The sequence below is a fragment of the Oncorhynchus tshawytscha genome, linkage group LG02 (genome assembly GCF_018296145.1).
Source record: "Oncorhynchus tshawytscha isolate Ot180627B linkage group LG02, Otsh_v2.0, whole genome shotgun sequence".
Classification (NCBI taxonomy): domain Eukaryota; kingdom Metazoa; phylum Chordata; class Actinopteri; order Salmoniformes; family Salmonidae; genus Oncorhynchus; species Oncorhynchus tshawytscha.
The window spans coordinates 28,689,821-28,761,909 of NC_056430.1; the positions used below are offsets into that span (position 1 = coordinate 28,689,821).

General features: G+C 41.5%; 2 protein-coding genes across 3 annotated transcripts; one reads left to right on the top strand and one right to left on the bottom strand.

Moving 5' to 3' along the window:
• The first annotated feature begins 21,737 nt into the window (after positions 1-21,737).
• On the top strand, positions 21,738-25,814 carry LOC112215155 (mucin-3B). The gene is made up of 7 exons (XM_024374102.1): positions 21,738-21,875; positions 22,111-22,175; positions 22,324-22,526; positions 22,691-22,859; positions 24,586-24,753; positions 24,888-24,958; positions 25,057-25,814. The coding sequence occupies exons 1-7, from the start codon at positions 21,738-21,740 to the stop codon at positions 25,164-25,166; spliced, it is 924 nt and encodes a 307-aa protein (XP_024229870.1). The 3' UTR covers positions 25,167-25,814.
• A 2,118-nt stretch (positions 25,815-27,932) lies between these two features.
• On the bottom strand, positions 27,933-37,911 carry LOC112215673 (ERBB receptor feedback inhibitor 1). Of its 2 annotated transcripts, XM_024374908.2 has the most exons (4): positions 37,395-37,911; positions 32,470-32,669; positions 31,755-31,837; positions 27,933-31,099 (listed from the first exon to the last, which is right to left on the bottom strand). In XM_024374908.2, the coding sequence occupies exons 2-4, from the start codon at positions 32,619-32,621 to the stop codon at positions 29,916-29,918; spliced, it is 1,419 nt and encodes a 472-aa protein (XP_024230676.1). In that variant the 5' UTR covers positions 32,622-32,669; positions 37,395-37,911; the 3' UTR covers positions 27,933-29,915. The 2 variants fall into 2 exon arrangements, with proteins under 2 accessions (XP_024230676.1, XP_024230678.1); XM_024374910.2 differs by lacking the exon at positions 37,395-37,911 and having other exon boundaries at positions 32,458-32,595.
• Between the last annotated feature and the right edge of the window lie 34,178 nt (positions 37,912-72,089).

Genomic DNA, 72,089 nt, shown 5'->3' on the forward strand with positions numbered 1-72,089 from the left:
CAATCGAGAATCTGTGGAAAGAACTGAAAACTGCTGTTCACAAATGCTCTCCATCCAACCTCACTGAGCTCGAGCTGTTTTGCAAGGAGGAATGGGAAAAATTTCAGTCTCTCGATATGCAAAACTGATAGAGACATACCCCAAGCGACTTACAGCTGTAATCGCAGCAAAAGGTGGCTACAAAGTATTAACTTAAGGGGGCTGAATAATTTTGCACGCCCAATTTTTCAGTTTTTGATTTGTTAAAGTTTGAAATATCCAATAAATGTCGTTCCACTTCATGATTGTGTCCCAATTGTTGTTGATTCTTCACAAAAAAATACAGTTTTATATCTTTATGTTTGAAGCCTGAAATGTGGCAAAAGGTCGCAAAGTTCAAGGGTGCCGAATACTTTCGCAAGGCACTGTAGGTGTGCCAAGCTTGTAGCGTCATACCCAAGAAGACTCGAGGCTGTAATTGATGCCAAAGGTGCTTCAACAAGGTACTGAGTAAAGGGTCTGAATACTTATGTAAATTAGCTATTTCAGTAAATAATGTCTAAACCTGTTTTGGCTTTGTCATTATGGGATATTGTGTGTAGATTGAGGGAAAAAACTATTTCATCCATTTTAGAATAAGGCTTTAACTTATCAAAATGTGTCAAATGTCAAGGGGTCTGAATACTTTCTGAGTGCACTGTATATGATGATTGCATATGAGAGTGTGTGTAGAGTCGGTATGCATGTGTGTGCGTGTTGTGTGTGTGTGTGAGAGCAAATGAAGTGTGTGTGTTGGAGTGTCAGTGTCCGTAAGTGTACATAGAGGGAGTGTGTATCGATATCACGTGATTGATATTGATCCATAGATATCTGGTGTGTTCATGGTGTACTAAACCGTATGTTGCAAATCTTAAGAACCCACCTGAACAATCACCTGACCATGAAAAGATGAAGTCATTCAGAATTTCAGCGTAACCAAATGTGTTTTTTATTTACTATGGCAAGTTCTAAGCCTCAATCAGATGTTTGGATATGTGACTGCTCTTGATCAAGAGTTGCTTGTTTAAACTGGATCAAATCAAAATGTATTTGTCACGTGTTGAATACTTACAAGCCCCTAACCAACAATGCAGTTGAAAAAATATGAATAAGAAATAAAAGGAACAAGTAATTAAAGAGCAGCAGTAAAATAACAATAGAGAGACTATATACAGGGGGTACCGGTACAGAGTCAATGTGCGGGTGCACCGGTTAGTCGAGGTAATATGTACATGTAGGTAGAGTTATTAAGGTGACTATGCATAGATAATAACAGAGAGTTGCAGCGGCGTATAGGGGGGTGGAGGGGCAATGCAAATAGTCTGGGTAGCCATTTGATTCGATGTTCAGGAGTCTTATGGCTTGGGGGTAGAAGCTGTTTAGAAGCCTCTTGGACCTAGACTTGGCGCTCCGGTACCGCTTGCCGTGCAGAGAGAACAGTCTATGACTAGGGTGGCTGTAGTCTTAGACAATTTTTAGCGCCTTCCTCTGATACCGCATGGTATAGAGGTCCTAGATGGCAGGAAGCTTTGCCCCAGTGATGTACTGGGCCGTACGCACTACCCTCTGTAGTGCCTTGCGGTCGGAGGCCGAGCAGTTGCTATACCAGGCAGTGATGCAACCAGTCAGGATGCTCTCGATGGTGCAGCTGTAGAACCTTTTGAGGATCTGAGGACCCATACCAAATCTTTTCAGTCTCCTGAGGGGGAATAGGTTTTGTTGTGCCCTCTTCACGACTGTCTTGATGTGCTTGGATAATGTTAGTTTGTTGATGATGTGGACACCAAGGAACTTGAAGCTCGCAACCTGCTCCACTACAGCCCCGTCGATGAGAATGGTGGCGTGCTCTGTCCTCCTTTTCCTTTAGTCCACAATCATCTCCATTGTCTTGATCACGTTGAGGGAGAGGTTGTTGTCCTGACACCACACGGCCAGGTCTCTGACCTCCTCCCTATAGGACCTCCTCCCTATAGGCTGTCTCGTTGTTGTCGGTGATCAGGCCTACAACTATTGTGTCATCGGCATACTTAATGATGGTGTTGTAATCAGTAACTAGATGTCCATCCAATTGGAGACAGATTTCCATGCAAATATAAAAAAATCAGCATAAAGAAAATGTGTACATTTTCCCACCATTGGTGTGTTTCCACCAAACTGACTTGTTGAGTGTGTAATGCCAGTGGCGACCCATCATTAGCAAATATTTCTGAAAACCTGTTTTTGCTTTGTCGTTATGGGGTGTTGTGTGTAGATTGATGACAATGTTTATTTATTTAATACATTTTAGAATAAGGCTGTAACATAACAAAATGTGGAAAAAGTCATGCACTGTATATCGTAGCTTTGATTGGACTGATGTGTCAACATCATACTTTCAAAATCTTAGCTAGCAAGTTAGACAAGCAGTCATCTTCATGAATCAAGTTGACAATCTACTGGCAAATCCTTGTCATATGATGATGTTTTATCTATAATTTCTATCGGTGCTCATTGGCCATTGGACATAAACATTACACAACAAGTTGGAAATCGCAAATTCAACAAAGAGTGGTTTGGAAGGAATTAGTGGCTAACTATAAGCTTTGCTAAGCAATCACCAGCCTGCTATTCAGTGGAGAGGGTATGATGTCCAAGTCTGGGTTTAAGGGTCTCTTTTCCAAGCTGAAAGGATAAACATTCACATGCCACACCAACATATCGGAATTGGTCGATATTAGCTAAAAATGCCAACATCGGTATCGGCCGATAACTAGTTTAACGCCCCGATGTGCAAAACCGATGTCAAAGCTGACGTGCACCTATATAACGTAATGACGCCACGTAAAATGTTGCGCTATACGTGCAACACAGCATTCCTAAACTAGCCCACAATGTCTGCTGTGTGGATCGAGCAGTCAAGCAGTCATTTGAAAGAGTAACAAAATGTAATTGACAACTCAAAGGTGAAATCCATTAAAGCCAAGATAATGGAATTCATTGCCCTTGACAATCAACTGTTCTCTGTCGTGGGTGATGTTTGCTTTCGCCGACTGGTCGAGCATCGGTACACACTACCAAGTGCCTATTTTTCAGATGTTGCTCTACCGGAGTTACACAGTAATAGCGTCACTGCTATTAGCTTCACAACATACATACTATAGAACACCGTTTGGGTCTTAGCTGTACAAAAAGTCTGCAAACACCGGCCACGAACGATGTGTTTACAATACCTCGTTGGTAATAAAGAATCAGTTGTTCGACCGCAACTTCTGGGGTAGCTAGCTTTAGCTTGGTACCTAGCTAGCACCAATACACCCAGCCTGAAAACAATGACCAGTAGAACCTGTAGTCATTTTCATTATTCTTAGCAATGATTTAGAAATTCTTGTGAGTAAGCATTAGCTAGGTTGCCACTTGTTGTTCGCCAATTGAAATTGAACTTCAGTTCATAAAAATAAATAGCTAGCCAGCTACATAACCCTGGTGCCCAAAGCTAACGTTATAAGCAGCCAGTTAGCTTCATCTGGCAAGTGAGGCTCGACCTCACCGGGTTATGTGTTGTGAAGCTAGCCACAATAAGGATTAGGCACAATAGTGGAATTTGCGGGTTGTCTTCAAAATAAAAGTATGTAATTGACAGTAATGCAAATGAATACAAATAGTAGAATTATGCCATACACTTATTTTGGAGGCTAACCTCAAAGTCCACTATTGTGCTTAATCCTTATTGTGGCTAGCTTCACATAGATAACGGTTTTATATACCTGTTTTATAAATTATTATATTATTATTGTCGTTTTGCTATGTTTTTGGGGAAGAACATTGTTTGCATCGATGAGCTAGCTAGCTTTTTTTTAAATGACCAGTACTGTAGGTGCGCAAGACAATTTTTACCAGCATCATAGCATATGTATCGATGAATCGTTGTGACATATGAAATACGAGTGATAGTGTAACCAATGTGTATTAACTACGTAAAAAATTTATGAACCCGTTAAATTATTATGTGACATGCAGTCATATTCAGGTCCTGATTGGTCAACCATAGTCAACAAGCTTATTTGACATGTCAAATAATGTTATTTGACACGTTAAGTTAAATAGTATATTTTTTGACACGCAAAGACCCAAACGGCGTTCCATAGCAAAGACCCAAATGGGTTCCATAGAATTCTGGTTGAGAATAAATTGACTGAACAAATTAACAACAAAACAGCACAGCAAGTAAATGAAAGAAATAGGTTTTGATGATGTTTTACTGGTAATGGGGACATACGTAAATTCCAACAAAATAACTTTTTGGTCAGTGTGGTGTGTGTATGTGTAATAGAGGTCAACCGATTAATTGGCATGGCCGATTTCAAGTTTTCATAACAATCGGTAATCTGCGTTTTTGGACGCCGATTATGACCGATTACATTGCAATCCATGAGGAGACTGTGTGGCAGGCTGACCACCTGTTACGCGAGTGCAGCAAGGAGCCAAGGTAAGTTGCTAGCTAGCATTAAACTTATCCTATAAAAATCAATCTTAACATAATCACTAGTTAACTACACATGGTTGATAATATTACTAGTTTAACTAGCTTGTCCTGCGTTGCATATTATAAATGTGGTGCCTGTTAATTTATCATCGAATCACAGCCTACTTTGCCAAACGGGTGATGATTTAACAAAAGCGCATTCATGTCAGGGTATATGCATCAGTTTGGGCCGCCTGGCTCATTGCAATATGGCTAAAAGAACATCCAATAGTCAAAGGTATACGAAATACAAATGGTATAGAGAGAAATAGTCCTATAATTCCTATAATAACTACAACCTAAAACTTCTTAACTGGGAATATTGAAGACTCATGTTAAAATGAAAGGGAACGTGTTTCATTATTTATTTGAGACTAAATTGATTTTAAGTCAGTTAAGTCAGTTAAGAACAAATTCTTATTTACAATGACGGCCTACCCAAAGCTAAACCCGGACGACGTTGTGTCGCTGTGCCAATTGTGCGCTGCCCTATGGGACTCCCAATCACAGCCGGATGTGATACAGCCTGGATTCGAACCAGGGACTGTAGTGACACCTCTTGCACTGAGATGCAATGCCTTAGACCGCTGCATCCGCGTGTGTGTGTGTGTTAACTATTTAACTCTACTAGAATGCTTAAAAGGCTGCAAAAATGTCAAGTATCAGTTATCGGTATCAGGTTTTTTGGGAAGGAAAATATTGGAATCGGACAAAAATGTCATATCGGTGCATCACTAGAAATTACGGATTGCCTCTTATCCACTCATCTTTCCCTTATGCCATAGTTTGTACAACTCAGTTGTTAGTAGAAACCTCATTTGTCTAAGTAAGGCAGCCATATCAGCTATGTTTTTTTTATAAGGCAGTGAATGAGACTGAATGAACTGCTTCGCTGTCAGACAAGGCTCCGCTGATAGCCAGAGTAGCGGTGGTAAGGATTCACTCCATGCTGCTGAAAAGAAAGCTCTGCTGTTAGGACAGCTTTATATAGGCCCTAAGTTTGTGGGCATCGTTTGTCACTGTTATAGTGCAATTTCTGTAGTGTGTCATGTGGCCCTCTTTGGGTATAGCGAGTACCCTCCCTCTCTCTCTTACCACCTCTCTCTCCCACTTACCAAGGCTCTGTTATCTCAGGTCGTAAATTCCATGAGGAGACTCTCTTCCCCCTCGGCCATGCGGTATAGAGAGAGGGTTCACAGTAGAACAAAGGAACTTCTTCTACCTCACAGAACTTGAGAACTGAACAATATCCATGTTTTGGAGAATGTGTAAACGGTCGGTGGAGAATTCAGCTACGACTGGTCCATTTTTGTTTTATGATTGTGACCTGAGGAAAGACAATACAACCACATTACCATACCTCTGTTTATACAGGAGCCTCCGTTCTGAGGCTTGCATCTAATTATTGTATAAAATGAATGAGTAAAGATGAAACTATTTGTGAAATTGTGTAATGTGATTTTAAACCGTTAATGTGAGAGAATTGTATTTCTGTTTAAAGTTTCACTAAGTCATTGGCCCGCCCCCATGAGCACAGACCTCAATCTGGCGTCATGGGACAGCTTTTCCACAGTTCCGAATAAAAATCCCACCTGGAGAAGCCCACTTAAGACCAAGCGTACCTCGATTACCGAGAGGGCTGAGGTTTGAATAGAGACCATGCCTACCTCGGTCAGCTGAGGGAGCTAAGGTTTGAGTAGAGACCAGAAAAACCTCAGGACACGCTAAGGTTGTAATGGTTGCTGAATTCTTAACCATACCACGTGATTAAACTCTGAGACTATCGATACCGACAGAATAAGAGCAAATCTTAGATACTAATTACTAGTCTGCAGCTAGGAATTATGTACCATTGAATGCGAAGACCGACAACCGCCGAAACATCTATTCTATAAGAACATTTCTGAATGGAACTCTGAAGTATCCAGGGGCGCAAAGAGAAGTTCAGATGAACATTCCAACAGAAAGACAGACGATTCCAACAGAGATCATGACGACACACTGAGTGTAAATGTATATATTGATAGCAATTATTCCCAAATGAGTGAGCGTTCATGTGCAAAGAATTAGCATTTCATATATTGTAATTATCAACCGTGTAGTGTCTTTTGTCTTTTGCGCCCTTCTCAGTCCCTTTGTCTACCAAACCGTCATATCGGTTTAGACCACTAGGGCACATCCCCTATCATTTCCTTGTAACCATATCTACTTTGTTTGTTTGTTATGCATTTCTGTGATTGTTTAGTTAGTTAGTAAAATAAATGATTAAGACAATTGATGTATGGATGATTTATAGTAAAGACTGGTTTCGTGCAGATAACTAACGATTTACAACGTTCTGTTACGACTTCCGCCGAAGTCGGCCCTTCTTGTTCGGGTGGTGTTCGGCGGTCGACGTTACCGGCTTTCTAGTCACTACCGATCCATTTTTTTGTTTTGTCTGATTACATACACACCTGTTTTACATTCCCTATTTAACCATCTGACATACATTTCTGTTCTGTCGTGATTGTTTACGTCGTTAGTGGTTGTGTTTGTGTTAGAGTTTTGCTGTATGTTCCATTTTGCAATTTTGCTTTATTCTTTGAGTAAACTCAGTTGGATTACTCCATACCTGTGTCCTGCGCCTGACTCCGCTTTCACTCTGCACCGTTCGGAATGAGACTAACATGAGGTAAAGAATGATTCATTAATTAGAAGACTAATTGATCAGATATTAAAATATCTGAAAAGTTGTATTAGGAAAATTATAACTTTGTAATCTGAAGATTATCCTTGGTGCCCCGACATCCTAGTTAATTGCATTTACATGATTAGTTTAATCACGTAATAATAATTACAGAGAATAGATTTGATGAAATAAGTCTTCACTTTAATGATGGCAAAGACACAACAATTGTTTAGTGTTGTGTTATGCATGCCAGTAAAGCCACTACACAAAAAAAATGGAGTTTGCCCCACCAAGATATACATGCTGAAATCGCCACTGCGTAGTGCACACATGTGTTTTTTCAATGAAGTTTTCCTGTACTGAGTAAAAATCAAGTTCAATGTGTTTCCATCACACTTTCAACTCTACCGATAGTTTTGTCACAAAAACTGTTGCGTTAAATAGCAAATGTGCCTCTTCTGGTCTTGGCATGTGTGCTAGCTAACCAACAACTTGCAGATACAGTACGGGAAGGCTGGGGTTAGGTTACTACTACATGATTAGATTATCATGGATAAGAGAATATTTTTATTTGTCAAACGGCAGTCAGGCATCGGTCATCATGTCACCAGTATAAAACCCTCAATATTCATTAGAAAGGAGTATCAAGATCACCTTGCACTTCCACCACTTTATTTTATCTGTAGCCAATAAACTGCATGTTTTCTCTGAGTCATAGTGGGAGGACCCCACACCATATCATCTTGACTCATAGTTGACTTTTATATGATGCTTATTATAGCAATATTTGCACATAAAGGTGTTTCCACTGCCATTTCTCACATCATTCATTTTACTGACAAACCCACTGGGTACAGATGTCAATTCAACATCTATTCCACATTGGTTCAACATCATTTAAATTGAAATGGCTTGGAAACAACGTTGATTCAACCAGTGTGCCCAGTGTGAGCCCACCAGGTTGAACAAACAATTTGTCTGCATTTATAAAATTGTCACAGCTGTCGTTTTATACGGTATGACTTTACCCACATACAAACTGTGGATGGAAACATGGTTTGTGATGTCAAACCGGTGTGGAAACCGGCACTGCCGGTTTATTCTGTGGTAAATATTCTATAATATATGTGGTATATATTGCCCAAGTGTCACGATCTGACCTTAGTTCCTTTTTTATGTCTTTGTGTTAGGTTGGTCAGGGTGTGAGTTGGGGTAGGTAGTCTATGTTCTTTTTTCTATGTTATATTTCTACGTGTATGGCCTAGTATGGTTCTCAATCAGAGGCAGCTGTCGTTCGTTGTCTCTGATTGAGAATCATACTTAGGTAGCCTATTTTCCCCATTTTGGTTGTGGGTGTTTAATTTCTGTTTAGTGTCTGTTCACCTGGCAAAACTGTTTCGTTTTCACTTCGTTGTTATTTTGTGTAGTGTTCAGTTATTCAATTAAATTATGACGAACACTTACCACGCTGCATATTGGTCCGATCCTTCTTACTCTTCCTCAGATGACGAGGGATATCGTTACACCAAGTGACTGACTCACTGTTCTCCTTCATCTCTGATTGATGAATGGCCTGTAAATTTTACATGAACAACATTTGAACTGCAGTCTACTTGACCTTTGTGTAAATGCATTGATGCAACTGATAAGCAGGAGGACCATAAGCAGGAAGACATTTTAACATGTGGAGAGGTTATACATTTGAAAAATAATTTAACCACAAGTAGTTTCAGAATATAATAATTAATGATGGTTATAAGTGCATATAGTAATAGTATACCCTCATGCTATATTACATTCAAGGGAATTAAAAAGTCCCAATAACTTCCGGAACCTTGATACACATTTTGTGTTTACATAGTCATTGCCCTTGTCAATTCAAAGATTATATTTATTTTGATCGAACAGTTTACAAACATTTAAATACTGATAAGTGACAATATCCTTCCATAGCCACCTAACAATGGTAAGTAATACAGGTAATATTGACTTTAGATGGCTTGAAAACTTTCAAGAGGTTTCAGGTGGAACAAGGCAAATAAATTCAGATATCCCATCCACATTATCACACAACTATCAGAGTGATTGTTTTGTGTAGAACTACTGTCAATAAGGCTTTATCAATTCCTTAACATTGGAGCTTGCTCAAAAGGCACACTCTTGGCACTTTTGTTGGTAATTTATAATCCAGCAGGTGTGATAATTTGGTGGATATTTTGTATTCAAAGATTGTGCTTTTGGTATACATGATTGAAGATTTCTACATTGATCTGGATTTGTGGACTAAGATTTTCAACTTGATTGTTGTCTACACATTAACTGATTTTAGCAACAGCCTGAGGAATTTCTCAAAGCGTACACTTCTGTATAAAAATAAGTGCAAGGAAACCGGGACAATATCCCAAAGAAAAATCTTTGTCACGATTTAGCCCGAAGTCGATGCCTCTCCCTGTTCGGGCAATGCCCGGCGGTCAACGTCACCTGTCTTCTAGCCATCATTGATCCATGTTTCATTTTCCATTGGTTTTGTCTTGTCTTCCTATACACCTGGTTCCAATCCCATTCATTATTATGTCACTTTGTATTTAACCCTCTGTTTCCTCTCATGTCCTTGTCAGAGATTGTTAATTGGGTACGGGTTCTTGTACCCACATTTTATTTTATTATATACTTTGGTTTTGGAGTTTTTTTTTCACGTTATTAAACTACTCCATTATACCAAGTTTGATTCTCCTGCGCCTGACTTACCTGCCACCTATACACACGACATGACAATCTTATTTTGGAAATGGTGTTTGAATGGTCTTTTTGAAGAGACCTTTTGAATCTTTAATGAACCCTCTTCTCCTCTTTCAAACTATCTAACCCACTGGGCACACACTGGTGGAATCAAAGTTGTTCCACGTCGTTTAATAGACTTTGAATTGACTTCGGTGCCCAGTGGCATTATTCTTAAGTCTCATACTCTCTTTATTGACAAATCTGAATCTGGCCCCCACTCTTTGTACTACCTATACTGACCTTTCTTACGGAAATAGATGTAGAGGGTGTGACTAAATGGCAAGGAGCTCCAAGATGAGGAAGTCCAAGTCTAAACCATTTAAATTTGCCTAGGGTGTGCACTGAATTAATACCTAACTCAGCCAACTACTTGGTAGCCTATTGCTTATGACACTTACAATAGACCTCTAACTGATTTATAAATCAGTGTCAAAACACAACTGCAATACAATTGCAGTGGATAAAACATTACTGCCTGTGTTCAGAGTATTACTGCGGCATTGAGATTGAAGTGTTTGGGAAACCCTGTGGGAAATATTTCAAAGGCGCACTTCAAAACTACTCAGGCTTGAAACAATTAACGGGATTTTGGCTGACCTTTTTGTAAATATCTCTTGACTGAGAGACTATTACAAGACCGAAAATATGTGGGGCATCCTGAGACACATAGTAGGGAGAAGGCTTTTATCATACTCTATAATCCTTACCATCATAGTGATAAGTATATTTGTCACAATAGGTAAGTTCATGCATTTCGCACATGAAAAAAATCACTGCTTTACCTTATGAAACAAAATATTAACATTGACAATACTAATGTGGAGATAAAAAAATAGAGTAATGTAAATATTGAAAACATAAGAAATATTATACATATTGAAAATGTGGAATAATGTATCTGAGCCATTCATGCGTATTTTCTATGGCTTCTGCCAGTAACTGACGGAGGTGAAATGTTTATCCTTCGTCAGATTGCAGCCTGTTTTATTTGATGATTTTTACATTAAGCATTAATTTAATAGTTATGTTATTACTTAATGTCTCATCAATTTGACACAGATCGTTAATATGATGCTTACTGAGTAGTGAACACTACACATACAATTATTTATCACCTGTATGCTGAAAATAGACAAATATGCAAAAAAATATCAAGAGCTCATTATTTAATTAAGAAATGAATTTTCATTAAAGTTACTTTCTCCTAAATACACCGCTCAGCTGAGAATTGAGTTATATTGGTAGATACAGAGTAAATGCAGTGTTAGTATACATTGCAACAAAATATTAGCTGTTTTTGTCTTTACATATTCATATATATTTGCCAGCAGCATACCACTGCTGTCTTGCTTCTGAAGCTAAGCAAGGTTGGTCCTGGTCCGTCCCTGGATGGGAGACCAGATGCTGCTGGAAGTGGTGTTGTTGGCACTCTTTCCTCTGGTCTAAAAATATTCCAATGCCCCAGGGCAGTGATTGGGGACACTGTAGGGTGCCATCTTTCAGATGGTATGTTAAAATGGGTGTCCTGACTCTCTGAGGTCATTAAAGATCCCATGCCACTTATAGTAAGATTAGGGGTGTTAACCATCATGGTCACCTAATAGTCTCCAGTTTACAATTGGCTCATTCATCTCCGCTGTAAGTATTCCCCAGGACGTTACTGTAAATGAGAACGTGTTCTCAGTCAACTTACCTGGTAAAATAACAGATAAATAAAGAAAATATGTATTAGATTTGTATTTTTTAAGACATTTTGAATTCATAAAGTTTAAATGTTCACTTGGAATATTTAGGAATGTTCAAATAAGCCAAAGAGGCAATTGTGAAATGTAACAAATATAAAAATTCTACAGAGAAATTATGAAAACATGTTTTCTTTACATTTTTTTTACCAGATCAATATTCAAAAAGACAAGCCCACTCAGATTCCACAGGGAAGAATCTTGGGACATTTGGGAAAAAAATTGGAATGAAACAGTCTAGAAATTATTTTACAATCATTGGGAATGAATTATCTCGCTCTATAAACCTTTTAAAAAATACACAACAAGATGTAACTCCAACACAAAGCACACCAATTCCTACCTCAATTGAGTCTGGACAATCCACGGTGGACAATTCTTCAAAGAACACAACTACTAAACATGGTTCCACAAGATCAAGCCAATCTTTAGAGGAAAGTACAACTGCGTCCCTAGCAACATCATTCACAGCTACAAAATCTACAAAGACAACTGAATCAGTGAAACCCCCCTCCCCTATAGACATAACATCACCACCTGAAGTTACAAATAAAAAGATGAGTTCCACAGAAACAAATCCACAAACCACAACTGGACAGACAAAGAACACTGAGTTTTCCACAACAGAGGAGCGGCCACCAAAAACATTTACAATTTCAACCTCCACAACAAACCTTATCACCTCCACATTAACCAATGAATCAAACATGTCTAGAATGACCACGAGTCTTCAACACACTTCAAAAGATCTAAGTGGAGAAATGACAGAAAGGAGAGTCCAAGTCACACACTCCACACCTACTGGAGACCTCTTGTCAACAACAATGCCAACTACAAGCGACGTGACACAATCAAAGGTTTCATTGAACAGCCAAGAAACATTTTTAACATCAAAAAACATTGAATTTGGTCAGGATATCATAACTTCAAAATCAACACAAAGCACTTCAGTCCCTGACTCGATGGAGTTTCAAACAACTAAACACATGAGTTCAACCAACAACATATTGTCAACATCAGTTAAGTCACAATCCACTTTGAAAATATATTCAATTAAGAGGACTGCAAAAGAATATGGTTCCACAAGCCATCCTTCAAAAGAAAGAACAACTGTGGTCTCACCGACATCATTCACAACTACAAATTCTACAAAGACAATGGAATCAGTGACGTCCTCCTCCACTACACATATAACATCCTACCCTGTTATTACAGGACAAGACGTAACTGTAAATCAAACCCAAAGCACAACCATCACAACCCCAATGGAGTCGCAAACAACTGAGGACAACAGTCCAACCACCAACAACTTGTCAACATCGGGTATGTCACAATCCACTTTGGAAATGTCTTCAGCTGAAATGGCTACTGGAGAACACAGGTCAACAAGAACAAGCCAATCGTCAATGGAAAGTACAGCTGTGGTCTCAACTGCAGAAGAAAATCTTTCCACACCATTCACAACTACAAACTCCACAAAGACAATGGAATCAGTGACGTCCTCCTCCACAACAGACATAACCTTCCAACCTCTTATTACAACAGAAAACAGAACTGCAACGCAAACCCAAAGAACATCAATCCCCACCTCAATGGAGTCTCAAAGGACTCAACATACGAGTCCAACCAACAATAGATTGTCAACATCAAGTATGTCACAATCAACTTTGGAAATATCTTCAACAGAGATGACAAGTGAAAACAATGGGTCCACAAGTACAAGGCAAACTTCAATGGAAATTACAGATATGGTCTCAACCCCAGAAAGTAGTGTGTCGACACCATTCACAACTACAAACTCTCCGACAACAACTGAATCATTGCCGACCCCCTCCACTAAACATATAACGTCCTACCCTGTTATTACAGGACAAGACATTACTGTAAATCAAACCCAAAGCACATCAATCCCTACCTCAATGGAGTCTCAAACAACTGAAGACACCAGTCCAACCACCAACAAATTGTCATCTTCAGGAATGTCACAATCCACTTCGGAGATGTCTTCAATTGAGATGTCTACTAAAGAACATGGTTCCACAAGCCATCCTTCAATGGATGGTACAGCTGTGGTCTCAACTGCAGAAGATCATATTTCTACACCATTCACAACTACAAACTCCCCCAAGACAACTGAATCATTGAAGTCACCCTCCACTACACATATAACATCCTACCCTGTTATTACAGGACAAGACGTAACTGTAAATCAAACCCAAAGCACAACCATCACAACCCCAATGGAGTCGCAAACAACTGAGTACAGCAGTCCAACCACCAACAACTTGTCAACATCGGGTATGTCACAATCCACTTTGGAAATGTCTTCAGCTGAAATGGCTACTGGAGAACACAGGTCAACAAGAACAAGCCAATCGTCAATGGAAAGTACAGCTGTGGTCTCAACTGCAGAAGAAAATCTTTCCACACCATTCACAACTACAAACTCCACAAAGACAATGGAATCAGTGACATCCTCCTCCACTACAGACATAACATTCCAACCTCTTATTACAACAGAAAACAGAACTACAACGCAAACCCAAAGCACATCAATCCCCACCTCAATGGAGTCTCAAAGGACTCAACATACGAGTCCAACCAACAATAGATTGTCAACATCAAGTATGTCACAATCAACTTTGGAAATATCTTCAACAGAGATGACAAGTGAAAACATTGGGTCCACAAGTACAAGGCAAACTTCAATGGAAATTACAGATATGGTCTCAACCCCAGAAAGTAGTGTGTCGACACCATTCACAACTACAAACTCTCCGACAACAACTGAATCATTGCCGACCCCCTCCACTAAACATATAATGTCCTACCCTGTTATTACAGGACAAGACATTACTGTAAATCAAACCCAAAGCACATCAATCCCTACCTCAATGGAGTCTCAAACAACTGAAGACACCAGTCCAACCACCAACAAATTGTCATCTTCAGGAATGTCACAATCCACTTTGGAGATGTCTTCAATTGAGATGTCTACTAAAGAACATGGTTCCACAAGCCATCCTTCAATGGATGGTACAGCTGTGGTCTCAACTGCAGAAGATCATATTTCTACACCATTCACAACTACAAACTCCCCAAGACAACTGAATCATTGAAGTCACCCTCCACTACACATATAACATCCTACCCTGTTATTACAGGACAAGACGTAACTGTAAATCAAACCCAAAGCACAACCATCACAACCCCAATGGAGTCGCAAACAACTGAGTACAACAGTCCAACCACCAACAACTTGTCAACATCGGGTATGTCACAATCCACTTTGGAAATGTCTTCAGCTGAAATGGCTACTGGAGAACACAGGTCAACAAGAACAAGCCAATCGTCAATGGAAAGTACAGCTGTGGTCTCAACTGCAGAAGAAAATCTTTCCACACCATTCACAACTACAAACTCCACAAAGACAATGGAATCAGTGACGTCCTCCTCCACAACAGACATAACCTTCCAACCTCTTATTACAACAGAAAACAGAACTGCAACGCAAACCCAAAGAACATCAATCCCCACCTCAATGGAGTCTCAAAGGACTCAACATACGAGTCCAACCAACAATAGATTGTCAACATCAAGTATGTCACAATCAACTTTGGAAATATCTTCAACAGAGATGACAAGTGAAAACATTGGGTCCACAAGTACAAGGCAAACTTCAATGGAAATTACAGATATGGTCTCAACCCCAGAAAGTAGTGTGTCGACACCATTCACAACTACAAACTCTCCGACAACAACTGAATCATTGCCGACCCCCTCCACTACACATATAACATCCTACCCTGTTATTACAGGACAAGACATAACTGTAAATCAAACCCAAAGCACATCAATCCCTACCTCAATGGAGTCTCAAACAACTGAAGACACCAGTCCAACCACCAACAAATTGTCAACTTCAGGAATGTCACAATCCACTTCGGAGATGTCTTCAATTGAGATGTCTACTAAAGAACATGGTTCCACAAGCCATCCTTCAATGGATGGTACAGCTGTGGTCTCAACTGCAGAATATCATATTTCTACACCATTCACAACTACAAACTCCCCCAAGACAACTGAATCATTGAAGTCACCCTCCACTACACATATAACATCCTACCCTGTTATTACAGGACAAGACATAACTGTAAATCAAACCCAAAGCACATCAATCCCTACCTCAATGGAGTCTCAAACAACTGAAGACACCAGTCCAACCACCAACAAATTGTCATCTTCAGGAATGTCACAATCCACTTCGGAGATGTCTTCAATTGAGATGTCTACTAAAGAACATGGTTCCACAAGCCATCCTTCAATGGATGGTACAGCTGTGGTCTCAACTGCAGAAGATCATATTTCTACACCATTCACAACTACAAACTCCCCCAAGACAACTGAATCATTGAAGTCACCCTCCACTACACATATAACATCCTACCCTGTTATTACAGGACAAGACGTAACTGTAAATCAAACCCAAAGCACAACCATCACAACCCCAATGGAGTCGCAAACAACTGAGTACAACAGTCCAACCACCAACAACTTGTCAACATCGGGTATGTCACAATCCACTTTGGAAATGTCTTCAGCTGAAATGGCTACTGGAGAACACAGGTCAACAAGAACAAGCCAATCGTCAATGGAAAGTACAGCTGTGGTCTCAACTGCAGAAGAAAATCTTTCCACACCATTCACAACTACAAACTCCACAAAGACAATGGAATCAGTGACGTCCTCCTCCACAACAGACATAACCTTCCAACCTCTTATTACAACAGAAAACAGAACTGCAACGCAAACCCAAAGAACATCAATCCCCACCTCAATGGAGTCTCAAAGGACTCAACATACGAGTCCAACCAACAATAGATTGTCAACATCAAGTATGTCACAATCAACTTTGGAAATATCTTCAACAGAGATGACAAGTGAAAACATTGGGTCCACAAGTACAAGGCAAACTTTAATGGAAATTACAGATATGGTCTCAACCCCAGAAAGTAGTGTGTCGACACCATTCACAACTACAAACTCTCCGACAACAACTGAATCATTGCCGACCCCCTCCACTACACATATAACATCCTACCCTGTTATTACAGGACAAGACATAACTGTAAATCAAACCCAAAGCACATCAATCCCTACCTCAATGGAGTCTCAAACAACTGAAGACACCAGTCCAACCACCAACAAATTGTCAACTTCAGGAATGTCACAATCCACTTCGGAGATGTCTTCAATTGAGATGTCTACTAAAGAACATGGTTCCACAAGCCATCCTTCAATGGATGGTACAGCTGTGGTCTCAACTGCAGAAGATCATATTTCTACACCATTCACAACTACAAACTCCCCAAGACAACTGAATCATTGAAGTCACACTCCACTACACATATAACATCCTACCCTGTTATTACAGGACAAGACGTAACTGTAAATCAAACCCAAAGCACAACCATCACAACCCCAGTGGCGTCGCAAACAACTGAGTACAACAGTCCAACCACCAACAACTTGTCAACATCGGGTATGTCACAATCCACTTTGGAAATGTCTTCAGCTGAAATGGCTACTGGAGAACACAGGTCAACAAGAACAAGCCAATCGTCAATGGAAAGTACAGCTGTGGTCTCAACTGCAGAAGAAAATCTTTCCACACCATTCACAACTACAAACTCCACAAAGACAATGGAATCAGTGACGTCCTCCTCCACAACAGACATAACCTTCCAACCTCTTATTACAACAGAAAACAGAACTGCAACCCAAACCCAAAGAACATCAATCCCCACCTCAATGGAGTCTCAAAGGACTCAACATACGAGTCCAACCAACAATAGATTGTCAACATCAAGTATGTCACAATCAACTTTGGAAATATCTTCAACAGAGATGACAAGTGAAAACATTGGGTCCACAAGTACAAGGCAAACTTCAATGGAAATTACAGATATGGTCTCAACCCCAGAAAGTAGTGTGTCGACACCATTCACAACTACAAACTCTCCGACAACAACTGAATCATTGCCGACCCCCTCCACTACACATATAACATCCTACCCTGTTATTACAGGACAAGACATAACTGTAAATCAAACCCAAAGCACATCAATCCCTACCTCAATGGAGTCTCAAACAACTGAAGACACCAGTCCAACCACCAACAAATTGTCAACTTCAGGAATGTCACAATCCACTTCGGAGATGTCTTCAATTGAGATGTCTACTAAAGAACATGGTTCCACAAGCCATCCTTCAATGGATGGTACAGCTGTGGTCTCAACTGCAGAATATCATATTTCTACACCATTCACAACTACAAACTCCCCCAAGACAACTGAATCATTGAAGTCACCCTCCACTACACATATAACATCCTACCCTGTTATTACAGGACAAGACATAACTGTAAATCAAACCCAAAGCACATCAATCCCTACTTCAATGGAGTCTCAAACAACTGAAGACACCAGTCCAACCACCAACAAATTGTCATCTTCAGGAATGTCACAATCCACTTCGGAGATGTCTTCAATTGAGATGTCTACTAAAGAACATGGTTCCACAAGCCATCCTTCAATGGATGGTACAGCTGTGGTCTCAACTGCAGAAGATCATATTTCTACACCATTCACAACTACAAACTCCCCCAAGACAACTGAATCATTGAAGTCACCCTCCACTACACATACAACATCCTACCCTGTTATTACAGGACAAGACGTAACTGTAAATCAAACCCAAAGCACAACCATCACAACCCCAATGGAGTCGCAAACAACTGAGTACAACAGTCCAACCACCAACAACTTGTCAACATCGGGTATGTCACAATCCACTTTGGAAATGTCTTCAGCTGAAATGGCTACTGGAGAACACAGGTCAACAAGAACAAGCCAATCGTCAATGGAAAGTACAGCTGTGGTCTCAACTGCAGAAGAAAATCTTTCCACACCATTCACAACTACAAACTCCACAAAGACAATGGAATCAGTGACGTCCTCCTCCACAACAGACATAACCTTCCAACCTCTTATTACAACAGAAAACAGAACTGCAACCCAAACCCAAAGAACATCAATCCCCACCTCAATGGAGTCTCAAAGGACTCAACATACGAGTCCAACCAACAATAGATTGTCAACATCAAGTATGTCACAATCAACTTTGGAAATATCTTCAACAGAGATGACAAGTGAAAACATTGGGTCCACAAGTACAAGGCAAACTTCAATGGAAATTACAGATATGGTCTCAACCCCAGAAAGTAGTGTGTCGACACCATTCACAACTACAAACTCTCCGACAACAACTGAATCATTGCCGACCCCCTCCACTACACATATAACATCCTACCCTGTTATTACAGGACAAGACATAACTGTAAATCAAACCCAAAGCACATCAATCCCTACCTCAATGGAGTCTCAAACAACTGAAGACACCAGTCCAACCACCAACAAATTGTCATCTTCAGGAATGTCACAATCCACTTCGGAGATGTCTTCAATTGAGATGTCTACTAAAGAACATGGTTCCACAAGCCATCCTTCAATGGATGGTACAGCTGTGGTCTCAACTGCAGAAGATCATATTTCTACACCATTCACAACTACAAACTCCCCCAAGACAACTGAATCATTGAAGTCACCCTCCACTACACATACAACATCCTACCCTGTTATTACAGGACAAGACGTAACTGTAAATCAAACCCAAAGCACAACCATCACAACCCCAATGGAGTCGCAAACAACTGAGTACAACAGTCCAACCACCAACAACTTGTCAACATCGGGTATGTCACAATCCACTTTGGAAATGTCTTCAGCTGAAATGGCTACTGGAGAACACAGGTCAACAAGAACAAGCCAATCGTCAATGGAAAGTACAGCTGTGGTCTCAACTGCAGAAGAAAATCTTTCCACACCATTCACAACTACAAACTCCACAAAGACAATGGAATCAGTGACGTCCTCCTCCACAACAGACATAACCTTCCAACCTCTTATTACAACAGAAAACAGAACTGCAACGCAAACCCAAAGAACATCAATCCCCACCTCAATGGAGTCTCAAAGGACTCAACATACGAGTCCAACCAACAATAGATTGTCAACATCAAGTATGTCACAATCAACTTTGGAAATATCTTCAACAGAGATGACAAGTGAAAACATTGGGTCCACAAGTACAAGGCAAACTTCAATGGAAATTACAGATATGGTCTCAACCCCAGAAAGTAGTGTGTCGACACCATTCACAACTACAAACTCTCCGACAACAACTGAATCATTGCCGACCCCCTCCACTACACATATAACATCCTACCCTGTTATTACAGGACAAGACATAACTGTAAATCAAACCCAAAGCACATCAATCCCTACCTCAATGGAGTCTCAAACCACTGAATCATTGCCGACCCCCTCCACTAAACATATAACATCCTACCCTGTTATTACAGGACAAGACATTACTGTAAATCAAACCCAAAGCACATCAATCCCTACCTCAATGGAGTCTCAAACAACTGAAGACACCAGTCCAACCACCAACAAATTGTCATCTTCAGGAATGTCACAATCCACTTCGGAGATGTCTTCAATTGAGATGTCTACTAAAGAACATGGTTCCACAAGCCATCCTTCAATGTATAGTACAGCTGTGGTCTCAACTGCAGAATATCATATTTCTACACCATTCACAACTACAAACTCCCCCAAGACAACTGAATCATTGAAGTCACCCTCCACTACACATATAACATCCTACCCTGTTATTACAGGACAAGACGTAACTGTAAATCACACCCAAAGCACATCAATCCCTACCTCAATGGAGTCTCAAACCACTGAAGACACCAGTCCAACCACCAACAAATTGTCAACTTCAGGTATGTCACAAACCACTGTTGACATTTCTTCCACTGTGTCAACCACTGGATATGGTCTTTCCACATCATTCACAACTAGACACTTGAAAAAGACAAGTGAATCAGCATTTTCCACCTCCACTTTAGATACCACTTCCTCATCTGGATTTACCACACCTATGACAATGATTCCAGGTTCGACCACAGAAAGGAGACCGTCAACGCAAAGCAAGACAGTGACCACAATTGTGCATACACAGGCAGACAGTCAGTCAACACCAGCCCACAGTTCAACCTCAAATGTTACCCTTATGACATTCACAACAATATCTACAACTCATCAGTGTAATGAAGAGGACTGTCACTGTCATGGTGCTCCTTGTTCTTTCAATTACACTCTTGGCTTATGTCAGTGCCATTGCTCTGACTCCACCTTTGGAGATTTGTGTATTTATGGAAGTAATGTCATCACAGTTTCCTTTGGTGAGTTTTCCTTTTCATTATAATTCCTTAGCCTCTACATGACTAGTAAAAAATGTATTGGTCAATGTTGTTTAACAAGTAAAGCTGAATGTCACCTCTGCATGAACTAATTAACTAATGTTTCATCGTGAATGATTGATGCTATCATGAACCCATACATGTGTGGTTTTAACTTGACATAGAAGGACGAGACCTTTTGCACCAATGGTAGACCCATTAAACTTAGGGCTCGATTCAATCCGTGTCGAAATGTAAAGGTCATTTCTGATTGACATTTACTTTGCCTTGCTACCCATCCACATCACTCCAGCCAACTGAAGTTTCTTATCCACAATGACATTTAAAAACTTTCCACGATGACGTTATCAACTTTGATACTCTGACTAGTTAGATTTGTTAGAGACAATCCAACGATTTCTAGTATGTCAGTTTCAGATTGAATATGTGTAGCGATCGATAGAGCAGCAGAATTAAATTCAGGATGAGTTGTCAGGCAAGCATTTACCATGAAAAAAAGCGGATAGGAACATGGTCTTTCATCCTCCTATAGCGCTGAACTTTGGCGATACGGATTGAATCAAGCCCTTCTTCACTGCCCTCAATTTACTAATAACAAAACGGGATTCTCTGTATGTTTGTACTTACGTAGGCATGCGTTTCTTTGCAGATAAGGCAGTACCAACCAGAAAGGCATATGTCTCTTTGAGGATTATCAGGGAATTTGAGACTGAGTATGAAAATATGAACTCCAGCAAGTCCCAAATATTAATCAAAACTTTGATTAAGGAGGTATGCAATATGTTTTTCAATGTTGTGTGATTTTGTAAAAGCATTATTCATAAATGTGTAATGGTACAGTAATATATGTGAACAACTGAATACTAATGCAATAAGGTATCATTTGTTACTGAATAAAGAAGTAGTTACAATAACACATAGGCCTAAAATGGCTACTTGATACACCATTTTTTACAGGATCAAAGTGAAATATATCAAATGTATATTTTTTCTTTCTGTTTTTCAGCTTAGTGCTCTCTGCAGGAGAGCAGATCCACACAATTTTAAAGATGTAAAAGTCATTAATCTAAAGTAGGTTATTATATTTTCAAAACTCAAAGATCTAAGAAGTTTCATTAAACAAACACGAATAAAATACACTTAAATACTGCAAATCAAATTCCTATTATATTAATCAACTGTTGAACTCTTGAAATGTGATTTATGTCTATTCTTCTAGACCTGGAAGTATTGTTGCAGAGAGCATAGCGGAATACACCTATCCCAACAATGCATCTCAAATTGATTTCCTCAACAATGAACTGGAACCCATACTTAGGAATATCTTGAACAACACAGATAACCTAATGATCATCAGTCAAGCATTTGAAAATGTGCGAATCCAGGTTACCAATATTACCTTCCAACCAATGGAAATAAGGAGTAAGTAATGTGTGGCAATTAAAAACATGTATCAGGCATAATGTTTTTTTGTATTTGTAAATTGTAAATAGTTTCATTTTGTTTGAAAAAGTTGTCAAATCAAACTTTATTGAATTTAGTAGAGATATGAGAGTAATTTTGATGGGGAATTGTTTTCTAATCAGATATTGCAGATTTGAGGTCATTTGTGGCCTGTCGTCTGGGTTTTGCCAACTACACAGAAGAGCTCTCTGATGGCAGCTGGAAGTGTGTGGGGCCTTGTAAACAGTATCCAGACTACTGTCATAGACACGGAGAATGCTTTAATAATGTTCAAAGTGGACCTATTTGTCTGTAAGACTCTATTTGTTTTCAGAATTTATTCAATCTGATAAAGTGCATTCAGAAAGTATTGAGACCCTCAGAAAGTATTTTTTTCCCTCATCAAACTACACACAATACCTCATGACAAAGCAAAAACTCTGGTTTTTAAAAATGTTTGCAAAAGCGGAAATACAACATTTACATAAGTATTCAGACCCTTTACTCAGTACTTTATTGAAGCATCTTTGGCAGCGATTAGAGCCTTGAGTCTTCTTGGGTCTTTTTTTATTTCTTTATTAAGTCATTTAAGAACAAATTCTTATTTACAACGACAGCCTGACGCCACAAGCTTGGCACACCAGCATTCCTCTCTGCAGATCTTCTCAAGCTCTGTCAGGTTGGATGGCAGAGCTAGACAGCTAATTTCAGGTCTCTCCAGAAATGTTTGATCGGTTTCAAGTCCAGGCTCTGGCTGGGCCACTAAAGGACATTCAGAGACTTTTCCCGAAGCCACTCCTGCGTTGTCTTAGCTGTGTGCTTAGGGTCATTGTCCTGTTGGAAGGTGAAAGTTCGTCCCAGTCTGAGGTCCTAGGCACTCTGGAGTAGGTTTTTTATCAAGGATCTCTCTGTACTTTGATCTGTTCATCTTTCCCTCGATCCTGACTAGTCTCCCAGTCCCTTCCGCTGAAAAACATCCCCACAGCATGATGCTGCCACCACCATACTTCACCGTAGGGATGGTGACAGGTTTCCTTCAGACGTGACGTTTGGCATTCAGGCCAGGAGTTCAATCTTGGTTTCATCAGACCAGAGAATCTTGAATCTCATGGTCAGAGTCTTTAGGTGACTTTTGGCAAACTCCAAGTGGGCTGTCATGTGCCTTTTACTGAGGAGTGGCTTCTGTCTGGCCACTCTACCATGAAGGCCTGATTGGTGGAGTGCTGCAGAGATGGTTGTCCTTCTAGAAGGTTCTCCCATCTCCGCAGAGTAACTCTAGAGCTCTGTCAGAGTGACCATCGGGTTCTTGGTCAAGGCCTTCTCCACTGATTGATCTAGGAAGAGTCTTGGTGGTTCTAAACTTCTTACATTTAAGAATGATGGAGGCCACTGTGTTCTTGGGGACCTTCAATGCTGCAGAAATGTTTTGGTACCCTTCCCCAGATCTGTGCCTCGACACAATCCTATCTCGGAGTTCTATGGACAATTGCTTCGACCTCATGGCTTGGTTTTGGCTCTGACGTGCACTGTCAACTGTGGGACCTTATATAGACAGGTGTGTGCCTTTCCAAATTATGTCCAATCAATTGAATTTACCACAGGTGGACTCCAATCATGTTGTAGAAACGTCTCAAGGATGATCAATGGAAACAGGATGCACCTAAGCTCAATTTCGAGACTCATAGCAAAGGTTCTGAAAATGTATGTAAATAAGGTATTTCTGTTTTTTTTTGTGTTTTTTTCTCGAAAAACCTGTTTTCGCTTTGTCATTACTGGGTATTGTATGTAGATTGCTGAGGACTTTTTGTTTGTATCCATTTTAGAATAAGGCTGTAACATACAATTGGAAAAAGTCAAGGGGTCTAAATACTTTCCCAAGGCACTTTATGTACCGTATGTAGTGCTGGGATTTTGGTACATGTTAAGTTGTGTTACACAATGTTACAAAGTAATTTCAGTTAATTAAATGTAACCAAATTAAATGTTGAAACAAATGCTGAAGCAGTATGCATCATAACCCCCTCACTGTTGGACAAAGGTGCTATGAGTCTTCCCTGGAGCAGTATGATGGACCCCAGTGTGAGCGCTTCCGCAGGGGAAGAGGTTTCTATGCTGCACTCTTTGGTGCGCTGGGGGCAGGCATCCTCCTCATACTTGTTCTCATCGTGGTTATCGTGGTCCTGCGAAGGAACCGTGGGGGACGATGGTGGGTATCATAACATAATACAGGCATATTCTTGTATGCCATGCAAATGATTGCTTGATTTGAAGTAAATTAGATGCAATCTGTGTAAGGAATATCATTTTATGGTTTAAAAAAATGTTGTTTTTATAACTCAGGAACATTGACAAGCCACCTGCCAGAAGACTGATGTCTCTCAAAGAGGACTTTTTTGACTTCACACAAAGAGGTATGCTCATCTCTGCACAGTCCCAATGACTGACAACCAGAATATTATACTTTCTATAATATATTCCCAACACTCATTTGTTTTCATTTTGATTTTAGACCTCGGTCCATACCATGGCAGTTCACCAGTCTACACAAATACTGATTTAGTTCACGAAGGCTGCCCAGGAGTATTCTGCCTGCATCTTGACAATGTTGACACAACATAAAATGTACATTTACAGGCATTATACTGTAATTTCTGTTGTTTCATGTCTTTCATATTTGTCATATCTTACAATCTTTGCTATGAATGAAAAATTACATCCAGTAATGAGTGGCAGTAAATATAAAATATAGTATCTACACTAAAACATCACACCTTTCTATATACTATAATAACAAGTATTTACATGTAATTACTTACACAGTCTAGAGCACCAGCTGTTTATGATTCTCTATTTTAATGAATACTAATGTTGACATTTTAAGTGATATGATTATCCAAAATGTTTTCTCAGGTGAAGACCCAATGGCCAACAATAATAGATTTTCTTCAAAATAACACAGAATAAAATATTCAAGCTGCCTAAAACGTTTAACCACAAATAATTATTCTTTATAACATGCATAATCATTGTGAATCAAATTCATTTTGTACTGCAGCTGTTTTACTGGAATTCAGAAGCATAAGGCTACACACTACTGTCCTTTGAGGACTTGATAAATAGAATGAGATCTAGATGAACAATTTCCTGACATTGAAGATGACCCTGTATGAGTATTAGATGTGTACGTTACATCTGTTGACTAAGTGTAATATGTCACTTCTGGGCTTTGGGTTCACATATATATTTTTAATTTGACAAATATTTAAATAAACGGTGAGACGAATCATCTGCGTCCTTTTCTTCCATTCTTCACATCTTTAAATGGAATGTAATATTTATATATTTATCTAATATCATGTGGCAATTACAACCTATGTGCGCTAGGGGGAGCACACATCCTTTTTTCCAAGGACAACTGCATGTGCTTTCAGAAAGGGAAGAGCATCAATAATAAAATAACAGTATAACAAAGAAAACAAATAAAAACTGTTTTCTCTTTGAATGTGTTGGCAATAATGTCATGCAATAGGTTCAGTTCACATCATGCAATGTTCAGTTGCATGACATTTAGCGTTATTGCCAATGTTTGAAGAGCTGTTGCTTGTAGCCTGTTGGTTAGAGCGTTGGGCCAGTAACTGAAAGGTTGCTGGATTGAATCCCTGAGCTGACAAGGTAAAAATATGTTGTTCTGGGCAAGGCAGTTAACCCACTGTTCCCTGGGTGCTGTTGAAGTGGATGTTAATTATAGCAGCCACCCGCACCTCTCTAATTCAGAGATGCATTCAGTTGTACAACTGACAGGTATTCCCCTTTCTCTTTAATTCACTCTGGGCATTACTGCTGATAGCCTACAGAGTATTGGAAGTAGAGGGACAGGTAGCATTTTGTGCCAGTACTGCCAATGTGATATATTCTCTGGGCTCTTATACTGTATCCATTATTCAAGCTGGTATTTCACTCTGCATTTTTATCTTTAGAATCCGGTTTATTCATTTGATCATGTTGTTTCTGTTTTGTATAGACATAGAGGAAAGTCTGATTCAAACATGACAGTTTTGTATAGACATAGAGGAAAGTCTGATTCAAACATGACAGTTTTGTATAGACATAGAGGAAAGTCTGATTCAAACATGACAGTTTTGTATAGACATAGAGGAAAGTCTGATTCATGACAGTTTTTGTATCTAAAACACTACAACACTCGATGACCCCTTTTTAAATCAATTCTGTTTTATTTGACCCCTCCCTCTCCCCCACATCGATAGAAAACAGCCATAATGTTGTCTCTACCACAGACTATAACCAGACATTTATAATCTTGCTGCAGAATTATTAGAGGACATTCAGACATCGCAACCACACTGCAATATTTGTCACAGACATCTGCAGGCGAAAGCACAAAGGTTATATATATTTATGTATTTATTATTTTAATAAGAGCAGCCATAAAAAGTGGGAGATTGTTCCATTGGGTAAATCTCACACTTTGTCAGCCTTGAGGTAGAACATGGTTAAGACAATGAACACTGAAATGTGCATCCCCTGTGTGCATGTTCCTGTCGTGTTTCTGTTTGGGATGTTTCTTGTGGTTAATGTAAGTTTTTCTTGCATGAATTCACAAATGCGTCGCACAGACCAGATTCATTATTGCTCTTTGTTTCGTCTTGATTTTGTGTACTTGCGCTTTACTGTCCCCATTTGGGACCACCATTTAAATAGATAGCCCTTGTCATCATCTGTTGCCATGGCCACCGTCCATGCTGTTGCCTAGCAGCTCACCTGAGCGAGAGCCAGGTGAAAGAGCTGGCAGGTGGCCTAGATCACACTGCTGCCTTTTGTTCCTCTCAGAGGACACAGCACCAACACCGTCAATAGACCATCATACTATATGCTTACAGCAAAAAAGGAATGGTAAGTTATGAGCTACCCTTTCCAGAGACAATAACCAATGTACTGTATAAGAATAATGTTGAGCAGGTGACCGCACCCTAGACTGGATTTGGCTAATGATTTCAGTCCTGCTCTGTGTGCATAGCTGTCCTGTGCTATAAAAATGAGTAACTGCACTGACAAATCTTTTCAAATAAGAAGATAACTTTTCCAATCATCATTCAAGCTATGAACTTGAAGACCTGAGGAACCAGGTTACCTGGCCTCTGAGTTGCTCAACAGGTAGCCGGGGGGAGAGTCATACTTACAACCAGGAAGGGGAAGGTAATGTATACCTGTCTGTCTGAATAAGTCGCTCTGCTGTGTGTTTGGACTGCAGCCAGCTGTAATGAGGCACTGCATGAGGGTGTGGGTGGGGGTGATAAAACAGGCCAAACAGCTGAATCAGAGTTCATCTCACACCATTCAACAAACAGAGTACAGAACAAAGGCCGATTCATAAATAAGTCATTTTATTTTTCCCTTTAAAAGACTGATACATTGAGATCAAATATTCATAATGACTAGTGTATTTATGTTAAATAAACACAGCATCATGTTCTTTACTCCCAGTGCATTTGTTTCACCACAGCAGATAATGTCAATTATTCTTGATGAACTAGTCTTCATTGGATTTCATTGTTTCCGATAAGACATGGGAATAGGTTAAGATTAAATAACCTATCAGTGTACAATGTAAACAATGTATTATACATGAAATATAAAACGACACGGCCTCCACTAGGTTTGTTTTCCCTTTGAGGGAAAATGTACTTAAGTGACCATTTGACTGTAGAGCTAATCTGATATCCAATTCGACCACCATGATTTATATCCAGGGTTACTTCGACACACTTGCTAAATTCACTATGTCATCATTATGATTCTTGAATAATCTATTACAATAAAATCCATATCATTTCCTGGCCGCCAGCAGCCAAAGTCTCTGGACCACACCCACTGCAATCATGTCAGGCAGGAATGCATTAGCAGAACAGGAAAGTCCGTTTCATGTAGGTAAGCCCCACACAGTCAAGCATAATATGTCTTATGTGTTATCAGGTGAGCCCAACGTCTCTGGGATCCACGATCACTTGGTGTAGTGGAAATAATGTCAAATGAAAGGTCCGGGTCATTGGTTTATAATTCTGAAATATGGTAAATGGACTATGGTAAGTGAAGTAGTGGTTTATATTTGAATCATATTTCATATTTTCACTGAGGGCGTTTGAGAAATATTTGGCACTGTTTCAGTTTTAATTTAGAGGTTTCAATTCAAATTATTTTAGGATTACGTTCCACAAGGTTTTTGGGTATATATTGATTTGTATTGTCATTGGGAGGTAGTATTGAAGACAATTAGTGACAGACAATGACTCCCAGCTTGACCAGCTACTGAGCTGCCCAAACTGTAAGAAAATCATACATTCACATATGTTCAACAGGCACATTTTTGTGCAACACAAAATGACCTGGACACTGAAAGTAGCATAAGGGTTAGGGAGGATGCTCTTTACGACCGTGTATTTGGCAGCAGTGTTGAAAACAGGAAGAGAACAGTAACAAATATTGTTAACCTAGTTTTCTACGATATGGTAGAAAAGTCACAAAATCAGCAGGGAAAACACGAACACAGTTGCACCACGCACACACACGCCTAACACAAAGTACAAACTGCACTAGACATTCCACTGGAGACAGGCATACCATTATTCCACTCTCCCACGGGTACAGAGTGTACATCCAGTGAGGGAAACACAGAAATACACTTCCATTCATAAACATAGTGGCCTGAGTAAGACTGAAATATCAACAAGGCAGGAAACATATGTGCATTCCTATATTCATGCTTATACATAATAGGAGTTAGAACGGGGATGTGGGTGGAGAATCCTTCATAAAAGTGTTTCAATACATTGGCCTCTTCTTTAGACTTCATATATGCAATAGGAGATTGATGATTGCTTTACTGACCCTTTGTCCCCAAGTTCTGAGACACAAAAGCAATATCAAAAACACAACATACAACTCACAAAACATCCTATACATGTGACACACACACCACTGAGAACTTGAGGCAGCTTATACGCTAACTGCACCACTATCAGAAAAACATTTACATATACTCAATGTACTAAAATATTAAATCATATAAAAAAAAGAGAACTAAAAATTGTTACATATTACCCACACACTCAATAGTTAGAGAACACATTTAGACCATGCATCTTTGTTGTAGTTGCAGTTCCTAAAGTCCCAGTAACTGTAAATGGTACGTCAAATACCCATGTTTTTAGAATAGCAAGGTAAAAACTACCGAAGTCGTCAGTGTTAAAGCAGCAGTAAGTGTTTGAAGGCCTCAGCGTCCTGAGGCTCTGTGTCCCCAGTGGTTGATTGCGCGAGTCCACTGGAGTCCTTCCCTAATTTGTCTCCTCCGGGTCAAACTATATCCACCTGTACTTTCCTCTTGGTCTGACAATCCCATTCTGGGTCTGAAGCCCCCCTACTGCGACCTGCCGGGCAGTCCACATCCTGGAGTATCTTCTCCGGGTAAGGTTTGTCCAGGTTGGCCGGCCTCTGTGGGAGCAGGAAGTAGTGTGTGGTGCTGGCCTTCCTGCCGTTCTCCATGACAGGCAGGATGCATGGAGACCCCTCACTGTTCTGCCTCTGTAAACCCCAGCTCACGTACTTAGGGTCTGGGGCAAAGCTCTGTGTGGGGGGCATAACACCGTTAAGGTACGAGGGGAGGCTCTTGGGGCTGGGGGTACGGGAGCTGCCTTGAGACAACAAAGGGTCCCTGGGGGGCACCTTGGGGGGCTTGTCCTCGTCACTATATGCCCCAGAGGACACCTCGGCTGACCAGCGGCGGTAGTCTGCAGTCTTGATGGGCCGTGGGGGGATGGGCACGCGGGGGGGAACCATTGGTTTGTCCATGCCCTGAGTGTGGCGGTGGTGACAGGGTAGGCGCAGCGACGTGGGCTTGTTGAAGGAGCCAGCAGGGCCAGAGTGAGAGCGCCGCAGCTTCCTCTGGGCTCGGTCCTGCTGTCTGGGACACACTGGCTGCTGCTCTGCTTGCTCCCGCACCTCCTGCTCCAACCTCTGTTGCTGTTCCTGCTGCTCGTGCTGTTGCCGCTGTTGTTCCTGTACCCGCTGTTGTTCCTGTACCCGCTGTTGTTCCTGTACCCGCTGCTGCTCCTTCTGTTCCTGTTGTCTTTGCTGCCCCGCAGGTCCCTCAAAGTAGGCATAGTTAATCTGCCCACAGCCCCTGAAGCTCCTGCGGCTGGGGGCTCCGTAGCGAAAGGCAGAGGGTTTGGGGTGACACTGCTCAGGCACCAAGCAGCGTCGGTCATCTGAACTGGTGAAGAACTCCACCTCATTGTCCATGGCCTGGTCAGGGGAAAGGTCTGCCCGCCCAGGGAGAGGAGGCAGGGGTTTGGCCCCCCGGCTAGGTGTGTGGGGGGGACTGCAGTGTTCGTACACAGACAACCTCTGGAAGGAAGGGACCACCTGGTCATCCTCAGCAGGGCTAGGGGTGGAGGGCTCAGTGCTAGATGACAGGGACAGATGAGTGGGACGGGATTTCTTTGGGGGTAACCACTGTGCACCAGGGCTATGTTTCTGTCCTGCAGGGAGAAGGTGGTTAGAAAAGCAATTCAATCAAAATATTGGCATTTTGTAACTACCAGAGAAAGTTACAACCATAGTGCACCACTAATTCACTTTAGCCAGGCTCCTAGCAGGGTCCCTAGGTTAAAAGGTTCCTGGAAGTGTGGAGGTCAGAGAGACACACACCTTAATTACTTGAACGCACCTCTCCTCTCACCATTTTTTTCAAATCAAAGTTTATTGGTCACATGCACACGGTACAGTGAAATACTTACTTGCTAACGCTCCTCAACAATGCAGTACAATAACATCAGTCAAGAATCAAATGCCAAATACAAAAGTAATAAAAGAACAAGTAGTAATAAAAAGTAGAAGAAAAGAGTAATAACAACTAGCATAAGTAGTATGTAAATAATATACAGTATGATTGATTGGTTAAACATTCCCCAGGATATACTTCAAGCAGATCCTGGGAAGCCAGCATTCTGACTCTCTATTCTTATAGAAACAAGAACCTCCCAGTAAACATCAACCAGTTGGCTCAGAGACATGGTATTAAATCCTTCCTTGTAAGGCTGTGTATAAGGCAGAGGGCAAAAGGAAGGATTGTGGGTGTAAGTGGTGGTTGGTAACATAGAAATAGAATCTACAGTGGCTGGGTCCAGTACTTACTCTCAGAATTGAGCGATGGTGGCACCTGCTGCTGAAATCGAAAGTTGTATTCTGTTGGTGCTGGATCCATACTGAAGTACAAGCTGTAAAAAGGTATGATGCACATAGTTGAGTAATTGCCCCAGATACTGTACATGTAGTTATAGCAATTCCAACCATCCCTGCAGGAATACACTTAGTAAAATATAGATGCGGTTAAGGGAACACAGACTGCTATGTTGACCAGATTGGCGCACATTTGACAAATCTGACCTAACAAAGTGGATTCGTATTGTAATAGGCCCACAATGTTACTTAAGTCCAATTTTGATATATTTGCCTGTTTCGCTGCATAACATTTCGAAGTTGTCCCTTTTCAGGTTTAGAAGAAGTGACTGCTAAATGTTAACTCCCGTATGTAAAGCTGATTAGCATACAGAAATCGGTGGTGGTAGTCAAAATCGTTTCTAAGGGTAATGCAGTTGATTGGTGAAGATGACATGAACATGTGTTGGGGTTAACATTCAAACAAGTATTATACTCGGATGTTTACTTCAACATAGTGTGAAATACTACGTTACAAACAATAGCCTAAATGTAGATTTGGGATCTTTCCCAACAGCCCTTTTCCATGGCAATTCCAATGTTTTGGTTGAGTCCTATTGACTTCTTTAAGGCATCTATGAACTAATAAAACATGTTCTTCTTGTAACCGAGGACTCACATGGGGACTTACTTGTCCAGCTCATGGCGGTGGCTCCATGAGGGCTTGGCTTCAGCCATGCTGAGACAGTGACTGGTCCGCAGGAAGGGGCTGTCTGCAGGTAAACAGATCTCCTGGGCAGTCAGGCCCGCTGTGCACATGCTCCAGGCACAATCGGGTCGCATCAAAGCCAGGAAACACTCGGACTGCCCAGCTGGCTGCTACTGCTGGACCTGTAACACAGACAAGAGGCAGGAACATGAGTGAAAGTGAAGGGGGCCCAAGGCAGGAGCTGGTAATAAAAGCACAATTAGATATCCTCTTTATTATGTTCATTGACACATTTCTACCAACATGAGACACAATCCTCGGTTGTATTTACAGTCAATATCACAACATCTCTAGTTAAAAGCTCTCTCCAAGTATCAGAAAAAAGGAAATCCAGTTTAAAAGCAAAACGTGCTGTTTTATATCATCTCATGTTATTGTTCACACTATTCCATGAGGCTGACATTTACATTTACATTTTAAAGCAAATGTTCTGCTATTGTACACATTTTGCCATAATATGCTATCTGGGGCCCCCCAACATCATGGCTGATTTTTTTAACCAAACCAATGACAGTGTCTTTTTACAACAGCAGAGTGTTAATTGAGTCCCAGCAGACAGGTAGCTCTGACTGCAAGAGATCTCTTTTAAATTAGACTGTTCCTGTAACCAGAGATATGCCTGATGTTGCAAGCACTCCCCATGTCAGATGACCTGGATGTTCGAGTCATGTCAAATGTGTGTCAGGGCTGACTAAACAATGCAAGCAAGGTTCAGAGGGAGGAAATCAAGTCATATATGCAGAACAAAGTGTAAACAAATAACACCAGCACATTATTAGCTAAATGTTCCAATGTATTCAGTCTTCAGGAGAACATTCATCCCAGGTCAGACGAGAAATGGCCAGTAACTGTCATTCCTTCACGACACATTGATGTTTTAGGTCTGTGTAGTGGGCAGTAATATCTGATAAGTATGATATTATACATTGTATATACCTCACATGTGATTTTAATAAGATTAAGCAATTCGCCTATTAAAATGTTTATCTGACTCCATTAAGATAATTAGCAATATGCAAGAGTTACAGTAATAGGCAATGAAGAAATGTCTGAGAATGAAATTCTAAATACAAGTTATTTATTTAGTAAAATGAATTTATTCACATAAAAGCCATAAAGCTTAAGTTATAAAGCACTAACAAGCGTTACAACGCATTATACCACAGCATTGTTGAATACTCGTTTCTGATTGTTAGAAGGGCATTCTAGAATGGACATTAAAACCAGTTAACGGCACAGTTGGAAAAAATGTCGTGACACCTTGCAATCATGACGCAATAAACACCTACACATGCAGACTATGCTTGCTACAAAGTTACAGAAAGCTAAACGAACAACCACACAAACTGAAATTGGATACATTTGAAACGCAGGTCTAACGAGGAAAGAAATGCAGCTAGCTAGCATTTATTAGTGCAGAGACATTTTGAGCATCTGATGACCTAACTTGGTGAACATGAATTTCTCTGGTCCCTACTTTTGCAGTCATGACACAAGTGGCACTATGCTGTAAAATACTCCCACGTTCCTAGTTTGACCAGCTGTTTTCAGCAATTTAGATTTTTTCGTTTGCTTATTATATTGGTAGGTTTGCTAGCAACAAACTATTTAGCTAGCTTCTGGCTGCAGAGTTCATGACTGTGTTAGCCGCTAGCTGGCTAGTTTGGCAACGACTGGCAACCAAAAGATGATAAAGAATGAATTTGCTTATATAAATTCAAATATGTTTTATTTCTACCGGTAAATGTGATTATAGTATTGTTTTCTTTGGCAACTGTGGGATAAACGGGCTGAACAGCTTAAACAAACGCAACGGAATAAACTGTGCAGTTATTCTGGCTGCTGAGGTTGTGACTGTATAGCCGTAACTAGTTGGTTAGCTAACAGCAAGCAAGGAATAAGAACATTGCCATGTCAACAGAACAAAGAACTAGGTCGCATCCATCAATATCAAACTAGTCGAACCAACGACTGGGTTGCATCTCTAGCAACCAAAAGATGAGAAAGTATGAATTTGCCTATGAAAATATCAACGAAAAAGGTATTCCTACTGGTAAATGAGTGCTTTCTTTGGCAACTGTGGTATAAACACCACCGTTCTGTACATTGCCTTGGAAAAATGAACCCCGCTGCATTGTACATTATTTCCAAGGTAATGTACAGAACATTGGCATTTATCTCTTATTCTAAGCATGGTTAGAGAGAGAGAGACAAAGAAACCATGGCGTGTGCCATGGCCCATAGTTCATGAGAGGGAGAGATAAAGAGTGCAAGTATCTCACCACAGCAAGTCATGAACATAAGAGGAAGAACAATGAATCGAATACCCTTTTATAAGCATCTGAGTTGTTTGGATTCAAAATCTGAGCTGTTGACCAATAGTATTACTGTAAAGTTATCCTCCAATCAGATATCAGACCTACATGATGTAATCACAACAGAACCTCTGCTTCTCAGAGGTGTGACAATGGGGGTTGACAAGATCAACACAGAAAATGCTGAATTCCTGAGAAGACAATAAAACCTGCATAGAGTGTTGATAAAAGGAGTCACTTTGGGGGCTGGGCAGACCATAAACTTATTCTGGGGACATGACCTTTAATTAGGAACCTGCGACCAGAAAGAGAGGGGAATGAGTGCATCACACAACAGCCACTGACTTCCTTTGGGTAGAGTGGCTAGACCTAATCTGGGTGACTAAGGGACATCTCTGCTCAACTGATGGAGACCATAACTTCACAGAAGTCTATGCCATTTACAGCTGATCATATGGAGGAATAGTTCAGTCAATGCGTGTTGTGGTTTGCATGTACAATAAATTCATGGCCAGAACAATATCTATCTATCGTCAACCATCCATCATCAAGTAGTAAGAACACATCCATGATCGTTTAAGAACTCAGCAGTTCTAGAGAAAGGACAGATTGATGTGCTGCCCAGACAGCTGATCATTCGGAAACAAAGCTCTGGAACAGCCCAGGACATCAAGCTCAGGCCAAATTGCCCAACATGGCATCTCTCCCATCCCTTGCCCAGGATTCAGTTCGGAGGGGATAGTACGCAACTTGATCCTTGATAATGACCCCTGAGAGGCTCACACTTCCTCTGGCAACAGGTGCAAAAACAGTTCATCCTGGCACTGGTTAACCATTGTTTACATTTAGTTTATTTAGAGGCATAAAATAAATAGAGCCCACACATTCATGAGCTTCACCATGTACCTTTATTCACAAAAATAAAAAGTTTGGGTCCTGCAAGAACCTTCGTCAGATCACTTCAACGTCGTTTGTTTGTGAATAAAGGTACGTGGTGGAGCACAGTCGTCCATTTATTTTATACCAACCTTTTTCAGCCCTGCACTCCACTTAAGGATGTGCGTTTGATCACAGTTTACTAGTGTATTTAGAGGCAACACCAGGATTAAACAAATGTAGTAGTCATGGAGAAATAATGAATGGGAACATTGCAGGCAAATTATTTCAAAGAGCAGAGGATTTTTTGTTGTGGGAAGACAAGCGGTGTGGTAAACACACTTGTGATGATGACCATCTCTATTTGACATCCATAGCGTACTATCAAAAGAGTAACACACAGGCCTATTCGAGCACAGCAGAGTCACTCCAGGCCAAGAGGTATGGTTTTACACACCATGTATGCTACACACTAACATGAGAACTTTGTGCACGTCTGATAAATCACACATTTTCCCTACAGTGCACTACTTTCGGCCACAGCCCTATATGGTGACATAACCTTACTATACACAGCGACATTAGGCACAGAAAAACATAGAAAGAAGAGGTTCACACCTCACTTACGACACCCATGCAGCGGTTTCCCGAGCAACCATACCCGCTCTACCTGTGCTGCAGGCAAACAGTGCACACACCCCCTTGCTTTACAGGATTGATTGTTCGAGTTTACTAGTATGTGGCTCACGCCATAATATACGTTTTTCCCAATTTCAAGTAACTGATGAAATAAGGATCCATCACTTCTTGATTCTTGACATCGTCAGTAAGCCTGGGGATTGCCATGGACCTCACGATACAATATTATCGTGATACTTAGCTGCCGATATGATAGGTATAGTGATTCTATTGGTTTCGCGATTCTGTATGAATGCTATTCCATACTGTGATTTTATTGCGATTCGATGTTCCAAACATATTGCTCACTATATGTCTGCTGCACATGGACAAGAGAGCCATGAGAAAACGAGTTTTGATCCGTCACGGAAATAAAAGTACTGAAAACATATTGGCTCAAGATTTTAAAAGAAGGAAAGCAAGCGAAAGAAAAAAAAAATACTGCAGTTTTGGTACAGGTACAGCTGACTAGCGCAAAAATAACAGTAATATCGTTAAAAATAATATTGCGATATATATCGTCAAATAATATACCGATAATGCAACTATCAACTTTTCACCCCAAATCAATACAGTTTATATCGCTATTGTATTTACATGACATGGGTTCTATACTAGGTCTCTATAAAGAACCAAATCGCAGTCACATACTGGAATTAAAAGCGCAGACCTAATTTTAGCTGTACAGGGAGAACACGTTGTTCCAACCTTGAATAGATTAACATATTGTATAGTAGTGTATGGTTTAGTATGAAAAGGCATAGCAGTATAATAAAGATATTATAACGGAGGGATACAATGTATGATACAATGTATGTACCTGCTGAGATAAGAGATTGCATCAATCACTGCTGCCGTCATCAACACGTATACACACACACACACACACACACACACACACACACACACACACACACACACACACACAAATAAATAAATACACATGTCACTGCAAACCAAGATGTTTTTAGAGCTCACCTTACAAGTTTTCCTCAGCTGTTACGTAGAAACGTTAAGAATCCTCTTCTGGCGACAGTTCTACTTCCCGTGTTTTGCGGTAGACGTTAGTATAGCCCAATTTACAAGCTTCAGTCTGCTATTGTACTGAGGAGAAATAAAGGACAACGCATTTGGTACAGTAACTATTCTTTATGTTCTGAGAGACTACTCAATAATACTATTGTTGTGAGTGATGTTCTTTTAAGCTCCACCACGCTACAAGAATATACTCTGGCTCCGCCTTTCACTCAACTCTTAAAGACATAGCTTTCCATTTAACGGCCTGCACACACAACACCTGCACATTCGACTACTGATGAAGATTTTATGTTTCACTTAACATGAATAATGTATATGCATACCTAAAGTGATTTATGCGGCTATATGTGTTTTGCAGGCTTCACTAAGAATTATACATTTACAGATATTTTGTGTAATTAATAGTTGGTACACATTGGTAAAAAATGTGTGATTGATTTTTTATTTAACTAGACGATTTTTTATTTAACTAGACAAGTCAGTTAAGAACAAATTCTTATTTTCAATGACGGCCTAGGAACAGTGGGTTAACTGCCTTGTCAGCTCAGGGATTCGAGCTTGCAACCTTTCGGTTACTAGTCCAACACTCTAACCACTAGGCTACCTGACACATCTTTACTGTACAGTAGGCTACAGTGGCCTTCAAACTGAACTCTGAACCTCAAAGTCAGCTCCAGTGCATTTTTTCATTGTTCCCCTCTAATCAGAGACGGAATTAGTCCTGGAACACCAGGTGGGTGTAATTAATTATCAGGTAAAACAGAAACCCAGCAGGCTCCGGACCTCATAGGGTAAGAGTTGAAAATCCCTGGGCTACACTATCATCTGACATAACAGAAGTCAGTTTTATCTACATTCCTTGAGTGTTGTACATTCTATTGTGTGTTGCAGTATTTGAGGTTTTACAGATTATGCTGGGAGTAAGTGTTTAGAGTGCTTATCAAAAACAAATAAATACAGCACAAATTGTGGCAGGAGAGGGGAATACATATTGTACGCTATAAGTTGGCTAAATTGCATTTTGCATTACAGAATGAAGATAAGGATCATTTTTGTTAGCAACTCAGGTAGGGATTAAATGAGCTATTCTGTGCTCATGGCTTTGTGTGACGCCACACTGGCTGATCCCTGGCAGTCCCTGGGCAGACAGAGGTTGTTTGAGGACCCAGACTGAATCGTAACCTGTCTGAACACAACTGCATAGCACAGAGAATACAACACACACATACACATACCTCTGTCAGTCTTATTCTGGATGTACCATTGACTCTATCAACACTCTGTTTGTAGCTGTGCTTTATCGTTTCCAGCTAGACTCAGTGGAACAAAGACAAAATGAATGTAAAACTCTCACACACAAAGCTGAGGGGAGACAGAGAGAAGTAGAGAGGAGGAGTAGGTTTAGGTAATACGGATGTCTCAAGTGGAGATAAGGAGGTAGGCACAGGGTCGTTCCATGTCGATTTCAGCAAACCAGTACACCCACCATTTCAGATTGTTCTGAAAATGTTCTTGTAGTTAGAAACAGATAAGATAAGCATTCCGGAAGCATTAGTTGGTTGAAATTGAATTTGATCTCTGAGAAATTAAGCTACTTGATTTCACCCAAATGTATAGGAGTCATATACTGTTAAATAATTATAGTACCCAACATCCGATTTGGGCCAAACTTTTTCCTAACAATGAGTAAGACATGAGGAATCCGAAGAAGCGGTCAAAAGCCATCCAAGGACCCCCCACACCCTACGCCAATCCCACCCAACAAGTATATACAGTAGTATCAGTTATTTATGTTTGACAAGTAGTATGGAAATGCGGCTCAGAGTATTGTTTCTTCATCCTATGTATTGTATTCTCAGTGGATTTGGTGATGGTTTTTGCCCCAGTTCAGAGAAATTAGTAATTGAAGTGGTTGAGTTTATTAGATCCTAGAAATTCCTAGATCCTATATTACCAGGTTTGACAACTAGATGTTGCTGTTCCTGCTATCCATACTACTTCTCAAACATATAGAAGTGAAACTAAATACTAATTGTTGGGGTGGAATTGCCATAGGGTGGGGGGGTGGGGTCCGTGGGTGGCTTTTGACTATTTCTTTGGATTCCTCATGTCTAACTCATTATTAGATTTTTTTGGGGGTCCAAACCGGGTCTTAGGCACTATATTTATTCAATATTATATGAATCCTGCAATCAATTAGCTTAATTTCTCAGAGATTCAATTATATTTCAATAAACTAATGTTGCAAAAATGCTAATCTTATCTGTTTTGAACAACAGAAACAATTTCAGAAAAATATGAGATGGTGGGTGTTGAAATCCTCTTTGTTGTGCTTTTTGAGGTGGATCGACCCCGCAGCAAACACACAGAGAAACACCCTTATCTCCGCAGTATATTATCCTGCATGGTAACTGAATGGAGTCCACGTCGTCTGACTGTTGCTTCTTATCTGATGCCTGTGGACGTTTCTGTTTACCTGGGACCTGCTCTGTGTTTGTCAGAATATTGACTGGGCAGCTCCGATGATGAAACAACAGAAATGTCCTTTATAGACTTTACTCTGGTCATAATGTCCCATACCAGTCACACAAGTCTGACACTATAGCGTCAAATTAGATGTGAATGAATTATAATGGACTTGTTCCACTGTACTGAGAAATAAAATTACTTTATTACACTGTTTATATATTACACATTTGCTACACTGTATCAAAACCCTTTAACAGATGTCTATTTAGCATTACCTAAATGGGTGAGTCACTCTCTGTCTGCTTGAATATCTGCTGGAACAACTCCGGCCATTATAAACTTTGTGTGTGTCCGTTCAACCTACACTATATATACAAGGGTATGTGGACACCCCTTCAAATTAGTGGATTCGGCTATTTCAGCCACACCCATTGCTGACAGGTGTATAAAATCGAGCACACTGCCATGCAATCTCCATAGACAAACATTGGCAGTAATATGGCCTTACTGAAGAGCTCAGTGACTTTCAACGTGGCACTTCATAGGATGCCACCTTTCCAACAAGTCAGTTTGTCAAATTTCTGCCCTGCTAGAGCTGTCCTGGTCAACTGTAAGTGCTGTTATTGTGAGGTGGAAATGTCTAGGAGCAACAAAGGCTCAGCCGCGAAGTGACAAGCCACACAAGCTCACAGAACGGGACCGTCGAGTGCTGAAGCGCGTAGCGCATAAAAATCATCTATATTCACTTGCAACACTGACTATCGAGTTCCAAACGGCCTCTGTCAGCAAAATAACTGTTTGCCGGGAGCTTCATGAAATGGGTTTCAATGGCCGACCAGCCGTACACAAGGCTAAGATCACCATGTGCAACGCCAAGCATCAGCTGGAGTGGTGTAAATCTCGCCGCCATTGGACTCTGGAGCAGTTGAAACGCGTTTTCTGGAGTGATGAATCACGCTTCACCATCTGGCAGTCCGACGGACAAATCTGGGTTTGGTGGATGCCAGGAGAACCTGTCCCAATGCATAGTGCCAAATGTACATTTTGATGGAGGAGAAAAAATGTTCTCGGGCTGTTTTTCATGGTTCGGAATAGGCCCCTTAGTTACAGTGAAGGGAAATCTTAATGCTACAGCATACAATGACATTCTAGATGATTCTGTGCTTCCAACTTTGTGGCAACAGTTTGGGGAATGCCCTTTCCTGTTTCAGCATGACAATGCCCCCGTGCACAAAGCGAGGTCCATACAGAAATGGTTAGTTGAGATCGGTGTGGAAGAACTTGACTGGCCTGCATAGAGCCCTGACCTCAACCCTATCAAACACCTTTGGGATGAATTGGAACACTGACTGCGAGCCAGGCCTTATCGCCCAACATCAGTGCCCGACCTCACTAATGCTCTTTTGGCTGAATGGAATCAAGTCCTCGCAGCAACATCTCAACATCTAGTGGAAAGCCTTCGCAGAAGAGTGTAGGCTGTTAAAGCAGCAAACTCCATATTAAAGCTCATGATTTTGGAATGAGATGTTCGACGAGCAGATGTCCACATACTCACGTAGTGTAACTAGGCTAAACAAACTAGCTACAACCATGCATGCTAACCAAACACAGTCATGCAATGTCTACAAACAAGTGCATTGTTAAATAAATAGAGGCAGAAACGGGAGGTAAGTGGAGGGAACAAAGTGTGCGTATTGCTTGTCTTGGTAAATCTCCATAGCCAGCCTTGGCCCCCGGATTTAACAGGCTTATCATTAGATATTTAGCCGTGGATGGACCAGGCTCTCTCTAATCCCCCTTTATAATTTCAAGGACATTTTTAAAATTCCTTTAGGCCAGTTGTTGCCTGCAGGAGAATGGTGGGGTTGTGAGATCAGATTACTGGGTGTTTGTGGATATATGAAGGTGAGCTTGAGAGCTGTGTGTTGCATATGATTTCTGTGTAACTGCATAAAATCAAGTCTGCACAGTAAATACATATTGCTTTGTTTACTTTGACAGCTTTTGTTGGCATTACCTACTTACAGTGATTTCATATGGAATTTCCTTTAGGGGTTCTTCAAATTGAAACTGTGGGGGAACCCCCATAAGTTCTTTGAAGAACCCTTTTGATGGATCCTCTAATAACATTTTGATGGACCCCCCCAGTATTATTATTAATAATACGCATAACAATAACACAATATTTTAGAAAAAAAAGAAAAGATTTTAGTGACAAAGCAGAATAAAAAAAATCCAAATATGAGGTAGACTCCCAGCATAGCCCAGCAAAGTCCAATGGGTATATCCTCTGGCGTGTTGATGTTAATGTGTTGAAGCTCTCCGTATCCATAGCCAGAATGATTTTGCAGTGCATGGTGATCAAACAGGTTTCCTGTTATATTGATCAGAGGTGTAAAGAGGGTGAAGTATGTGGATCCAAAAAATAGTAATTATACAGATGATTAACAAAACATGCACATGACAGTATTCATACCTTAGTTTTTGTGGTAAATGATAATGGAACAAAAAGTTTTGATAATGGTTTTCATATACATACCTTACCCATAATGTAGAGGCCTATGGGATATTCATTGAAGAAATAAGAGAGGAGGATGGGACATGTGATCTGCATAACATACCAACACCAATTGACATACCTTTGTATGCCTCTTCCTCTGTATACCTGCAGACACAGACACAAAAAGTGAGCAGTTCAGTCATCTGCACCCAATACAGCTAGCCGTCAACATATTCTCAGTCTACATATTCTTACCTCTTTGTTGATTGATATCCATCGAATTGTGTCCATTTTCTGTTTTTGAAAGATGTGCACAAATATCAAAAGATAGATGGTATCACCATGAAACAATATAAATTTAGATTATACAAAGGGACGAACCTTAAATGTTTTATTATTTTACCGGGTAAGTTGACTGAGAACACGTTTTCATTTACAGCAACGACCTGGGGAATAGTTACAGGGGAGAGGAGGGGGATGAATGAGCCAATGTAAGCTGGGGATGATTAGGTGACAGTGATGGCCTGAGGGACAGCTTGGGAATTTAGCCAGGACACCAGGGTTGACACCCCTATGATAAGTGCCATGGGATCTTTAATGAACTCAGAGAGTCAGGACACCCGTTTAACTTCCCATCCGAAAGGCAGCACCCTACACAGGGCACTGCCCTGGGGCATTGGGATGTTTAATTTTAGACCAGTTGGAGTAGGAGTGCCCTCCAACACCACTTCCAGTAGCATCTGGTCAGGGACTGACCAGGACCAACCCTGCTTAGCTTCAGAAGCAAGCCAGCAGTGGGATGCAGGGTGGTATGCTGCTAGCCATTAAATTGAGGAGACCTCTACATTTTTCATTGAAGTGCCTGCACCTGCTGTCCTTACACATTCAAATCCAAATGTTTCAGATGGGCAGTTAGGTTCCTGCAGGAACCCCACCAACTAAGGAGGTTCCTCGATCAACCCCACCTCCTATGGGGTTCTTGGAAGAACCTTTTGGGCACAATTTTCAGTGCCAAGAACCCTAAGGTTCTTCAAAGAACATTGAGGAGCTTAGAATAACCCTGGTTGAACCCCTCATTTTTAGAGTGTAGAGAAGAAGCATAGAAATGTGTAAGAGAATGAAATGAAAAAAGACTAGATTGGACAGATAAATTGAAAGGGTAGGATTAACTGGAGAACTTTTTGTGCTAAGTATTACCCCATGCCTCCGCCCCTCTCTTTTCCCCTCCCATAACAAAGCAGCCCTCTTCACTCTGGTGCCTGCGTGATGTCACCACACAGGAAGTTCCTTATAAAGTCAGTCAGGCAGACAGGCAGGCAGCACAGAGAAGAGAGGGCTTGGGACAGTATATAAAATAAGTACTGAAACATCTACTGGCACTCAACAGGTCCTACATACAGACACAGCACTCCTCTGCCAGATACCTTTTCTACAAGATGAAATACATGTCATAAAGCATTTGATGGCTTAGGTTAAATCCCCTGCCATATCCTCCCCAATAATGCCAGAACTCACAGCTTCCTACTTTCCTTTGAACCTGAGGGAATTTCCCAATATGGTTCACCCTTTCCAACACCAGGATATTCATGTGGAATGACGTTACATTCTCACAGCTGATTATAATAGCTTTCTCTCCAGCAGGAAGGGTGGGGTGTGTTTGATAGAAAAGAAGGAGGCAACATCATAGCTGGAAATGACTCATCCACTATCAAGGTCATCAGATTGATGACCTCTAGCTGTTGAGGTAATCCTGTTACGTATATGTATTTTCACTGTGAATTCAAAGTTTACTTGGAAATAAACAGCAGAAATGGTACCATTGATTGGACACTGATATATAGATTGTAGTTCTTAGCGACTAACCAACATTTCTGGTATTTTTACTTTTTTAAACAACTAATTGACCAATGTTGGTTAAAACATTTTGAATTCCATTTCGCAATTTTTTTTCTGTGAGCTCAATGCACACATTGCGCAGTTTCTCTAGAGAAAAATCAGTTCAAGCCAGAACTGTGTGATGTAGTAGGGAGTTGTAGTTTCTAACAGGCCAATATTCGACATAGTTTAACCAATGACCATAATCCATTGTGTGCCTACTTGTCCGGTCTGTGTGTTTATTTTACACCTGCTATGAGAAGAGACAGAAGAATGCTCAATTGAGAGGGATAGAGAACAGTTGCTTTGCGAGGTATCTCTACTTGAAAATACATGATGTAAGTCAGGGATCATCAACTACATTCAGTCTCAGGCTGATTTTGTCTTAAATGGATGGTCAGATGGCCGGAAAATAATTACAAATAATTTGTAGACTAAAAAATGACCGCAATAAATAATATTTGACTAAAATATAATAATTTAAAACGTTGCGAACATTTGTATATGATCACATACTGTATATCTCTCTATTATGCGTGGGAATACTTTGGAACAGATTTCCAAAAACGGTATTTTCCACTACAGCCCCGTTTCCTGCAGTCCAAAGGTCTTTCATGTCCAACAATTATTATCATTTTTTTTGTTTAGCTCAGAAAACTGAGGGTGAAATTCAGCCCAAGGGCCACCAGTTGGGGAATCCTGGTGTAAGTTATTTATAGTTGGTATTCAGAAGTCATAAAAGTATACTTTAATTTGAAGAACTGCTAAAATAGTGATATAGGTAGCATATAGGCAGCAGCTCTATAGTGATGATGTCATCAAATGAAACAAATGTAATACACACAACAACTGACATATTGTATTAAGTAGTAATGTGAATAAATAATAGTTAATAAGTGATAAGCAGTAATGGTCAGTCACTACCATCATAAGACTTTTATTCATTGTTTTATTCTGTGTTATTACAGCGTTCAACCTACATAACCCACATAAATTGAAAAAGCACTAATCGCTCAGCACTAATAGGTTGGCATAAAAGGAACGGTTTGTTATTATGGCAAGCTGGAATCTCCATAAGTGAGTAAGCCTACACATTGTCATGCCCATATATCGTTTTTGTTATATTTCTCTTGTAAAGTATTTTCATGAATGTGGGTACATCAATGTTTCTCCTGACATGTACAGTAATACATGGTGATGAGAAACTAGCATGTGTAGTGACAGTCTGAAGCACATTTCTGTGATCAGTCAGCCCTGTTAGGAGAGCAAGGCAAGGGCCCTGGCTGAGACTGACTGACACATCTCCTCTCATGCATCTTGGCAGGACAGTGGCTCCGCTCAGACCCTTCCAAGCGTCTGCCTTGAAAACCTAACAAATCCCAATGCAAAAGCCAGTAATAGGCTGTCATCTCTCGCTAAAATGTAAATATTTGTACCATACTACAACACTATTAGCCATTAACGCAAACCAGACTACATGCTCCTGAATCCTCCAGCTGTCTCAGATATTAATCGACTTCCTCTTGAGTATGAAGACTTCTGAGAAAAGGAGGGATTTCAGAGTACGCCACCATACACAGCAGGTACTTCTATTTTGGTAAGATAAAAAGTGGTAAGGGCGACTCATCCATTGCATCATTCTTCATCAGTGTTCTGATGAAGTCTATGAGTGCTCCCAAAGCTTAATAGTAGTGGGTGGAGCGAGCATACACTCCTCGATCACAGGGTGTGTTTAGTCTCCAGAACACAATCTGAGGGAGTTACTGGAAAACACATCATGCCATTACACTGTCACCAAGGGTAGAATTGTCAAATCAAATCAAATGTTATTTGTCACGTGTGCCGTATACAACAAGTGTAGACGTTATCGTGAAATGCTTACTTACAAGCCCTTTCCAGGCAATGCAGTTAAAAGGTATGACAATTAACAAATAGATACAAATAAAATAGTAACAAAATTTTGCAGAGTGCAGGGACCGAGTCAGTGTACGAGGTAGTTGGGGTGATTGATTGAGGTAATATGTACATGTAGGTTTGGTTAGGTGATTGCTTGAAGTACTATGTACATGTAGGTAGGCAGTGAAAAGCAGTCTTATGGCTTTGGGGTAGAAGCTGTTCAGCAGCCTTTTGGTCCCAGACTTGGCGTTCTTGTACCGCTTGCCGTGTGGTAGCAAAAAGAACAGACTGGGAGTTGCGTGGCTGGAGTCTTTGACAATTGTTAGGGCCTTCCACTGACACCACCTGTCATAGAGGTCCTGGATAGCAGGGAGCTCGGCTCCAGTGATGTACTGGACCATACGCCCTTCCCTCTATAGTGTATTGCGGTTGGATGCCGAGCAGTTACCGTACCAAGCGGTGATGTAGCCAGTCAAGATCCTCTCAATAGTGCAGCTGTAGAACGTTTTGACAATCTGCCCATTTCAAATCTTTTCAGTTTCCTGAGGGGGAAGAGGCGTTGTCGTGCCCTTTTCACGTCTGTGTTGGTGTGTTTGGACCATGATGGGTCCTTAGTGATGTGAACACAGAGGAACATGAAGCTCTCTACCATTTCCACTACAGCCCCCTTGATGTGAATGTGGGCATGCTCGGACCTCCATTTCCTGTTGTCCACAACCAGCTCCTTTGTCTTGTTGACGTTGAGGGAGAGGTTGTTGTCCTGGCACCACACTGCAGGTCTCTGACATCCTCCCTGTGGGCGCTGTTAGTGATCCGTCGTGTTGTCAGCAAGCTTAATGATGATGTTGGAGTTCGGTCACTGTGGGGACTATGTCGTTGATGCACTTATTAATGAAGCCAGTGACTGAAGTGGTAAACTCCTCAATACCATCGGATGAATCTCGGTATATATTCCAATCTGTGCTAGCTAAACAATTCCGTAGCTTAGCATCCGCTTCATCGGACAACATATTGAGCGCATCACTGGTACTTCCTGTTTGAGATTTTGCTTCTAAGCAGGAATTAAGAGGATGGAGTTATGGTCAGAGGGTGAGGGAGAGTACAGAAGATCTGTCCCCAAAATGAGTCGTTTCTCTTTGAGAAATGCATTAAATTACAGTGCTACTCTATGCTGTCTCCCAATTGTGTGTGTGTGTGTTATAATGTGCTTTCACATATGATGACCTGTGGGCTCCAACACACCCACAGGCACACCTCCAAAGGCAATACTGTCCTTTCATTTACGATTTATACAAAGGAGTGTCCATCATTCTACTGTATAAGCCACCTGTCTACACTATACTATTGGAATAGTTGGTGTTGGAGAGATGATGACTAGGGTGGAGTGTGTACCCGTCACCTCGCCTGTGCTCTTCCTACCAGATTCACACAGCCCAGTGTGTCTGATGATGTTATTACTGAAATGTTTCTTCTGGGGAGAAGCTGTGAGACGGACAGCTGTGGTCTAATCCAGTATGTCCTGCTGGACAGACCCTCTCAGTCCTCTGGTTCATAGCCAACTGAGCTCACAAAACCAAAGGAATTCAGTAAGACTTGCTGACACAGATGAAAGTATATCCCTAACAGGCCTTGTTTCCGAAGCAGTTTGACCTAATTAATAGGCCTTGCTTCCGGAGCAGTTTGACCTAACAGGCCTTGTTTTCAGAGCAGTTTGACCTAATAGGCCTTGTTTTCGGAGCAGTTTGACCTAATAGCTACACGTGTATAATGTAGTATGCCTATGTTGTAGCTAGTACATGTTATTCAGTCTGTTTTACATGCTGTCAAAGACGATCAAATATTAATCTCAACAGCATAAATAAATGCTATAGTATTGTTTGTCTATTACTCTAAAATCCCTTTACATTTTCTCACTAACACTTTCCTGTTTTAACATTGGAGCTGGTGTTGTAATGGTTAACCCAGAAGTTTCTGGAATGCAACCGATGAGTATCCCAGGGTTTCCTGTTTTTCCAATGGAAGTCTCCTAAAGATGAGGTCAAGGCTTTGCTAATGTAGAAATCTATTAATCTAAAGCAAAAGCTGATAGCTAGGGGAGTCAGCTCTCTCATGGCTTCGTGATATATGCCCTCTCGGGGGAGATATAGCAAACACAGAACCCCACTAGGACCCTCGCTCTCTGTGTCACTGATAAAGATTTCAGATGCTCTCTCCATTCAGGAGTTGGAGAGCACATACCTTCAAAGGGGCAGAGCTAATGGACTGAGGGATAGATCAATAACCTCAAGGTTAGAAAAGCAATGAGCTTGACATAACCTGTGTGGAGGGGAAAAACACATGTTTCTAAAGAGGAGGAACACATCTAAAGCACACAGATTAGTTAGGATTAGTCAAATAAACAATGTGCGTTGGTGTGTGCTGATGACAGTGTCTGACTCATCCAGGGCAGAGTATGTGCATTGTCAGGACTGCTTTTGTTCCGGTCTCCACTGGAATTAGGCCCTCTTCTGAAGTCAGTGAGGCTACCTAATCTGATCCAGGGCTGCATCCACATTCATTCCTGACACTGGAGCTGCTTTGGCTCTGTGCTCACTGGACTTCTTAATGGGCAGGCCTACGGGCTCAGGGCCATGTTGTCTCTGCCCAACTCTAATTTTCCACCGCTGTACAGCGGGAGGGCTGTGTGAATGCATTCATTCAGGGGAAATAACGTGTCCCAGAGAAGGTTTTGTGAGGGGATGCAAATGCACAGTCTCGTTCTGAGGGCATGGAGACTATGAGCCGAAGGGTCACATGCTGAAAGCCAATACACATGAATAACCAAGCCACTGTCCGTGCCACAATAGCCTTTGTGGTCGGCCCTCATGCATTAATGCAAGTCACTCACCTGGATCTAATGGCAATCATGGTGTTTCATTGAAAACACATTGCATAATGTATGGGCCAAGGAAAGAACCCTATACCACATTTCAAAGAGGTTCTCTCTAACCGTGAAACATTTCATAAGTATTAATAATTCAGAATGGACAAGCCATGCAGAGAACAATTTGCAGTTATCACCCATTCTCTCTGGATTGTTGTTGCGATGCAACTTCTTTTTGAATTATGTAACAAGAGCGTTGGATGAAAAATACTGTAGCGTTTATATGTGCTTCTTACCAAGACCCTACCATCAGTTGTTTTAGGAACTATTTTTTACGAACTAAAGCATGAAACAGATTGTCTTTTTAACACAGAACATGCTTTGTTCTGAACCTGTTCTGCTCTTCTTTTACAATGTGCAGGCCAATGTCAACGGTATATATATAGCACATTACAAGTGGATTGGATTATACAGTATGCTGTCTGTGCAGAAGTGAAACAGACAGTGACACAGACACAGCTGGCCTTGATCACCAAATGTAGGTGCCATGCTTTAAAGACAGTTTGAATTATGGGAGTGTGGCCCTGGCGGGCCTGTAAATTAAACAACTTTAGTTTATTCTAGCCTTCTTTCCAGCCTCCCGCAAATCAAGAGACATGCGCCTCCACACAGCCATGGTCCCTGGCAGGAAGTAGACCAGCCGGGGGAGCTGAGCCGACCTGCCCTTGCCCTGCTCTGGGCCAAACACACTGGGCCTCTCCTCTGGTGCCTGGAGGTGTGGGCGTGTGGGAGGGTTCCACAGCTCACAAGGCACCACTCACTTACCCTTGAGCAAAATAACAGACATACTGTACACACCAACTGTACACTTAATGCAAAAATAAAAAACGCACACACAGACACACAACTCAGCAGAGATTCCTCGCTGAAATCTTTTGAAAAAATACCAAGGTACATTTTGCCAGAGGTGGGACCAAGTCATTGTTTTACAAGTCACAAGTAAATCTCAAGTCTTAGCACTCAAGTCCCAAGCACCCACGTCAAGTCCCAAGTCAAGACAGCCTTGGTTTCTCAAATGATTGCCTCGCCTGGTTCACCAACTATTTCTCTGATAGAGTTCAGTGTGTCAAATCGGAGGGTCTGCTGTCCGGACCTCTGGCAGTCTCTATGGGGGTGCCACAGGGTTCAATTCTTGGACCGACTCTCTTCTCTGTATACATCAATGAGGTCGCTCTTGCTGCTGGTGAGTCTCTGATCCACCTCTACGCAGACGACACCATTCTGTATACTTCTGGCCCTTCTTTGGACACTGTGTTAACAACCCTCCAGGCAAGCTTCAATGCCATACAACTCTCCTTCCGTGGCCTCCAATTGCTCTTAAATACAAGTAAAACTAAATGCATGCTCTTCAACCGATCGCTACCTGCACCTACCCGCCTGTCCAACATCACTACTCTGGACGGCTCTGACTTAGAATACGTGGACAACTACAAATACTTAGGTGTCTGGTTAGACTGTAAACTCTCCTTCCAGACCCATATCAAACATCTCCAATCCAAAGTTAAATCTAGAATTGGCTTCCTATTTCACAACAAAGCATCCTTCACTCATGCTGCCAAACATACCCTTGTAAAACTGACCATCCTACCAATCCTCGACTTTGGCAATGTCATTTACAAAATAGCCTCCAATACCCTACTCAACAAATTGGATGCAGTCTATCACAGTGCAATCCGTTTTGTCACCAAAGCCCCATATACTACCCACCATTGCGACCTGTACGCTCTCGTTGGCTGGCCCTCGCTTCATACTCGTCGCCAAACCCACTGGCTCCATGTCATCTACAAGACCCTGCTAGGTAAAGTCCCCCTTATCTCAGCTCGCTGGTCACCATAGCATCTCCCACCTGTAGCACACGCTCCAGCAGGTATATCTCTCTAGTCACCCCCAAAACCAATTCTTTCTTTGGCCGCCTCTCCTTCCAGTTCTCTGCTGCCAATGACTGGAACGAACTACAAAAATCTCTGAAACTGGAAACACTTATCTCCCTCACTAGCTTTAAGCACCAACTGTCAGAGCAGCTCACAGATTACTGCACCTGTACATAGCCCACCTATAATTTAGCCCAAACAACTACCTCTTTCCCTACTGTATTTAATTAATTTATTTATTTTGCTCCTTTGCACCCCATTATACTTTGCACATTCTTCCATTGCAAATCTACCATTCCAGTGTTTTACTTGCTATATTGTATTTACTTCGCCACCATGGCCTTTTTTTGCCTTTACCTCCCTTATCTCACCTCATTTGCTCACATTGTATATAGACTTGTTTATACTGTGTTATTGACTGTATGTTTGTTTTACTCCATGTGTAACTCTGTGTCGTTGTATGTGTCGAACTGCTTTGCTTTATCTTGGCCAGGTCGCAATTGTAAATGAGAACTTGTTCTCAACTTGCCTACCTGGTTAAATAAAGGTGAAATAAAAAATAAATAAATAAAAAAGACAGGCAAGTCCGAGTCAAGTCTCAAGTCAAGACCGTCAAGTATCAAGTCAAGTCTCAAGTCCTACATTTTGGGTTTCGAGTCCTAAACAAGTCATAATGTGCTATTCACCAAATGTAATACCATTTCATATTTTTAACAAGAGTAATAGTATATTACATTTACACAAATCATGAATGCTTTTAAAAATATCTATATATTTATTACTTTCCAAATAAACATTATATTTCTATGGAATTACATGGGTAGCTATGAGAAAGACACCCCCCCATAGTGATCGACTATCGAGGATCGCTATGGGATGCAATTAGGCGATGTAGGCTTGTACACAATCGCACAACCTTAACATACACACACACACGCACGCAAACATGCACACACACACACACACACACACACACACACACACACACACACACACACACACACACACACACACACACACACACACACACACACACACACACACACACACACACACACACACACACACACACACACACACACACACAACTCTCTCTCTGTTTGGTTACAGTAGGAACAGCAGTTTTAGGAACAGCAGTAACATCAGGCAGGATTTAGGCTGCCAGCTGCCTAGCCAGTTGTAGCTCAATCTTGGCTGCAATGATCACGTTCCTGACTGTGTGGAGGCTCATTGATTTAACGTTACGTTAGCCTACATGATACACCAGTAAAGTACGACTTACCGTTCTCGTGCAGCTTCAAATGACGAACAAAGTTGGAAATTGTTACGCCTCACTCTGTAATTTTCTTCCCGCATGTTTTGAAAGTTGCAATATGTATTTTGATGATACAGCGTCGTCTTTATATCCGAAAATAATAATTTGGGGTATCATCTTTCCAAGGGCTCCATCTGAATTCACCCGCCGACGTTCCTCTGCACTGTCATTCACAACTTTTTCTCAGCTGGCACAATTTGATTGGCTGCTGTCCGATTCAAAATGTAATCCATTAAATGAAGAGTTGATGTGCTGCACACAATAGCATTATAGCATCATTTTAAAAATTTGGGCTTGGGGAGGGTATCAAGTCAGGTCGAGTCATAAGGCTCAAGTCCAAGTTAAGTCACGAGTCATTGGTGTTAAAGTCAAGGTCGAGTTGCAAGTCATCAAATTTGTGACTTCATTCTGACTCGAGTCCAAGTCATGTCATCCAAGACACCTCTGCATTTTGCAGAACTTGTGGTGGATGGACAATACATGCTCTTTGAAATAAAAATCAGTCTAGTTCTCTCACTCTAAAGAGGTCAAACTCAGCCCTCCAAAGGGGCTACACACCCACTGATGTGTCCCTCTGACCTCGGATCACTGTAAATAGAGGACGTTGTTGTGGTGGTTGGTACCAATCATGACCTTAGTTCAGGCCCGTGAAGAAACCTCTAATTTGGCTTTTACTATCTGTAATTGTGGTCACTGAGTCAGCTTTTTCAAGGACCAACAGTACAACATACAGTTGAAGTTGGACGTTTACATACACCTTAGCCAAATACAATTAAACTCAGTTTTTCACAATTCCTGACATTTAATCCTAGTAAAAATTCTCTGTCTTAGGTCAGTTAGGATCACCATTTTATTTTAAGAATGTGAAATGTCAGAATAATAGTTGAGAGAATGATTTATTTCAGCTTTTATTTCTTTCATCACATTCCCAGTGGGTCAGAAGTTTACATACACTCAATTAGTATTTGGTAGCATTGCCTTGAAATTGTTTAACTTGGCTCAAACGTTTCGGGTATCCTTCCACAAGCTTCCCACAATAACTTGGGTGAATTTTGGTCCATTCCTCCCGACAGAGCTGGTGTAACTGAGTTAGGTTTGTAGGCCTCCTTGGTCACACATGATTTTTCAGTTCTGCCCACACATTTTCTGTACGATTGAGGTCAGGGCTTTGTGATGGCCACTCCAATACTTTGACTTCATTGTCCTTAAGGCATTTTGCCACAACTTTGGAAGTATGCTTGGGGTCATTGTCCATTTGGAAGACCCATTTGTGATGAAGCTTTAGCTTCCTATCTGATGTCTTGAGATGTTGATTCAATATATCCACATAATTGTACCTCCTCATGATGCCATCTATTTTGTGAAGTGCACCAGTCCCTCCTGCAGCAAAGCACCCCCACAACATGATGCTGCCACCCACACGCTTCACGGTTGGGATGGTGTTCTTCTGCTTGCAAGCCTCCCCCTTTTCCCTCCAAACATAACAATGGTCATTATGGCCAAACAGTTCTATTTTTGTTTCATCAGACCAGAGGACATTTCAACAAAAATTACAATCTTTGTCCCCATGTGCAGTTGCAAACAGTAGTCTGGCTTTTTTATGGCGGTTTTGGAGCAGTGGCTTCTTTGTTGCTGAGCGGCCTTTCAGGTTATGTCGATATAGGACTCGTTTTACTCTGGTTATAGATGGTTTTGTACCTCCAGCATCTTCACAAGGTCCTTCGCTGTTGTTCTGGGATTGATTTGCACTTTCGCACCAAAGTACGTTCATCTCTATCTCTATTCCTGAGTGGTATGACGGCTGCGTGGTCCCATGGTGTTTGTACTTGCGTACTATTGTTTGTACAGATGAAAGTGGTACCTTCAGGCGTTTGGAAATTGCTCCCAAGGATGATCCAGACCTGTGGAGGTCTACAATTTTTTTCTGAGACCTGGGCTGATTTCTTTTGATTTTCCTATGATGTCAACCAAAGAGGCACTGAGTTTGAAGGTAGGCCTTGAAATACATCCACAGGTACACCTCCAATTGACTCAAATGATGTAAATTAGCCTATCAGAAGCATCTAAAGCCATGACATCATTTTCTGGAATTTTAAAAGCCGTTTAAAGCCACAGTCAACTTAGTGTATGTAAACTTCTGACTCACTGGAATTGTGATACAGTGTCTGTCTGTAAACAATTGTTGGAAAATGACTTGTGTCATGCACAAAGTAGATGTCCTAACCGACTTGCCAAAACTATAGTTTGTTAACAAGAAATTTGTGGAGTGGTTGAAAAATGAGTTTTAATGACTCCTACCTAAGTGTATGTGAACTTCGAACTTCAACTGTGCATAGAGCAAAATGTTGCATCCTTTTAAAAATCTTTAATTTGTCCCAAATACAGTGTGCCCTCCTTTACACTCTTGAAGAGAGTATTCCCATGACTTCAGAGAAAGTAGTGAGAACAGCCTTTGTTCTGAGTTGGGTTATTTGAGGTTTTCAGGGAGATCAAACACAACAGACTTCCAACAAAGTGCTGGCAGCCTATCTTTGTGTTTCTGAAGTCTGCTCCCAAATGACTCCTACATCCTCATTATTTCTACCCTCTAATTAAGCAGCAGTGCTACCATCTAACTACTGTACAAAATTACAATGATGTGTATGGAGACAGGCTTAGTTTAGTCCAAAAGCTAAAAGGTTTCAGACATGACTGTGTGTGCGTGTGTGTGTGCTTGTGTGTGGTATGCTGATCATTCCCTCAAGCTCCACACTGTTGGTAAAACATATGTTTTATTCAACATAGACCTAGTTCACAGAAACAGAAGGTGTGATACTTCACCTCTGGAGTACTGAGGAAGACGATGGAATCATTTTGATTGACACATTCTATTGTTTAGAGCTTCAAATGACATTGGTTGTAATGCAAAGAAAACAGTTTACTATTCCTTTTTAGCTTCTTATTGTATGTCAGGTACTAGAACCTGTTTAATATACATCATTATTTTGCATTCAAGCCTCAGTTTTGGATGTATCATTTGTGCGGGTCTCCAACTTTTCCAGGTAATATAACCTTACATGTTTTCAAGTGAATGTTGTGTAAATGAAACAGTCCAGCGAACAGTCCAACAGGAAAACCACAACTGTCGTGACAAGATAAACCCATCCCTTCCTAAGTTCAATTCATGATACCACGTCCAGCTATCATCCACATGCAATGCTGGCCAGGGAACCACGACTAGGGAGCCAGGGCCAGGGAGCCAGGGCCAGGGAGCCAGGGCCAGGGAACCACGACTAGGGAGCCAGGGCCAGGGAGCCAGGGCCAGGGAACCACGACTAGGGAGCCAGGGCCAGGGAGCCAGGGCTAGGGAGCCAGGGCCAGGGACCACGACTAGGGAGCCAGGGCCAGGGAGCCAGGGCCAGGGAGCCAGGGCCAGGGAACCACGACTAGGGAGCCACGACTAGGGAGCCAGGGCCAGGGAACCACGACTAGGGAGCCAGGGCCAGGGAGCCAGAGGAAGACAAAGTCATGTTTACATACAGCTCCACCACAGAACAGTTTTTCCCACAGACACACTCATTGTGACTAACACTACCCTAAAGAGTGAGCGAGGGGAGGAGAAACAGACAGACAGACAGACAGACAGACAGACAGACAGACAGACAGACAGACAGACAGACAGTTTTCCAGACAGACAGACAGACAGACAGACTAGACAGACAGACAGACAGAAGACAGACAGACAGACAGACAGACAGACAGACAGACAGACAGACAGACAGACAGACAGGCCACCTCCAAATGTTTTCTTAGATTGTTTGTATAAGAGACAGGTAACCATCTGGAATAATGGTACTGTGCTGTCTGTATATGCCATAATGTTGTGTTTCATTGAAGAGAATATAACGATGTCAAGGATTATTTCACGGCTGTCTGACCGTGACGGTGGAAGGGAGAGACAAAGATAGACTGTGGCTGGGTTAGAGTTGACTGGTCCTATCGAAATTACATAGAGGACTTACATAAAACATAGTGGTTAGTGAATGTTAAAAAATATTTCTGATAAAACAGACATGTTGCATAAAACACAAACATACTGTTCAGTATACTGTAAAACCTGTTTTTGCCCCAGTTACTGTAATTTGCCTCTTTTTGAAATCTATATGCAAAATGTTCCCACCAGCGGGATATCATCAAGGTCATACTAATTACAGCTCTCATCCGAACCCATTTGGAAATGCAGCTTGGAACACAGCGAAAACCAACCAACACATCGGTTGTCTATTTTCAGATTTAGAGGCAGAATACAAAGCTGTGTGTGGTTGGAAAGGTTGACAGGTTGACTTTACTCTATAGTGTCCTATTTCCTGCTTTATTCTAAATCTATTCTCATTAGCCTCATTACTAGAGGTGGGTAGGGAAGCCAAGAGGCACCAATCCCCTCTCCCAAATTCTGCTGTGTTGTAGTGGATTCATACCACACTCCACTCAGATAAGATTGAAGTCATTGAAAGCACCCAGCGATTCCTCCCTATTCCAAAAGTTCCTTTCACGGCCATCTCTTCCTCCTCTCCCCCTCTATCAGGACAGGAAGAGCACTGCCCGGAGCGCCCAGCACTGATAGGGGACAACAGCTCCACTTCCCTCTGCTTTTCCTTTTCCCAGCTCTGGGGCTGTGTCAACAGGAAGGAGACACAGCATCCTGCTACGTGTTAAGAGAGTAGTGTGTAAGAGGCAGAGGGATTCTACTGTACAAACAACGACAGCACAGGATGGGCAAAACCCCCGAGAGAGACAGAGCACTTTGTGGGAGAGTGTCAGCATATTGTTAACAATATCTCTGTGAGAGAAAACAGGCCTTCAAAGAGACATGTCACTAGTGTAGTCATGTTTTCCTAGTCCAGAGCTAGTCCTGTCACCCTGAGAAACCAAGTATCACCGTGTTTCCCAACAGAGGGAGGTCAGGAGAGTCAGTAGAGATAGATAGGGATGAGACAGGATTCTCAGAGATGTGCTAACCAGAGCCTAACACCTCACAAACACACAGTCCAATAAATGGGGCACTCCCTCCCTGCTGCACGCTGGCTTTTGTGTTCTGGAATGTGGGCACAGGCACATGTCCTCACTCCTGTGTCATAGTCCTTATAAGACATGGGCAAACAGTCCTACGTCATCCTCGTTCAGTGGTGTAGTATTGTACAGTAATATTATCAAATAATGAATCAAAGCACGTTCAGTGTGTGGGGACAGTTATATTATGTGCCAAGCAGGCGTTGACTTCTTCCCTGGTGATTCAGAGGGAAAAGAGAGAGAAAGAGGAAGAAGGAAAGAGAGAGAGAGCGAGAGGGAAGGAAGGAAGGGGGGAGAGGAGACTAGTCACTGGGGTGACACAAGAAGAGTAGCCTCCCACACTGACCACAGAGTTCTGACTCATAGTTTGGCTGCCTGGCACACAAGACGGGTAGGGGAAGTGGCCAGCCCAGAGACAAAGTTCTGCCAGAGGCCCTCCGTTTAAATCATCTCAACACAAACCCCAGCTCCCACTCTGAAACCAGCCATACTGTAATGCCAATCTCAAGATCAACATGGGGGAGACAGACAATTATCCTCATAATTCAATGTGACCGTGGAGAAAACAGTCATGGATGTCACCCCCTATTCCATTCAGTTATGGGTGTGTAAGCTCCCAGGCACCAATGAGTGGTTGTTAAGTCCTGTGCTCGGCCATATATATATTTTATAATTATACTGCACTTATGATTTGTTTTGGTAGGATTGGACTATGCTGGACTGTTGTTAATGATCTTCTCTATGCTTTAGACACTAAAATGAAATGTGCTGCTCTATTTGTAGACCTGTCAAAAGTATTTGATACTGTAGATCATGCTATTTTATTGAATAAGTTGACCTCGATAGGCCTGAGCTCTGATGCCTCGATAGGCCAAATCTCAAATCAAATCAAATCTTATTTGCCACTGTAATGGCTTTCTTCCAAGGAAGGAGAGGAGGACCAAAACACAGCGTGGTTGAAGTTCATGGTTCTTTAATAAGAGACACTTAACATGAACAAACTACAAAACAAAAAAACGCGGCAAAACCGAAACAGCCCTATCTGGTGCGGCAAACACAAAGACAGCAAACAACCACCCACAAAACCCAACACAAAACAGGCTACCTAAATATGGTTCCCAATCAGAGACAATGCCTAACACCTGCCTCTGATTGAGAACCATATCAGGCCAAACATAGAAATAGACAAACTAGACACACAACATAGAATGCCCACCCAGCTCACGTCCTGACCAATACTAAAACAAGGAAAACACAAAAGAACTATGGTCAGAACATGACAGCCACATACACGTGTTTAGCAGATGATATTGAGGGTGTAGCGAAATGCTTGTGTTCCTAGCTCCGACAGTGCAGTAATATCTAAACATATAATATAATAATATCACAACATATATCTAATACACAGAAATCCAAGTAAAGGAATGGAATTAAGAATATATAAATATATGGATCAGCAATGTCAGAACGGCATAGACTAAGATAAGTAGAATTAGTATAGAACACAGTATATACATATGAGATGAGTAATGCAAGATATCTAAACATTATTAAAGTGACTAGTGTTCCATTTCTTAAATGGAAGTCCAGGACCCAGTTGCATAGGGCGGGATTCAGACCCAGGGCCTCAAGCTTATTAATGAGCTTGGAGGGTACTATGGTGTTGAATGCTGAGCTATAGTCAATGAACAGCATTCTTACATAGGTTCCTCTTGTCCAGATGGGAGAGGGCAGTGTGCAGTGTGATGGTAATTGCATCGTGTGGATCTATTGTGGGTGGTAAGCAAATTGAAGTGGGTCTAGGGTGACAGGTAAGGTAAAGGTGATATGATCCTTGACTAGAGACTAGTCTCTAGTTGAATAGTCTTTAGCACGGGTACTTTCTGTCTATAGGAAGGGAGGAGCAAAATGGAGTCATGGTCAGATTTGCCGAAAGGAGGGTGGAGAAGGGGGCGGGGGCTTTTAGGCATCCCGGAAGTTGGAGTAGTAGTGATCGAGTGTTTTAGCAGTGCGAGTACTACAGTCGATGTGTTGATAGGAAAAGGCTGCCGAAGTTCTAAAATTAGCTCTGTTAATAAATGCCAGTGAGGTTCTTTGAGGGCCGTCGTGGTATCGGCTTGAGGGGGGATATACACGGCCATGACTATAACCCCCCAAAAATATCTTGGGAGATAATACAGTCTGCATGTGATTGTGAGGTATTCTAGGTTAGGTGAACAAAAGGACTTGAGTTCCTGTACATTATCACAATTACACCATGAGTCTTTAATCATGTAACATACACCCCCGCCCTTATTCTTCCCGGAGAGATATTCATTCCTGACTGCGCGATGAACTGAGAACCCAACTGGCCATACCAACTCAGACAGTATATCCCGAGAGAGTCATGTTTCCTTGGAACAGAGTATGCTGCAATTCCTGATGTCTCTCTGGAAAGAAACCCTCGCCCTGAGCTCGTCAATTTTATTATCCAGAGACTGAACATTAGCGAGTAATATACTCGGAGGAGGTGGGTGGTGTGCCCAAAGTCAGACTAGAAGACCACCCCTAGTACCTCTCCTCCTCCGGCGTTGTTTTGGGTCGGCCTCTGGAATCAGTTCAATTGACATGGGGGGTGTGAACAAAGGAGCCCCCTCTCTGATATCCAGTAGTTCTTTCCGGCAGTATGTAATAACACAAAACATTTTCTGGGCTAATAATGTAAAAAAACTAAATACTGCAAAGTTTCCTAAGAGCTAGAAGCAAGGCTGCCCTCTCTGTCGGAGCCATTTTTTCTAATTACTCCCTTTTCGTTTACAAGGCCCTACTTCATAAACTTCCGTCTTATCTAACTTTGCTGTTAAAGTATAGACACCTGAGTTGCCTAACCCTTGAGGTTCCTAGGGTCTCCACCGAGCAAGGTAAATCTGCTTTTGGTTTTAATGCACCGTATTGCTGGCACAAAATTCTAAATATGTTTCATCTTCTTCTGGTGCCATTTGGGCAATTTGGGACTTATTTGTTGAAGAATGTAACTGTTTTCTGGGTGATTTGTGATGTTTTATTTGTGCTTCCCATGACTGCGAAGACATCAAAACTATGAAATAACACATATGGAATCATGTAGTAACCAAAAAAAAGTGTTAAACAAATTTAATTTATCTTTGCTTACTTGAGCTGTTCCTGCCATAATATGGACTTAGTCTTTTACCAAATAGGGCTTTCTTCTGTATACCACCACTACCTTGTCACAACACAACTGATTGGCTCAAATGCATTGAGGAAAGAAATTCCATGAATTAATTTTTAACAAAGCACATCTGTTAATTTAAATGCATTCCAGGTGACTACCTCATGAAGCTGGTTGAGAGAATTCCAAGAGTGTGCAAAGCTTTCATCAAGGCAAAGGGACAGCTACTTTGAAGAATCTCGACTATAAAATATATTTTGATTTGTCTAACACTTTTTTGGTTACTACATGATTCCATGTGTTATTTCATAGTTTAATAAATAAATAAAAACCCTTGAATGAGTTGGTGTGTCCAAACTTTTGACTGGTACTATCAGGAATCAAGGTAAGACGCAAGTGCAGACTGTGTGAAGTAACAATGTTTATTGCAACCACAGGGGCATGCAAACGACAGGTGAAGGCAGGCAGGGGTCGATAATCCAGAGCAGGGGCCAAGGTACAGGGTCAGGACAGGCAGGCTCAGGGTCAGAGACAGACAGTGGTTAGGCGGGCGGGTACAGGGTCAGGACAGGCAAAGGTAAAAAACAAAAACAAAAAAAATTGGAGGACGAGAAAAAGAGAGACTAGGGACAAACAGGCGCTGAGACAAACCGCTGGTAGGCTTGAACAAACAAGATGAACTGGCGACGAACAGACAGACAGAAAACACAGGTATAAATACACAGGGGATAATGGGGTAGATGGGCGACACCTGGAGGGGGGTGGAGACAAGCTCAAGGACAGGTGAAACAGATCAGGGTGTGACAGGTATGGTATATACAAGGCACATTTGTCACAGAGAGCTAGATCTGAATGTCTTGCCTGTTAAAATAAAGGTTCAATTAATTCAAACGAATCATATAAATGCCTACGTCAGAAGTGGTTGTATGCATGGCCTCAGCATCTGGCACATTGTGTGCTAGCTTGTTATTGAAGTTCCCTCTGTTTCCACAATCTGTCATATTCACATTACATAACAGGGCCATTCCCTGCTGAACAATGTCCAACACTGTCCAGTGTGCCATCCTCTCTCTTCGAAGAGAACGCCATGTAAACTGCTGTACTTTTTTTGACTTTGAGAATACTTATAAATGTAGGTGTGGATTCTCTGTCACCCACCAGAGAACAATAGTGCTAATTGTCCTTCTATTTCCTATAAAATCACACTAACCGACAGTGAAACCAGATACTTAGACCTGCACTGTCTCTCAAACACACTTTCCTCAAAACACTAATGTTGTACTGTATGTATCTCCCCAATATCCATTCACATAGAACAAAAGCTGTGTCCCTGGAGTATACTATTCACGTTGTCCTAATTGTGCTTCTCCCTTTGCACTGTCCCCTGAATGTCTAGTTATTATGTTGTTTCTCATCTGTTTTGGCCCATCTCTGTCCCCAGTAAATTTAATTCCCTCATTGTTGTTTCCTTTGTCTCCAAAGAGCGTATGCTAATAACTCCTATTCTTCTGTGTTTGTTTCCGCCTTTAACTTCCGCTTTCTAGTTGTTTACCTCTCACTGTGTCCCCAGTGTATTTACAATCCCTCAGTGTCTTAGTACATCCTGTTACCTACCACACAGCAGGCCTGATAACCACTCAGTTCTCATATGGACAACCAGACAATGGCCAATGCCCAGTCTATAGTCTCATCAAGACTAAATACACATGTGACACCAATAGGTTCCCTTCCCAGCACTGGGGAAGACTCCAGGCTATTTACTGATGGGACAAGATGAAATCCCCTCTGGCTATGGAAGGAACAGAGTGACACACGGACTAAGAACTCTGTTCATTGAATGCACATGCTAACTCTTACTCAGTTGCCCAGAGGGTAAGTTATGTTTGTCATTGGGTACCCCCTCATTTGACTAATTGCAGCTCTCGCTATGTGACTATGAGTCAACTACTGGCAGAAAAAAATGAATGTTTCTGATCCTAGATTTTTGTTTGTGATAGGCGAGGAGTGGGAGGTGGCATGTGTGCAGTGTGCCTCCCTGAGGTTTTCTCTTGGTGAACCTTTTACAATCAATGTACCTGCGTAGACATAACCCAACACCTAAACCAGCTGGGTACTCAAGCACTATTTGAGAAGGTCCGGTCACACACATTTTCTAGGTGGCAAAGGTTCGGATGGATAATGTCATTTATCAGTCTAGTAACAAACCCCCACCTTCCAACCCATGTGACCCCAAACTGTTTACACCCCTTTTTTAGAGTGACTAAAAGGCTGAACATTACAGAATTGTGATGTATACTTCCCCCTTGTATTTCAATGGTTTACAGGGATTCAGAGAAACAATGGAGATGATCATTATGCCATCATGCTCCCGAAGGCCTGGGAATAGATAATCAGTATGCAGCCAACTCAACCAAACCTCTCCACAGCTCACCCCCTCCTCCTCACTGGGCTGTGTGGGCCAGTCAATGAGCCATGGATGAGAACACAAAGCCTTGGGAGAATAATAACCCTGTGGCACATCCTGTATTTACAGAGTTCACAATTCTGGTAAACATAGAGATAACCTAAACAGTCATTATCCCAGAAACCCATTCCACCCACATGCTTGGTTGGTTCTAAGGAACAGGACTTGTGTTAGAGTCTATTAATTACTCTGGTCTTCTGTGATGACTTCAGATCTCAATATATTTTGTGTGGCGGAAGGCAGTTGTGGTGGGTCTAGGGTTTCATCCACATACAAGCCCACACATTGTTTGTTTGACGTGTTGCCCTAGTGATAGAGTCACCCCTCAGTAGTGGAACTGCATAGATGAATCAGGGGAAGAGTTGTCATCAGTTTGTTCTGAGCATTATCTTTTAGATGTACATACCTCCCCTGATAACAACACCGAATAGGGCCTATCCAAAGCCATACATGTCTTAGGGTGTTTGCGCTAGTTAGCATTATTTGTGTGCACTTGTGAACCCTTTAGACATTCATACATTTGTCCCTTTGCAAGCATCCAATCGCAGGTACACTTTCCTGGCTTTCCAAATATCTAGGTGGATGTGTAGCTAGGCTACCAATCAGATTGAGAGCCAGAGTCCTGTTTGCATCAACAGATTTGCAGCAACAGAGAATAGGAGCTGCAGCTCTTTGGGCCTGTCTAGCTCATTCCCTTTCAGCACTACCATTTCCCCCTGCTGTGTATTGGGCAAACCCTTTCTAATAGATTAGATCAGTACATCATGTTCACTCAGCCTGAGAGCTGTGAGTATGGGATTGGTAACCTTACACTGTAAGGAGGAAGACTGGGTGTCTGTGTGCCATAGAGGCTCTCTTGTGACAGCGGCTGAGGGGCCAGGGAGGGGCAGTGGCCCTGTTGTTTGTTCCTACGTGACCTGACTGAATGGGCCCATCTCTGCTCTGTTAGCTATTTGATAGGCAGGATATATATATGGCCATCTCCTGATTGTTTTATGGCCTCTTGGCACCAGCCTGTCTGACTCTCGCCAGGTTGGATCTGCACCTGTGGATTTAACAGGAGAGATATGACACAGACAACCATACAGACTGAGCTCTGGAGACAGCTACCAGCTTCACGCAGGTTGAGTCTCTCCTGATTTCTACAGATTCTTCATGAGTAAGATCAAATACAGGTGCTGTGTAGAATGGCACTGGTTATTATCAGTTGTGGATCTGATATCGAAGTCACATTAGTGACAAAGTGGACATATGTCAGATTTATTACTGGGAAAAAGTCTGGAATCAGAGGGACTCCAACCGGTACACAACATTTTTATTTAAATTTTATTTATAACCCTTCACCACAGTACTGGATTCCAGTCATCTCATGCCTATCAAAATAGGTCATTAATCAAATCAAGGTAACAAGGTCTTGTCTTTAATATGTGGCACAAATGCAAATCAGTTTAATAAGTGTGATTTCACACTCAGAGAATGCACATGCTTGAGTCAGATCGACTTGGAGCAATTCCAAAGGCTTGTCATCTGTGACCGGTTGAACCAGACCTGTCAGATCTATTAGTGTCCTTTCTCCCTGCACAGAGGGTGGGGTTTACCCATGCCCTGTCTGTTTGAGACAACATAGGATAGTCCCCTCTTCCATATACTGTACAACAGAAGACGAGTTCCTCACCTCAGGGGCATTCAGATCTCTAAACCCATAAGATCATTCAATATATGTAGAGCATCCTTACAGCTGAAATCCAATGTACACAGCATTTCAAGTTCCATGTTGTGGTGCAGTTAGTTTTAGGCAGCGGAACTGTGTGACTGCTTGGACAGGCATTCAACATCATGCTTCCTAACTCATTGTGCAATAGATTGCCTTCATATTTACCTCAGAGTGTGCTTGGGTCTGTGTGTCTGCGGGTGTGCATGCATGTGTGCATGTGTACTAAAATTAGACAGTCTGTCCATGCATGTGTGGATGTATTGTGTAATATTTACCTGGACACTTTCACCACCAGTTTGAGTTTTGTGGTTTTGTATGTAAAGTTATTTCTAAGGTTGAATAAATCAAGCACAGCCTCTCACTGAACTGAGCACGTGTTTGAAAAAAAACGTCAAACAGGTAAGTCAGGATTTATGAAAGCAGTAAAATGTGTGGCTGCGAGGTTCACCAAGTGCTGTACAACACAAGACATAGCCGCTGATAATAACCTTGGTCAACCCCTCCCCTCCATGCTCCCTATCTTTCCCTCTCCTTTATTTTGAACATACATACATATGTTTGTGTGCGCTGGGTTCGCCTGCGTGTGTGTGTGTTTATTTGAGTGCATGTGTTTGTAAGTGTGCAGTGTTTGCCCCAGTGTTACCTCTCTGCATGTGTCATATGGTCAGAGTTTACAAACAGAGAGTCTTCCATTAGCGAAGACCGAGTCTATTCAGGCCTCCCCTCCTGAGGGTTGCATGTGGAAGTCTACAAGCAAAGGTCATCAGGTCACATTCTACCAGCCCGCTGGCATTCTGCCCCAGTTACTGTGTATGTGTGTGTCTGTGCGTGCGTGCGTCTGTGTGTTTGCATATGCATACATATCTGCATTAAGGACCCTTCCTGCAATGCTTCTTTACACTAACAGAATGCAGTTTGTGGCATGCTCAACACACAGGGAGGCACACAGGGAGACACACAGGGAGACACACAGGGAGACACACAGGGAGACACACAGGGAGGCACACAGGGAGACACACAGGAGACACACAGGGAGACACACAGGGAGACACACAGGGAGACACACAGGGAGACACACAGGAGGCACACAGGGAGACACACAGGGAGACACACAGGGAGACACACAGGGAGGCACACAGGGAGACACACAGGGAGACACACAGGGAGACACACAGGGAGACACACAGGGAGGCACACAGGGAGACACACAGGGAGACACACAGGGAGACACACAGGGAGACACACAGGGAGACACACAGGGAGACACACAGGGAGACACACAGGGAGACACACAGGGAGGCACACAGGGAGGCACACAGGGAGACACACAGGGAGACACACAGGGAGACACACAGGGAGACACACAAGGAGACACACAGACACGTTTTGTTTTTCTATCCTCATGGGGACCTACAATTTATTTCCATTCAAAATCCTATTTTCCTTAACCCTAAACCTAAACTTAACCCTAACCCAACTTCTAACCCTAATCTTAAACCTAACCACTACCTCCGTACCATAACCCTAATTGTAACCCTAACCATTAACCTAACCCATAAGCCTAAAATAGCCTTTGTCCTCATGGAGACTTAGGAAGTGTCCCCACAAGGGAGAAATGTCCTTGATTTACTATCCTTGTGGGGACTTTTGGGAATTTGAGGTCCCCACAAGGATAGAAGAACCAAACACCCCCCCAAATAAGCAGGCACCAGCAGTACTAATATACAGGACAGTGTGTAGGGAAATTCTAGAAAGCTTTTTCACGGTCCCTGGCAAGTTGAAACAAAAGTGCTGAGGGAAATAACCATGTGCTTGATCCTTCAGAGTCGATTTCAGGAAAGTGCTCTATAGTTGAATTGGGGTCTTTTTAAAGCTTTAACATTTAATTTGCATTGGTATAAGTAAATGCAGTTTTATAAGTGAGTCATAACTCTAGGTCAGTGTCTGTCAAATGATTGGGATGTCAGAAGCTCCTCTTGGTGTGTTATAAGCTAGCCTCTGCTGTGTGATAGCATGTTTTGTTGTGACAGTCCAGTGAGAGGTGTAGCTAATCCCTGGCTGAAAGACGATCTGCTCAGTCTGGACAGCAGCAGCTAGGCAGGGTGGGCAGGTGGCCAGTGGCCCCGTAGAGGGAGACACAGCAGGTCTCTCTGTCTGTCCATGGTGGGTGGTGGGACAGGCGTGGGACTGAGAGAAGACAGAGTGTTTTTCTTCTTGATAGAACAAAGCAAGTTATATCATAGCACTACCAACCACCTGCACTGAGAATAAATGCCTTTAAATGGCAACTCCACCACTTATCAACTTAATTTATCATCTCCAGCACAATACCAGTGTCAAAAAATGTCAAATTCCTACGTTTTGTAGAAAAAAATAAAAAATTAAAAAAGTTCTACCCAATGACATCATCAAAAGTAAAAAAACAACAAAACTGTGATTTTCAAACACTATGAGATTTGTGGTGATGTGGGGAGTCCCTTGGACTAGAAACTCATTGTAGATGTAAAAAATGACAGCTTTTTTAATCCTACACTGTGATGTTACAGTGAAGCATTTTTTTAGGACCTTTCTTCTAATCTTTTTAATCATAGATCATAGAAACGCGCTGTTTTTACACATGTAGACATTGGTTTGGTGCTGGAGATGATGAATATGAGGTTGAAATGTGGCAGAATTGCCCTTTAAGACTGACAAGAATTAAAAAAAAATTGGGCAAAACATGTATATTTGCCCACCCGGAGAAATACAATTGCAGCACCCCCACCTCCAAACATCTTCCCGTGGCTATGCTGAGGCTTTGAGACACACAGTGGGGAGTGAGTGTGTGTTGTTATTATACTGTATACAGCAGTAACCAAGGGATTGGTTTGTTTACGGCAGAGAACTGAGGCCAGACCTGACTAGAACCCAAACAAGGCAGCATCCCTGGGCTTCCTGGAGCTCCGTTCCCTGAAATTCCAAGACACTTGCCGGAAATCCGACATGAGGCAACAGGCAACCCCCCCCCACCCCAAAAAGGGGGGTGTAGAGCGTGAATGAGTCCACAGAGTGAGCAAGACTATGGCTGCCAGACGAACTGAGTCAGCGCCGCATTCCAGTGGAGTCAACCATCCACTTTACCCCCACCACACACACACACACACGCTCTTGCACACCCCTCTCCAACACACAGTCACACATACACCCACATGTTAACCATATAAACATACACTCCACACCTACACATACAGACTCAAGTACTAGCCTACCCACTAGTGACGGGAAAAAATTAAATCGATAGTTACATATCTGGATATTATTTTGGACGAAGTATCGTATAGTTTTTACAGTATCGCAATATTATTTTGGACGAAGTATCGTATAGTTTTTACAGTATCGCAATATTATTTTGGAGAAAGTATCGTATAGTTTTTACAGAATCGCAATATTATTTTGGACGAAGTATCGTATAGTTTTTACAGTATCACAATATTATTTTTGCGCTAATTAGCTGTACCTTAGCTTCCTTCATAGCTTATTTTCAATCTTCTTTGTTAAATAGGGAGCCAATTTATTTTCTTTTCTTTCCATGACTGATTAAAACTTGCAGACATATGGTGAGCAATGTTTGGAACATCGAGTCGCAATAAAATCACAGTATTGATTTTGTAGAATTGTGAGAATCGTGAAAATCGCAATAACATCGTATCGGCACAAAAGTATTGTGATAATATAGTATTGTGAAGTCCCTGGCAATTCCCAGGCCTACTACACACGTCAACAATCAATTTTATGCCTGCCACACACTCCCACACGTCAACAATCAACTGTATTCTCACCGTACACTACACATTTACATCTATGAAACACACAAACTAAAACCTGCTTGTAAATCAAATACAATATTGCACATTTTCTCCCTTTACAAGCACCAGTCACCAACAACCTCATGAAGTAAAAGCAAGCTCTTTCACACAAGCATAACATCTCTTTGTATTTTAATAGTCTCACACACACACAGACACAGGTCATTCTTCATATTTGTCTCATTGCTCATCATTGAAGGACCACAGTAATGTAGCACTCACATAGGGCTGTAGCTGTTTAGCATCTCCTGGCTTCCACGCATAGCCTACAAGCAGACCTTTGGAACATCTACATTTTAAAAAGTCTAATAAATCCATGTAATATAGCCTAATCCATCACAATCAATCCATTCTTTATTTTAGACAGGTCTAAAGAAACGTGATATGATGAAAATGTCATATATTTCAGAAGAACAGAATAGCATAGGCTATAGGCTTACAAACAATGCCATTTTTGGGAAATTTGGCAAAAGGTAAGGTCTACAAAACTTTGTCCACTCTGTTCGCAACAGATTTTAGTTTTGGGAACTGTATTGAGGTCAAATGTTTCATCGATGAGAACATTTTCAGAATGTCGGTCAAAATCTATCTCGTTCCATCTTCTCCCACTGCCGGCCACTGAGCTTCCTTTCACTACCATATTTGGTAGGGAGTGGAAACGCCAAGCGGATGCTTCACATTTATACATCCGGTGAAATATCTGTCTCATTGTTCTATCAGTGGATATTCTGTGATGAGAGGTTAACAAAGAAACAGGTACTCCTATATGTTTAATTTAGAGTTATTTGTGTAACTTCACTCATAATACAAACATATTGTAACGAATCTCTTCGTCGTCTGACGACGAGTATGAAATATGGGACCAATGCGCAGCGTGGTAAGTGTCCATGTTAATTTATTAACTGAACACACAAAACAAAATAACGAAGTGAAATGGAAGAAACGAAACAGTTCTGCAAGGTGACATACACTAAACAGAAAACAACCACCCACAAACAAGAGTGGGAAAACAGGCTACCTAAGTATGGTTCTCAATCAGAGACAACGATTGACAGCTGCCTCTGATTGGGAACCATACCAGGACAAACACATAGAAATACCAAACATAGAACAAAAACATTGAATGCCCACCCCAACTCACGCCCTGACCAACCTAAAATAGAAACATACAAAAGGAACTAAGGTTAGGACGTGACACATTGGGCTATTTGTTGCGATTCTTTACACATTCTAAGGCTTCATGATGCATCTAATGATGACTTAAAAAAGTAGCAAGAAAGGTATGAGCTCTGCTTCGTTTTTTGATGCAGGCTGTACACACTTCACCAGTCTCACATTCACAATTTGACAAGCACTTGATAATGCCTCAAATTTCCCAGCTGCATCCCTTTGTGTGGCCTTAACGCCCCTTAAAAAAAATCCATGACTTCTGCGGATAGTGACCGTTCTGCCCTTGGGCTGAATATAATAATTATAATTGATTTCCCCTGGATGCATGCCGAAGCACCTCTCATTCACAGGGCTCTCAGTCACGTGATCGGGTCTCTCACAGGCTACAAGTAAAGACAGATACATCAGGGATGCAACTGCCTGCGTCTGTATCCAATTCTGAGGTGTATATTGAAGATATAGGAAGAACTGTCCACATTTACTTTTCAGCCAACAAGATGTGTAGGCCTAACGAACAGAAAAAGCACTAGCCTATCTCAATCTACTATCCTCCACAGTACAAAAGTTGACCTATTCTGTGCGAGAAATAAATATTCCAAACAGTTGTGGGATATGATAGATCCCAAATTAATACAACAACTAGCATAAACTGTTTTAAGCAATGAACCTGACGCAACAGATGAGAACATTTAGCTTAAAACGTTGCTAAACTATTAGGCTATTTCTTCATATTATAAGCGCAGCAATGCGTACACAACAGTAGGCTATTGGCATGAATGTTCCATTAGCAGGAAAACACCATTCTCAAAGTGACCACAAATGTGATTATGCAAGTAATGCTGTTATTATAAAGGTGCATTTTTATGGTGAAATTATCTCCCCACACTTGAAACTTACGCACTACATATGCATGCTAGTTAGGCTCTACACTAGTTGGAACGTGGATTAGTGTGCTCCATTTTAAGAAATGATCTGGCCACTAGTTGTGATACAGACCTAATCTAAACATATAGGCCTATGGGCTAGGCTACATGAAGTGTGTGACTATGATTTGAAAAAGTTGCAAAATAAAGCATGTGCTGTTTCTTGCCTTAAGATGGGCATCATTCACAAGTGATATGCTAATATTGTCACTCATCACACTATTATTGATTTAATGTTGTCTTTAATCATGTATGTGTGAAATTTGTGTTGATTTAGAATGGACCATTATCATGCACCTGTCTCGAAACAGGGGCAGCGGAAAAAACATGTAATCTATGCACTTAAATAGCAAATGGAGCAGGCTTTTCTGTGGTTCATTTTCATGCCAGCAAGGTAGGCTATACTCCTGTTGTAAAGTAAAGCAATGTGCTTAATATTAGGAAAGTTGAGAAATAAATATAGTAGGCCTAGTCTATAGAATACTGATGGGATCCTCCTCTTTTTAGTAGAGGCCATGACTCTGTTTTCTCATGTAATTGCATAGCCTATAGAAATGTTGCGCAACATGAGCTCATGGGCTCTCATTAAGTGTTTGATTACATTTTCAATTACATTTGCATTGATGTCAGAGTGGTTAGAGGGACAATAGAGTGCTGAGTACCAGGCAGTTAGCACGTTTGGTTGGCTACTAATGAACATCAGCAGCGTCAGAGATTAGAGAAGCCTAATTACCTGACTAAACAGTCACGTGAAATTTGACTGCTGTCATGACTCGTGACCGCTGGTGTGGCGGTAAGATGGTCACGTAACAGCCCTACCCTCACACACAGTACAGTATATCCCACCCAGTTGCCTACTGGTCAGGTCTGGATGCTGCTGGCAGACCAACCACCACTCCCTGAGTCAGCCACCTTATGTCTAATCCACTACAGACTTTTACCAGGAGTCCTGTATGGGGGTAAGCACATAGGGACAGGTAGTAATTAGGAAATATTGACTTTATCTGAACAACGTGACTTGCCTGTATTCCAGGATGTGTGGATGGAATGACTCATTCAATATGGTGGTCCACACATTGCATACATCTTGAGAGGAGGTTAGCAAAGCCCTGCACCTGGCTACATGAAATAGATGTTTCGTTTTATGCTGTCACGAAATGAATTAATGTCCGGTTATACTGTATGTGGTCTAGCAACTGTATGAGTCAGACGGTACAGTCATGGATTTTGGAATGACACAATTTGCCAGTAATGGCCTGTAGCCATCTACTGTATATCTAAATATATTGAATCAATATTGAATCACTAAGCTTGTAATAAGTGACTCAAGCTGAGACAGGCTCCTGAACTCTTTCTCCCTTTGTCGATCATTATTTCCTTACCTTTCTTTTTTTATCCTTTCATTTCCTTCTCTCACTATCTTTCTGTCTCTCCTCTCTCTCTCTTTGGGGC

Coding starts and splice junctions, on each gene's coding strand:
- LOC112215155 (XM_024374102.1), top strand. CDS start 21,738: ATGCGTTTCTTTGCAGATAAGGCAGTACCAACCAGAAAGGCATATGTC. Junction 22,860..24,585: donor CAAAGTGGACCTATTTGTCT/GTAAGACTCTAT, acceptor TGTTGGACAAAG/GTGCTATGAGTCTTCCCTGG. Junction 24,959..25,056: donor TTTTGACTTCACACAAAGAG/GTATGCTCATCT, acceptor TTTTGATTTTAG/ACCTCGGTCCATACCATGGC.
- LOC112215673 (XM_024374908.2), bottom strand. CDS start 32,621: ATGCGACCCGATTGTGCCTGGAGCATGTGCACAGCGGGCCTGACTGCC. Junction 31,838..32,469: donor CACCGCCATGAGCTGGACAA/GTAAGTCCCCAT, acceptor ACCTTTTTACAG/CTTGTACTTCAGTATGGATC. Junction 31,100..31,754: donor ACCATCGCTCAATTCTGAGA/GTAAGTACTGGA, acceptor TTCTCCCTGCAG/GACAGAAACATAGCCCTGGT.